The sequence below is a fragment of the Homalodisca vitripennis genome, unplaced genomic scaffold, assembly GCF_021130785.1.
Source record: "Homalodisca vitripennis isolate AUS2020 unplaced genomic scaffold, UT_GWSS_2.1 ScUCBcl_617;HRSCAF=3020, whole genome shotgun sequence".
NCBI lineage: Eukaryota > Metazoa > Arthropoda > Insecta > Hemiptera > Cicadellidae > Homalodisca > Homalodisca vitripennis.
The window spans coordinates 3,043-75,131 of NW_025776746.1; the positions used below are offsets into that span (position 1 = coordinate 3,043).

The window sequence follows — 72,089 nt, forward strand, 5'->3', positions numbered from 1 at the left end:
GTTTCAAAGCCTAATTTTTAAGAATAGAATAATATATGGTGATAATATTGCAGCTATTGAGCTATCCAAAGATAAGATTTGTTTTAACAAAACCAATTTATGTAGGATTCACTGTCTTGGAGTTGTCCAAACTTCACATGTATAACGTTCACTACAACATTGTAAAACCTTTTTATGGTAACAAACAAATCAACATTTTATATCTTGATACAGATTCTTTTTTTTATGAAGTATTTACCGAGGACTTGTATGTAGACTTTGAGAATCCTATTCTAAAGCAACACCTTGACTTATCTAACTATCCCTTTGATAAAAAGTGTTTTGATGCATCTAACAAAAAAGCATTAGGTAAATTTAAAGACGAATGTACAGGGATTCCAATTGTAGAGTTTGTAGGTTTACGACCTAAACTTTATACCTACCGCACAACAAATGATTATTTACAGGAATCCAATAAACTAAGATTGAAAAAAGCTAAAGGAATTTCAAAGGCTGTCGTGGATAAAACTATAGTTTTTCAAAACTATTTAGATTGTTTGTTTAATAATGAAAATATGAGAAGAGATGTAAGAACTTTTCAATCAAAGAAGCACAATGTAAAAACTGTAGTAATTAACAAATTAGCTTTAAGTAATAAGGATGATAAGAGATATGTTTGTCCAAACAACATCAACACCCTGGCATATGTTCATTATAGCTTAGTAAGTTCTTGACTTGGTTGTTTTCCTATTCTGTTTTGTTATTTCGAGAATAAAAACTTTCACTCAAAACTTTGTTTTATTTCCTAACCTCTACTTTCTAACTTTTTCATACTTAACACACCCTAGTATATTTCATTCAAGGTGATTTAGAGCAGTTAAAAATATTCTAATAATAATACAGGAAAGAAGAAATAAAGTCAAACAGAATAACATTTTTTTCTTTATTGATCAATTCAGAAAACTACAGAATTTGTTAAACAATACCAGACAATGGTAAATATTGAATTAATGCATCATGAATGATCAAACAATAAGCTGCTGTATTAGCAGGTGTATTCCAGCAGAAGTTTGAATTTCCAGTCGTATATCCAGTGATCCGGACTTTAACGTTTGCACTTGCTTAGAACAGTCAATAACAAATAAAGGAGTTTTAGCTAAATATGTTGTTTTATCAAGACAAGGTTGGTCATCACATCCTGAATAATAAGAAGATTGCAATCTTGTATACAAGTCATACATTAATGATTTGTTGCTGTTCAAGTTATCACATGGATAGTACTTGCTGTTGAGGTACAGTTTCACATTTTCTAGATGACAAAAATCAAAATGAGATGCATTTTTAGCAGCACTATCTTTACGATTTGTTTGAAAACCTACAAACATAGCGTGGCTTTTCCATAACTGAACTAGTTTTAACTGTCCATGTTTAAAACTGCGAGGCTGGTAAAGATGGATATTCGTTTAATTGCCATCTTCTAAAAGGAATACAAATGGGTTGATCTTTATCTACAACTTTTAAAAGAGATAATTTGATACCGTCTTCAACTTGTACGTAAGGTACTTTCCAAATAACTCTTGTCAAATTTATTTTAAAATCATGTAAAGCAGCTCCACTCAGAATGATGGCATTCTTATCACTTGATGCCCTCAAAAGTACCAATTCCTGTTTAACACTTAATAAAATATGATTATAATCTTCTACAAATCCAAGAAGCAATTTAAGTGGTACACAAAAAGAAAAGTTAGTTTTATCACTTAAATTTTCTACTGAAGTAATTTTCCTAACCAGTAATTTGAATTGTAAGTCATTCAATCTAAAAAACCCATTTCTCAGTCATTAGATCTTGATAAATCTAAAGGAGGAAATAACGTACACTTGGGATCAGACGATCTTCCTGTAACACAAATCATTTCTTCACGAACAAAAAGTCTAAACACAAATGACCGCAGTTAAAAGTATTTTCCTTCTGCCTCGGAAAGTAATTGTATTTGATTGTAACGTGATGGGGTCCACTGTTAAAATAATTCTCTAACTCGGTCGGTGGTCTTAAATTACCAAAACTGCCAAAGTATTGTACGTTATATCCACGTTTGACATAACAAACCCAATGTGTACCTTTTCCATTTATACTATCTAAATTAACAACTGCAGATTCATTCTCATTAATTTTAAGTGGTAACAGATCTCTCATAAATACCCCTCTAAAGTATGGTAGCTCCTCATGTATAAACAAACATGTCTCTGCAAACAACAGTTTTGTTGATAGTGTATGTCCTTGAGAATTGTTTTTGACTTGTATCCTTAGTATAATGTCTTCACAGGGGTTTCAGTCACCATAGCCCCGATGTATGTAGTTTGTGCGTTGTAGTTTCCCAATTCCCAAAATTTCTTAAATTCCTCTTCTCTTTTAATTACATCAATCTTTTCATGGCACTTATTTTCGCAAAGACAAATATATTCCTTAAATTTTTTTCTCCAACATCCTTTCCTTTAGCTGAAAAATAACACTTATTAGAGTTCGTCCTTTCTTTTCTAATATTTCTAGATTGACCAGGGTGCTTTTGTTTCCTTCCTTTTTGGGGCCTTCCTTTATTTTTAGAGGGTTCACTGTCATCATCTGAAACCATGTTATCTTGTAATTCTTTAACAATCTCATTTGCTTCTACAGGTACGGGTATTTCAGTAAGTACCTTACCAGTCACATCTTCATTTTCGAAAAATTAAGTAGCCTAGTCTTGTAACCGGTCGTCTTCCAGCAGCGCTAAAAAATGTCGACAACGACATAAGTAGTATTTTTAGGTAATTTAATTGATTAGCGTAAGTTATATAAGTTAAAGCTTATGTGAAACGAATGAGTAATACAAGAGTAGTAATAAAATGTTGTTTCCAGGACAACCTTTTGACCCTTTGCGGGGGGTCCTTATCAGTGATAACCTTTGACATTTGCGCATATTTTATGATAAGCACGTGCCAGATAACCTTGACCCCAATTAAATAACAATTAGATAAGTCTTATCTGACCCGCAAGGTCGCTACTATTGTTTACGTTTTGTTATCGGCACGCGCCGGTTCGTATCGCGCATTCTTGACCTCAAGGTCATGGACCTGATATCACTGTTATTGTTTCTTCTATTTCCACGAGGTGTCCGCCAACCAGTCCATCAGACCGATAAGGTTTTTCTCTTTAAAACTTAGGTGATGAATAATATAATACAACGTTATCCAAAAAAAACAACTTCTATCTATAGTACGATTGACTCGAGAGTGTTTCGAGTTATATTTTTCTGCTTACTATGCATTTTGTAAGAATATAAATGGATTGACTCGCTATTGATTTATTATTATGTGTGTGTTAATCATGTCGGTAACAATGTCGTATGTAATCTTCCTTTATGTTTTGAGTGTTTGTGTACAGTCAACAAAATTTCTCTTCACAACACTGGAGCAATGGAAGTACACTTGTAGCTCACGCAATATCAAATAGAACAAGGATAGATTTACATTACTCACCTAAATCTGCCCATCAAGCGTTGTTCACTTTGAACTATTTCAATGTTAGTAGCCGAGAGACAACTAGTGGATCTGATGGAGAAGAATCGTTGTCATTTTTTAATGAAGAGACTATGAATGATACTCCCTCAGAACATGGTGATGAAACGTTTTCTTTTAATGAAGACGGCTCCACATTTAATGAAGACAACTATAGTTATGACACGGCTACACTTGAAATTTTAAATGAAACAAATGACTGTTGTCTGCATGCTGATGATTGCACATATGTTAAACAATCTTTACAAAAAGACATTGAGGAATACATCGATAGAATAGAACAGTTAAATAATGAAATCTCAAGATTGAATACAACAATTCGTGTCCTAGAATATGATGCTGAATTAAGAAACAAGGAGTTGTACGAAGTGAAGTCACCTAAATATCGAAGTCGAAGATGTTACTGTCGGAGAAGAAAAGGAATTTTAAGAAGCGGTGTCTAAATTTTTTTTTCAAACCTTTTTTTATTTGCCACTTTGTTCTTATTATTAGTAAATAGTAAATGTGAAGCAGTCTATTGACGTCAGAGAACCACGTGATTTAACTAGCGTATATATCAGTTTCAGTTTGTTGAAAGAAATTAGTTGTGATCAGCAGCTCATTACTAGAAGAAGATGGAGTTCATAATAGATTTTTAAGGGTTGAAAAATAGTAACAACGAATTTATAATAAAAGAACTGGCTCTTATTTCAACTGATGCACAAATATATGAGCTCCATTTATTTCAGCCACCATATAATTTTCATGAACTCACACCACAAATACAAAAACAGGTGCTGTAATTGGAGAGACAATACCATGGACTGTATTGGGGATCAGGTTTTACAGAATATAACTCAATGAAAGATATATTTTCAAATGTTAAAATAAACGGAAATATTTATGTGAAGGGAAATGAAAAACAAAAGTTTATAACTAGTCTACTGTCAGATTTTTGTGTTAATGTTATTAATATAGAGAGATCTCAATTTGTACCACTAAGTTTGATGAAAGAATGCTGTTTTAATCACAGTCCACACAATTGTGCTTATATTAATGTACACGTATTGTTGCAATGGTTCATAGCACAAAAGCTTGTAGAGAAACAAATGGAAAATGTCAATTTAGCCTTCAAGGAGTGTTTTCAAAAAAGGATACAAAGATATGTCGGCTGGTATGGTCAAGGTTATCCCAAAACATTTTATTGTAAATCATTCTGAGGATGTGGAAAATATATATGATAAACTACCCAGCAATTTGAAATGTGATATAGACATTGTCGCATGACATGTAAAGAACACTACCCGCATAACCATAAGAAAAGACATTGTATGTACTGTTTAAATAAAGTTATTACATCATTATCTGTTCAAAGTTCACATTTTTAACTGTTCTAAACAGGACTTAACAAACTCAGGATTTTATTGGACAAAGTATTTTGAGAATGTTATTTGCTGCGGATGCGGATGACAGTCAGACAGCACCAGACTAACTATTAGACATTTAAACTTCGTTCATAAAATCAACAATCCAGATTGTGACCTGAGTAAATTTACAAAGGAGGATTATAACAACTATTGCAAGTACAAAAGGTCTGTTGCTGAAACTGAGACGGTTATGAAAGAGACTTTTATGATGTGGCCTAAATCATATCCTGCAACAGAAAAAATGGTAAGCACCGGGTTTTACTACATTGGAACTGGTGATGCGACAACCTGCGTTGGCTGTGGTGTTACTTTAGATCAGTGAAGTCCAGAAGACAATCCGTAAGAAGAACACAAGAGAGCATCACCTTTTTGTGAACTTGTCAAATAAAATACTATATCATGATATATTGTTGTTTTTATTTTTCACTACCAGAGTATAACTCATGATGAATACATTAGCTGTTAGAGCTGGTATTGCAAGAGAATTGCATATACAAGAACTGCACCCTCAACACCACTTTCGTCGTCCTCCATCTCTGACGAAGAATGGGCGCAGGTTGGTCGTCAGCTGGAGCTGGATGCACTGCGCGAGTGGCGACGTTACTTTGGGGGGTCTCGTCCCTGTTGCAGTAACCCGGTCGTAAAGTACGATTTCACCGCATCGTAACCGTGTCAACTCGTACCCGACCCCTATGGTATTCAGGACTGCATCACATGGGACGAGGTCCCGACTCTACAAGCCTTGTCTGCTCTTCAAGTGTGCAGAAGCTTTGAAAATAAAGAAGAGCTGCTTAGCTATTTTGAGGAGTCAGGGCCTTGCGCGTTGATACCGATCTTCAAGAGTGTGTGGGATGAGATAGGTGTGTGATGTTTTTTGCCCTTTTTCTGTAACCGTAAGATAGTGTACTGTTGTTAATGTCATATGTTCTTTTAGGACCAGTGATTTTAAATATTGTTTCTCTTTTACAGTGACCACATTTTTATGTTTTGTACGTCTGATTCGGTTTTCCGTAATTTCCAAAGTTTGTTTTTCCGCTAGGAACCATCTCTTTGAGTCTTTCAAAATTTAATTTCTACGATTTCACCCCGTCGGAGCCGTGGCAATCCGTACCCGACCCCTATGGTATTCAGGCCTGGATCACAAGAGACGAGGTACCGAGTTTACAAGCCCTGTCAGCTCTTCAAGTGTGCAGACGCTTTGAAAATAAAGAAGAGCTGCTTATCTATTTTGAAGAGTCATGGCCTTGCGGGTTGATACCGATCCTCAAGTGTGTGTGGGAAGAGACAGGCATGTGTTGTTTTTTGCACTTTTTATGTAACCGTAAAATAATGGGTGAAGTGAATAAAAAGTAGTATTTACTTGAAGTAAATACTTCGAAGTAGTAGCATTTTCTCAGAACGATGTGAATAATAATATATTTCCACTGGGTAGTAAGTACTTCGGGCCGTCCGGATTTGGTGAAGCATTTACTACCGTAGTATTTACTACCCTATAGCACTTACTTCACTTTTATTTTCCTTCTCTTATCGATAACCCCTCACCGCATGTTGGTGAACAAAACTCAACGTTCCTACGGAGTCCTGTTTATCTAGGATATCCATGTACCGGCTCGTCGGTGCATGACTCACTTGTCTGCTGTCTGTCAGTCACTTACCATTCTGGGTGCTGACTATGTCGTCAAGTGATGAGGCCGGTGACTGTGCTGACGTTGAGCGGGACGTTGTTAACAGAACACTTTTTGTGCGACTATTGAGTGAAAATTCAGTTGTCGTAGAAAAGTCTAAAGTGCCAAGTGTCATGTGTGCTAAGAAGAAAGCTTGGGATATCATATGTTCAGAATATTCTAAAGCCACCGGGAAAACAGTTACTCCGGCGCAACTCTCAAAAATGCTGAACAACATGAAAACAAAAATAAAGAAAAAAACTGATAGAACAGCAACTGGAAACAAAAAAATTAAACTTAAAGACTGGGAGAAAGAGTTCTTACTGCTCCTTACACAAGAAGAAAATCCTGTTTTTAAGGTGCCGGGAGCTGCTTCAGTAGGAATTTGTGAAGGTGAATCTGCTAAAAACACAACCTCATCTAAACAGAAGGGAGCTGATAACATGGAAGTAGAAAACCAGCCAAGTTGTTCAGTGATTACATCAAAGCAGCCTGTGGTAGCTGTGAGAAAAGGAGCGAAAAGGCTGTCAATGCTAGAAACGGACGAAACAAGGGATATGTCCACTCCGCAATTACATTTTTTTTTTTTTTTTTTTTTAATAAGGGCATAAAACACGCAGGTTATCAATGCCCGTAGGGTTAACGGACACCTACACTTTAAAATATGGTGTCACGTTATCAGTGCAAGGAATAAATAGCGGATCTCTGTGTCAAATAACATTATTATCACATTAAGACAATAAGAAAAACAACAGAAGTAAACAGGACTAAAACTATATAACGAAAATAGCCGAGAGGCTGTAAAGGGGCCCGATAGTTAAAATATCTCAGATAAATAAAAACGATAATAAATATAACAAAATCTAATGCTAAAACCAGGTAAGTTAGTGAAGGTAAGGTTGTAAAGGGACCCACCCTCACCAATAACAAATAACAAATAAATAGAAGGACAAAAGTGCCCGTCTCCTTACGTGACACCTACATATTAAGATAGTGGTGTCTCTCACCTCACAGAAATTTTTAACTGTAAAGGGGGTTTACCCTGGATTAAAACACAGAAATTCTCCTAACGAAATTTTAGAAGATGCACTTAGGCGGTGCTAGTTAAGAGCCTTAAAACTAAATAACAACTCAGGGGGTGAACTGTAAAAGGGCTCACCCTTACCTAAAACTAGCGGTTAAAATGTTTACTAAAACTAATCAGGTACTATATCACTCATATTCTGGACATTAATTTAGTGCTCTCCAGAAAACTAAAGAGCTTTGTTAAAACATCTTCTTTGTCACCAAGCAACTCATCTAACCGGCCTGGCAAACGAGGTGCTCTCCTCTGCCCGGCGTAGAGGCGGCAGTCTATCAACACGTGGCTGACGTTTAACGCCATATTACACTCCGCACACTGCGGTGGATCACCACGGCTCATTAGGAAACTGTGAGAGAAGCGAGTGTGTCCGATACGGAGTCGACACAGTACAACCTCCTCTCTACGGTTAGTGCGGTAAGCAGTCGACCAAGGCTTTACTGTGTATTTAATCTGCCGAAGTTTGTTATTGGTCACTTGATCCCACGATACATTCCACTGATGTTGTAGACGTGACTTTACAATCGGCTTTAGATCGGACGCGATTGATCGCCTAGTACATGGAGTCAGAGAGATTGCCTCCTTTGCTGCCCTATCTGCGATCTCGTTACCAGGTATTCCAGTATGTCCAGGTACCCACAGAAACGTAATTGCGATACCCCGAGACATCATCTCGCTCAAAGCGTAGCGGATCTTACGAACAAGGATATGTTTGGAGTACATGTCCTTGATAGCCAGCACACCGCTTAGCGAGTCAGAGCACACTACCACCCTATTTGTTCTTGGACATACAATATTTAACGATTTCAAGATAGCTGTTAGTTCTCCGCAATTACAGAGTGCAGTGTTGCTGCAACAAATGGAACTCCAAAAAATCCAGATAGAAAAAGAAAGAATATTGCTAGAAACAATTTGAAGAAGACTGTCAATGATGCTTCAACTGACACGGAAGACTTATTTTCTTTGTTTGATTAATAAATAATTTGTTGTAAGTTCCAAATCCTATCCCCCCATATAAAAAGAAAATAAATAAATAAAAAAAATTAAAAAAATATATATAAAAAAATCATAATTAAAACAAAAAAACTATAAAAATCATGTGTGCCTGCGATCGTCGATTAAACAAGACATTTAGAAAACTGGAATCTTTTAGTTAATTTACCTGCAGAAGAGAACAAATTCCAGTTCTGGAAACGTCGTGTTTAATTTGTAACACTTAACGATGACAAATGTCCGGAATTTCCTTTTATTCCTTTCAGATCAACCATCGTCAACAATTAACTTTAAACATAGAATTAACCTGTAAATAGAACCTGATGTCACCTCCTTGACAATAAAACGTGACAAAAATACAGCCCACATTTTAATGTTTTAAGTCTTTTACACCTGAAAAAGAGGATGATTTCCATTCCTCGAAACATAGTGTTATCATTTATTGTAACATTTAAAGATGGCAAATGTCCGCAATCCTGTTATTCTTTCAAATCATCCATCGTCAATAACAAACTTTAAACAAAGAATACATACATATATATATATATATATATATATATATATATATATATATATATATATATATTTTATAATTCTTTAGAACAACATACATTTAACATAAGAGTACATCAATAATGCAAAATATTAACTTCAGATTTCACAAATATGCTCGATAAAATTAAAGTTAAGTATGAAATAATAACAGACGCCTAAACAAGCCTTAAAAATCAACTAAAAACAAATATCAATTACATTAATATATACATTTTGCAGCATAAAAAATGTCAAGTATTATTTAAAACAGAATTTGGATAATCTCTTGACGCTTTTCAACACCTCGAGTTTTTGTTACGGCATTTTCTATTTGTTCTTCCGCAGCTAACTCTTCTTGTTCTTCTTCAAGGGCAGGATTTTCTTCAAGCTGATAGTCAAAGTTATCATTCAAATGTTTACTTATGTTATGTAGAACTGCACAGCTTACAATGAGTTTGGGAATTTTTTCCAGAGAAATCCTCACACAGTTTGCTATTATAGGAAACCTTTTTTTTAACTTGACCGAAAACTCTTTCAACAATAACTCTTTCTTGAGCGTGCAGCCGATTAAATTGTATTTCGTCTTGATTGCGGGGAGGTTTGAAGGGAGTAATAAGCCAAGGTGAAATGCCATACCCCGAGTCTCCCAACAGACAAGCAGCCCCATCATATCTGGCTATAACCTCTCTTACCTGGCTATTTCTCCAAATTCTCGAGTCGTGAAACTACCCGGCCATTCTGCACAGATGCTGGTGAATTGTTCGGTCGCATCACAAGTTGCCTGAACGTTTATACTCGGGTATCCTTTCCGGCACACATATTCATCACCAAACAATCTAGGTTTCAGAATTTCAATCTGTGTACAGTCAAGTGCACCAATAACCGAAGGCAGCCTAAAACGGGCCTGCCACAAGAGTTGAGCATCATTTATTTTTCTCACTGAATTCGGAAATTTAATCCAATGATGTGCTCGGTCAGTAATACAGTCCATAACATAGTGAAAGGTTTTACAAACCGTTGAGCGATCGACTCCGACATCTTCAGCCACTCCAATTTGAAATCCTGGATCAGCCACAGCGCGTAAAAAAATTTCCATTTTCCCCCTTGGTGTCAAAGCCCCTCCTCTTGTCTCATCACTTTCAGGCAGAAATTCAGCGGTCAAAAAATTAATGCTTTCATCCTCAAATCGTAAAAGTTGTTTGTCACTGACGTGCCGACGCTCACGATATAACTTACGTTCACGAACGTGCATGGACATCGCCATGATGCCGACTGAACTAAAACGAAGTCTGACCTACACCAGACTCCACAAAAACGAAGCAGTTACTACAGCAAGGTAGTAGTTGCTAGGTTTTATTCACATGAATCTGAGTAGAGTATTATATAGGTTCTGCCCCCGAAATCCCCGTGACGTCAGTGGCGCGTGCCACCCTTAACCCCCTTGACCCCAATTAAAATCTAATTAATTCCGAGATATTCACTGTTATCTAGTTCCTTGACCCACTTGCGGCCCCCCGCGAAGCGATAGAATTGTTTACATCCTCGTCGGCGCTCTTGACCTCCCGACCCCGTGATAGCGAGTGTTTACATCCTAATCTCACCACCGCACCGGCCGGCGAGCCGCAGCTAGATGTGTGTGTGTGTGTGTGTGTGTCCCCGCGCCGACGACGCTAAAAAATCCTTCTCTCCCCGCGACCGCGCCGCCTCCAAACGTTACTATAGTCTTCAAGAAGCAAATCCAAGAAGTAATTTAAGTGGTACGCAAAATGAAAATTCTTTTCCTATAAATTTTAATTGTAGAAATATTCCAACATGCATTTCTTGATCCTATCACTTTCTATACCGCATAGTTTATAATTATTTAGCTCGCACGCCGCGCTTCACCGTCTGCTTGGTCCCCCGCCATAAAACCGTTCTATGGTTGTAGTAACTATACATTTATGCTTACTTAGCATTTTTTAAATATATAAATCGGTTTATTTGAGACGAATACTACATTTTAGTACTGATTGTCACAATGTTTTGCGCATTCTTATTCTATGTTTTTAGCGTTGTATACAGTCAACATGATTTCTCATCACAACACTGGATCAATGGAAGTACACTAATTGCTCACGCGATATCAAATACATCAAGGATTAATTTACATTATTCACCTCAATCCGCTCGTAAACCGTTAATCACTCTGAATTATTTTAATATTAGCCATGATGTAAGGGATGAATCCAATAAAGAGGAGACATCATCACTTATTAATGATGATCCTTCCGAGTTCAATGAGTCGACGCTACCAGTTACTACAGACGAGTCTTCTGAATTTAATGAGGACACGATTTCTTTTGAAGATGGCTTATCATTCGAAGACAACAACAGTTATTATGACTCAAATATTGTTATAACTTCAAATGAAGAACATAACTGCTGTCTACAAGCAGATGAATATTTATATGTTAAAGAATCTTTACTACGAGATATAGAAGAATACATTGACAGAATAGAACAGTTAAATGTTGAAATCGACAGGTTGAATGCAACAATACGTGTTTTAGAACGAGACGGTGAAATAAAAAACAGAGAGTTGCAAGAAGCGAAATCCTGGAGGCGAAAGTGTTACCGTCGGAGAAGGAAAGGATTTTCAAAGCAATCCTAATATTGAACTAGACCATTTTGGGCTCGATGGCTGTAAAAGTTTCCTAACGATTTCTGCACTTCTGATACGTTAATACTAAATATTATTCTCCAATGTTGTGAACTTCTTATTGTAAATAATAAATATATGTTTTTTGAACTAATGACTATTGTTGTTCCCTTCCATCCTGATACCCAGTTTTCATTTACAACTGAATTCTCTAAGTCCATTTAAAAAATATCAAATGTTTCTGAACGAAACGCTTTTTGTTAGTATCTATGATTCTATGCTTCCCTAATACGTTAAATCTGAATTTTACTGTATAGGCAAAAATTTTCTAAGAGTAAATTTGATAATGTTTTTGCTTTGAACTCCTATATCTGTAGGTCACTTTTTCTAAGAGTAGATTTGCTGACATTCTGCTTTAAACTCCTATATCTGTAGGTCACTAATCTGTCTGCTTTAACGATTTTATGTTATCTTAATATTTCGTTAACAATACTGACGGTGCAGAGATAATCAGCCATTTGCGTCAATAGTCCACGTGTATTTTCAGGTATATATTCGGGCTAAGTTTTACAATGAACCAGTTGCAAAGCGGCTCCGAGTCCTTTTCTTTTGCAGAATAGGTGAGTTAAACACACTTATAATATTTAGAGACTGGAAACCTTGCGGTGTTAACTGAAAGTCTCTAAAAACACTTACAATATTTTCAATTCTTAAAATCTTCAAAAGTTTTTAATAATTTTACAATAGTTGTTTCAGAAATTACGAGATGTCACAAGAAATTTTTCGTAGGCAAAACAAACTGAATAATTTGAAACAGACAAGTTTGACATCATTTTATAAATGAGGATTCCAATTCCAAAACCGGCTAATTGACAAAATTTAAAAAGATTTGATTGTTATTGAAACATGTTCATTAGACTGAATTGCGCATGTCCAAATAGTTTTCAAGTGGCAAAAGTAGGTAATTCCCTTTTAAAATTCAATGTGAAAACTGGATACAGATTCAAACCGGTCTAATTGCATTTGAAAACTTTTCCAAAACTGCCCAGTTGCAAATGCCATAAGCAGTTTCAAAACTGGCTAGTTCCTGGCTTTCAATATGGCACCTTTATAAGGGTCAGTTACAAAACTAGCTAGTTGTAGCAGAAAATGTGCACTGACTCATCTGGTAAGCTTTTCAAAAAGTCTTAATACAACAATATCTATTACACTTTTTATAGTAACACCAATGTTTTTTCAAAAGTTCATTAATTTCTTCAGTTGGCTACACTGACTTTCACTCTATGCCTGTATTATTTATCTTGGCTTGAGATCATTGAAAAGTGTGCAGTTTGGTTTGTAGGTTATTCCTTGCTTGGTAACAGTTTTGATTTAATTTTAATTTGTGAAAATGAGTACAATAATTTTGGAAGATGAAGTAAGAAGGGATGGAGTGATTAAAAGTGTATGTGGGAAGGAAAGCCGTAAAAAGGTAAGAGATCATACTAAGTGGAAGAAAAATGTTAAGAAGAGACAAAGACATGTCTCTAAGAAACTGCCTACTCTTAAAAGGTGCAATCATGATGAAAAGAAGAAATCTGTGTTTAAATGTGACACTTTGAACATGCAAGACGTACGAAAGTTTCATCAGGCCTTCTACGCTTCTTGTGATAAAATAACACAGGATGCATTCCTGTTGAAATACATTAGCAATGAAACGCCAACCAGGCCTGGGGCTAGTCATCGTAAAGGTAACAATAATCCTGGTCCTGCCGAACATTTAGTCAAACGGGTATGTACAAACAGATATTTTGTCCCTAGATTTAGAGTGGAAAGTGGACACCATGAAGTGCAGGTTTGCCAAAAACAGTTTTTAGACATACTAGGAATATCGAAACATCGAGTGCAGCTTATTAGCAGGCGCAATCTGTTAACTTCTGAAAGCCCTAGGGAAAGGCGAGGTGGGGATCGATTTACAACTAAGTATTCTGACAGACATGGCTCGGTTAAAACATTCATTGAGTCCTTAGAACCCCTTGAATCTCATTACTGCAGGGAAAAAGGTTGTAATAGAAATTACCTATCAAGTGACCTGACCGTGAAGAAGTTATGGTTAGCCTACAATGCTAGTGCACCTGATGATCGTAAGGTTAAATATGAATATTTCAGGAAAGTTTTTAACGGAGAGTACAATATAAGTTTTAAGACTCCTGCTACAGACGTCTGTTCCACTTGTTTGCAGTTGAAGGATCAGATAAAAAGTGCACAAGGTAACGATAAAATTAACTTGATGACTGAGCTTAGGGTGCATAAGCTGAGAGCAAGTAATTTTTATGAAAACCTTAGAACCACTAAGGATGGAGTGAAAAAAACTTTCCTTCGACTGTCAGAAGAAACTACCCTTGCCAAAACTGCCAGATCAGAGTAACTATTACTCGAAACAACTGTATCAGTATAACTTCACGATTTGCGAAGGTTCCTCAACAGATTCTCAAAACAAGCAAAACACTTTTGTGTATACTTGGGATGAATCCGAAGATAATCGTGGCTCAAATCAAATTGCGTCTGCTTTGTATCATCGGTTGACTAATACAAACTTAGAAAATATTAAAGAAATAGAACTCTATGCAGATGATGCAGCTGGCCAAAATAAAAACTCTATCTTAATTGGAATGTTATGCAAAACCCTTGTTCAAGATCTTCCACGCAACATAAAGAAAATAACCGTATTTTTTCCGGTTACGGGCCATTCATTTTTACCTGCAGATAGGATTTTCGGCCGCCTGGAAAAGAAATTTCGAAAACTGGAATGCATTATTAGCCCTTTCGACTACATCAATGCTTTCCATGAAGTAGCAACAGTTTTCCAGTTAGGAAAAGATTTTTTCTGCTACAACTGGAAAGCCAGCTGCACTGAAGTCTTTAAGCAAACAACGTCCTGGCATTTTCCTTTCTCTAAAACGAAAAGATTTATAATTTCACGTAGTAAAACAAACAATGCTTTGGTTCGTGGGGAAATGTTTTATAGAAGTGACATTATGAAGCCTCGGTCTATTAATAAACCAGGGCTTAATATCTCCAGCATTGAACCAATGGTTCTGCCTGTAGGAATCCCAGTGAAAAAAGATAAACTGACGAGTATTTCGAAATTGCTAACTAAACACTATAGTAAGGAGTGGTCGAAAAATGAAGAGCTAAAGTATTTCCAGCAGGTTTTTTCATCAAATGAAGTTACTCATGTATTAGAAAATGAGGAAGAAAATTATGAGCCAATGGATGAAATGAATGCAAGAGTTTGATGTGTACAGCCAAGAATTTTAACACATGGACTTTGATGGACTTAATTTTTTGTATGAAAATATTGTAAAAGTTTTGTATAACCTAGGTCTATTGTGTTTTATGGTCAGAATGTCTGAATTTATCTTCAATAGTTCTAATTGCCCAAGAATTTTTGTTTTGGATAAAATAATGAGATTTATAGGCATTCGTCTTGATTGTTGTAAGAAAAATGACCATTTCATTTTTATTTTTAGCTTTTTAAAATTCATTTTAAAAATGTCATTTCAATTTGACAAGTTTGTATAGACCGTGTTAACTTGTATTGTATAATAAAGTCATAAAAAATAATAAAATTGGCCTTTGTTCAGAAATTTCCTGTCCTATTAATGTACGCATTTATTTTCAATTCCAAAAGTGGCTAGTTGCTCTTACTTTGCCAAAACTAGCTAGTTGCGAAGCGGCCATTTCCAAAACTAGCTAATTAATAAAAACTGTTACAAAACTGGCTTGTTGCAAATTGAAATTGACAATATCTTGATTATATTACAATTTATTGACTAATAACTTGCATTTTTGAAATCTTTGGACACTTATCATCATTTTAAAGTATTCACATAATATAATATTGTACAGAGTATTAAAATATCCGTTTTTCTCATTTTGCCAAAAATTACATATGACACAACTAGCCGGTTTTGGAATTGGACGACTTAAATCACAAACTAGACGTTATTTTTACAAGCACATGAGTAATAAACAGTATAAACAGACTACTCTTCATTATTTAAAAGGTTGGTTAGTAATATTTGTTTCAACTCTTTATTATTCATTAAATACGCCAAAATTAGTATAAAATCCAAATTAGTATAAAAAATTTTAACAAATTCACGCTTTAAAGTGTAGGGTCCTCTAGACTTAACTTAATTTGTTATTAAAAAAAATAGTAACTATTTTTGTTTGTTTTCAGTAATGGCTTCGGCAAATATTGATGAATGTCCCATCATGAACCACGAGTCGGATAGTGATGAAACAAAATCGTCCAAGTCTGTTGGAGTTTCTTTCTACACTGTTTTACAAATTTTAGAGAGTCTTTTCCTTGTCGGCATGAATTCTTTGGAAAACTGGGAAGTTGTGATAAATGGACTTAAAGTAGATACTAATGTAGTATCAGACCCAAACATAATGCAGATTTATTATTGCTTGTATGAACTCTACAACACTTTCTCGTCTTATATAATGTTAAATGGCGAAATGAACTAGGACAAATTGTTACTACAAAAATCTGAAGTGAAGAAGTTTGATGACATTAAACAAATTCTTGTCTTCTCTTAATAAAAAAACATTAGAACAAAAAACCTTTTCGTTCGATTGCGTTCAAAAACTTCTCATTATAGTAAAATCTCTTTTTGACAAAGACAATTCAATTAAAACTCCAGAAGCAAAAATACGCAAAGTTCTAACAAAGAAGAGAACCAGTAAACGTTCTAAAACTGAAATCCCATCCCAGTTTTCATCTTCGTCCTCCAGTTCTTCATCATCATCCGAAAATACATCTAGTAGTTCTGACTCTGAGTCAGAAAATGAACTGACTGAACTGTTTAATATTTCTAAATCAAAAAATTCTCCACTAGTTATAAGCCAATCTTGTCAATACCAGAAAAACGACAAAAAACATAAAATAGTAACACCTGGTGTAATCGGTTCACATCTAATTAAAATAGAAATTACAGACGTAAAAGATCTGAAAAAGTGTAAAGATTCAAAATTTTGGTGGCAAAAGGTCCACAAAAAAGTATTATTTTTATTAAATAAAAACGATCCTGATGACAAAGACACGTTCAACACTATAAATGGTATTGTAGTAAATGCTGCGAAAAGAATGAGTAAAATTGACAATGTTAAAAAAGAGGTGTTTGAAGATAAAAATCGGTATAGGAAAAATTAGATCTACATAAAAGCTTAAGTGGTGTAAGGGAAACATTATTTTAACTATGTTTAACGTATTTTCAGATTGTAATGGAGAAAGATTTCAAACTCCCGTTTAAGAAAAGAAAGCATAGTAGAGAAGGAATACCATTAGATGCGACTGCGTCAAGTACCTCTTCCACTTCAGAGTCTTTACAAGTAGCTGTCTCTTCAAATAATAATCAGCCTTCGAATCCTAGAACCAAAAGACGTAGACTTGAAATTGAAACAAGCGGAGAATTTGTTGAATTGGAAAATGCATTTAGTGGTATTTTAAAATCATACTATTTAAAAAATGCTAATGACAAAATTAAAGATATTTGTCTGTTATTGGTGGAACATAAATCTAAAATGGAGTGTTTGCTGAAAAAAACTGTTAGAACATTACTGTGCATTGAAATTCAATATGGTAATTGAATCAACTTATGTAAAAACAATCACAAACGAATTGCAAGCCAGAGCATTCAAAACAACAAATGTAACAGTTCTTCAAAATTCAAAAATAAGCAGTATTCTTAGTGACATGTTTGAAAAAATATGTAAAGAGGAGTCTAATTACGAAGGCAAATCTAGCGGATGGACTTTATTGCACGTAGACGGTATCTTGTTGCGATTTAGCAGGTACAGGCCACTAGGCGGTAGCTCTTTTCTTCCTTTACCCAACAAAGTTGCTAAAAAGAAATCTGTTATAAATCCAAAAAATTTCAATGACAACAATTGTTTTCAATGGGCGATTCTTGCACGTTACGTAAATGTGAAGAAAAAAAATATTGTTGATACAAAATATTTCAGAGAAATGCATAGGTTTAATTTTGATATCGATTTCCCTACACCACTAAAACAAATTAAGAAGTTTGAAAAACTAAATCCAGGCGTAACTGTTAATGTTTATGGTTTAGATACTAATCATAGTGTGTATCCACTAAGAATTACAGACACTGAGGGAGTTAATCATTTTGATTTACTGTATTTGTCTAATAACAGCATTCATCACTATTGCTACATCAGAGATTTTTCTAGACTAGTACGAAGTCAGGTAACAACATTTGGTAAAAAAGCTGTATTTTGTAAAAGATGCTTTGCTCACTACAATGGTTTAAAAAAAAAATGAACAGTTGAAAATTCATGAGAAAAATTGTAAACGAAATCAACCTGCTAAAGTAATTCTTCCAGTTAAAGTAGAATGTAATGATTTACCACCTGTTCTAAAATTTTCATATTTCCATCATAAGTTTAAAGTTCCTATTGTATTGTACTGTGATTTTGAATGTGTTTTGAAAAAGGTTGTTGTTAGACAAAGCCAGTATACAGTGATAAATGAAATACATGAACCTATGTCATTCTGTGTGTATTTAGTACATGATAATAGTTTACCAGAACACATTGTGTCACAATTACCTGCCGAGCCTTATTTGTATAGAGGACAAGATGCCGCAAAACATTTCATAGACTATTTAATTACTTTGACAAATAAAATTAGTAACTTATTAGATATATACATACCAATGAGAACGTTAACTAATGAGGAACAAGAGAGATTTAACTCAGCTACTCATTGCGAATCGTGCAACCTGGAATTTACTTTGCTTCAACAGCCTGTTAGAGATCATTGTCACTTGTCAGGTAGTTTTAGATCAGTATTATGTAATAAATGTAATTTAAAACGTGTAACCCAGAGATTTCTTCCAGTAGTAATTCATGGCGGTTCCAATTACGATAGTCATTTTATTATAAAACAGTTAGATTGTGATCAAGAAAAGATTGAAGTAATACCTAATAGTAATGAAAAATATATATCTTTCACAAAATCTACAATAAATGGTATTAAACTTAGGTTTATTGATAGTTACAGATTTTTAAATGCAAGCCTGAATGAATTAGTGAATAACTTGCCACACGATGGATTTGTACATACAAAGAAATCATTTTTGGAAGATGACTTACCTCTAGTTACACGAAAGGGAATTTATCCATATCAGTTCACTGATTGTTGGGAAAAGTTAGAGTACTCTCGTTTACCAGACAAACAAGACTTTTATAATGATATAAATGGAAGCCATATAACTGATGAGGACTATGCTCATGCTCAGCAGGTATGGCAAAAATTTAATTGTAAAACGTTAGGTGAATATAGCGATTTATATTTACGTTGTGATGTACTTTTACTAGCAGATGTTTTTGAAAATTTTAGAAAGATTTGTATTGAAAATTATGAATTGGACCCTGCACACTATTTAACAGTTCCTTCTTTAACATTTGATGCAATGCTTATGTTTACTGGTGTGGAATTAGAGTGTTGTTAACTGATTACGACAAATACCTATTCATTGAAAAAGGAATCCGAGGTGGAATAGCTTCGTGCGTGAAGAGACACGCCACAGCAAATAATCCTAAGATTGGCTCCTCTTACGATTCCACAAAAGAAACTTCGTACCTCACCTATATAGATGCTAACAATCTATATGGATGGGCTATGTGTCAACCTATGCCTAAAGATACTTTTTTGTGGCTAAGTGCTAGTGAAATTTCAAATTTTAATGTATTATCGATTCCTGATAACAGTCCTGTTGGATATATCGTAGAGGCAGATGTGGCTTACCCACCCACAATTCTTACATGATAACCACAACGATTTTCCTTTTCTACCTGAGAAAAAATGTGTAAAAAATTCTAAATCTGAAAAACTGTTAACTACGTTAGAACATAAAACTGAGTATGTATGTCATTTTGTTAATTTAAAACAGGCTATTCAACACGGACTTGTATTGAAAAAGGTTCATAGAGTCTTAAGTTTCAATCAAGATACATGGTTAAAGCCTTAGATTGTATTTAACACGCAGAAACGTAAAGAAGCTAAAAACAATTTTGAGAAAGACTTTTACAAACTTCTTAACAATTCCATGTTTGGGAAATCAATCGAAAATGTAAGGAAAAGACCTAACATTGAATTAGTAAATAACGAAAAAAGATTAAACAAACTCATTTCAAAACCTAATTTTCTAAATAGAATTGTTTATAAGGAAAATTTATGTGCTGTAGAGCTATCTAGAACAAGCGTGTTTTTTTAATAAACCAATTTATATTGGTTTTACAGTATTAGAGTTAAGCAAGGTTCACATGTACAGATTTATGTGCTGTAGAGCTATCTAGAACAAGCGTGTTTTTTAATAAACCAATTTATATTGGTTTTACAGTATTAGAGTTAAGCAAGTTTCACATGTACAAATTTTACTACAATGTTCTTAAAGAGTACTACAACGAAAAGCAAATAAATTTATTATACATAGATACTGATTCATTTTTCCTAGAAATATTTACTGATGATGTCTATTCCGATTTCAATGATCCTAAACTTAAACAGTACTTTGATATGTCTGATTATCCTCAGAATCATAAGTGTTATTCACTAGACAATAAGAAGAAACTTGGTTGTTTTAAAGATGAGATATGTAGCGTTGTTGTAACAGATTTTATTGGATTGAGACCTAAAGGAGGATATTTCCAATTGGCGTCCGATAGCTCTGTCGAACACCTGCGGGAAGCTCTTCTGTAGCCTTCTGGCCAACCGTCTCTCTGGGTGGGCCTCCGCCAATGGGCTCCTATCAGGGGCCCAGAAGGGTTTCACTCCTGCGGAGGGCTGCCTGGAGCACAATTTTCTGCTGCAGGAGCTCCTGGATGAGGCACGTAGGCGTGGAGGGGAGCTGTGCGTTGCTTGGCTAGACCTAGCCAACGCTTTTGGGAGTGTGCCCCACTCCTCTCTCTTCTCTACCCTGCGCTCTGCCGGTCTGACCGCCGATCAACTGCGGCTCATCCAGGACCTGTATCAGGGCAGTGCCACTTCCGTCCGGCACAATGGCGGTATGACGGCCGAGATTCCCTTTGGTGCGGGTGTGAGACAGGGCTGTCCGTTGTCCCCCCTTCTTTTTAACCTCATGATGGAGACGCTGATCCGGCCCCTCGTCGCTATGGAGGGCATCCATGGGGCCGACCTACATGGCTCGCGAATCAGTGTCCTGGCGTACGCGGATGACTTGGCCTTGGTTGCAAAGTCGGAAGCGTCGCTCAGGGCGCTGCTTGAGGCCGTCGTTCCGGCGGCCTCGTGGGTCGGCCTCAGGTTTAAGCCTGAAAAGTGTGCCACACTCCATGTGGCACGGCGTGAGGTGAGGCCGACGGCGTTTACCATCTACGGCTCCCCGCTTAGGGTTCTGGGCGAAGGCGAGCCTTATCACCACCTTGGTGTGCCCACTGGCATGAGAGTCGATCAGACTCCAGTGGACACCATTTCACGGCTCGAAGGTGAGGCTGCCGCCATCTTTGGGAGTCTGCTTGCGCCCTGGCAAAAGCTCCACGCCCTGCGCACGTTCCTGATCCCGCAATTGATCTTCAACCTTAACACCGCGAGGATCAGGAAGACGTGTTTGCGTGGGCTGGACAACATTGTCAAAGCGGGCTGTAAGCGGACTTTGAACCTCCCTGCTAGAGCGAGTGCTGAGCTGGTCGCACTCCCACCCTCCTGGGGGGGAGCTGGCCTTCTGCCATTGGCCGACCTCTCAGACCTCGCTGCTGTTGCCCACGCCTTCCGCCTATTGACCTGCCCAGACCCCAAGGTCGCACACCTAGCTCTTGAAGGTTTTTTTTTTTTTTTTTTTTTTTTTTTTTATAAGGGGCAAAAACGCTGAGGTTATCATTGCCCTCACAAGAAAGAATTGACACCTACTCGTATCTGGTAGTGTCAATTAGGTGCATACAGATTACATTGTATAAATTATAACAAAAATAGGAATTACGACAAGTAGGTGAGTAAATAATTTATACTTAAAACTAGATAACAATAAATATGACAAGGGAAAGACTGTAGAGAGGTCTTAACCTATATAAGGACTAAAAGATAAATAGAACATAAATAAGGACAAGGTACATAACATTAATTAAATAAACTGTAAAACTTAACACAATTTACTGCCACCAAGTTAGCTGTAAAGGGGCTAATTTGGCAGCTGTCAGATAATGATATATAAAATAAATAATAAAAATTTATAAATATTAACAACAATAGATAATCTGAATAAATAAATTTTAAAATTTAAATTATATTTTATTAATCAGCGACGTTGCATTCAGAAAACACAGCAATCTTTGAGTTACCGTCTCGTCGTCACAAAGAATATCGTTCAACGAAGCCGGCAGATTCGAGTTGCGCCTATGTACCGAATAGCGAGGGCAGTCAACAAGCACATGTTTGACAGTAATGACAGTGTCACATGTGTCGCAGACCGGAGATCATCTCTACTCATGAGGAAGCCATGTGTGAGAAGCGTGTGGCCTAGCCGCAGGGCGACACAACACAACCTCCTCACGACGACTCAGGCGGTTTGCTGTTTCCCAGAGTCCAACGCAGTCTTTAATAAGCCGTAACTTCGCTATTCCATTTGGCTTTCAGTTTGGCCTTCACTACCGGGGTAATGTCGGAAGAAATCATCCGTGCGGTGTAAGGCTGGAGTTGTAATGCTTCCTTAGCTCCTCTATCTGCCAGCTCGTTTCCGGATACTCCAATGTGTCCAGGTACCCAGACAAGGAAGACAGCAACACCTTCGGGACTGAAGGGAAGACAAAGAGTGCCATATTTCGCGGATGATGATGTGTTTTTGAAAACATGTCGCTGATGGCTTGTATACCACTAAGGGAGTCGCTGCAGATAACCAATTTTTTAGTCATAGGAAAAACGTTATATTTAGGGCCTTTTGGATGGCTGTTAATTCGGCCCGTGAAAATAGAAGAGTCGTTTGGGGAGACGAAATCCGTATCGTCTTACCCCAGTGACGAAAGCACATCCAGTTCTACAACGTTTCCTTTGACCCGTCAGTGTAGACAACATCGCAAGGTGCGAGGCTGCCTAGTATTTGACGGAATTCTTGTTGGTAGACTGTTTCTGGAGTGGGAGACTTTTTTAAACCTACAGAGATTTAAAATAATTTTTGGCATTGAGACGCTCCAGGGTGGGATATCACATTGATGAACGACTTTAAACTGGTAATCGTTTAGGCCTATTTCATAAGCGTAGGATTTGGCCCTAACGCCTAAGGGTGAAGGAAGATTTGGTCTCGCTAGGAAAGAATTATAGAGTGGATTTCGCAGGACCGGTTCAAACGCAGGGTTTTCTGGCTTCCCCTGAAAGAGCGTGAACATAGTTTAGGGACAGTTGTTGTCGTCTATGCGAAAGAGGGGGTTCTCCCTTTCTGCGAGAAGACTGTTAATAGGAGAAGATCGAAAAGCTCAGTGGCCAGTCTTAAAGCAGAATTATGGACTGGGTCAAGCATTTTGAGAGCACTGGGTCTTGCGGACCCATATGCTTGACATCCATAATCTAGACAGGAACGGATGGTGGCTTTGTAGAACCTGAGCATGCATGTCCTGTCAGCCCCCCATTTTGTTCCGCTTAAAGCTCTCAGTATGTTCAAGCGCTTCACGCATCGATTTTTTTAGATCTTTCAGGTGAGGCACCCAAGTTAGCCGGGTATCAAATGTGAGACCCAGGAATCTGATATTGTCACAGGTAGTGATTGTCTGACCCAGCAAAGAGAGCGTTGGCTGCTCAACGGTACGCATTCTGGAGAAAACGATGGCTTTTGTTTTAGGTGGCGAAAAAAGAAAAACCCGTAACTCCGCACCACTGCTCAAAGCCTGTTTGATGGTAAGCTGTAAAGCTCTCTCCCCCACCGCTAGCTTCTTTGTAGAGATGTAAATAGAGAAATCATCTACAAACAAAGAACAGCGCACAGGAGGGGTAACACAAGACGATATGTTATTGATTGCAATGGCAAACAGAGTACAGCTTAGAACGCTACCTTGTGGAATACCATTTTCCAGCGTGAATGAATCGGAAATGGTTGTCCCAAGTTTGACCTGTATGGTTCTTTCCGACAAGAAGCCCTGTATGAAAGAAACCATGTGGCCCCCTACACCCCAAGATATTAAAGCATTTAATATCCCCCTTCTCCAAGCTTTGTCATAAGCCTTGGAAATGTCGAAGAATACCGCGATCAACTGTTTTCTTTCAATAAAGGAATTCAGGATTGCCGATTCCAAGGCAAGTAGAAGGTCACTTGTAGACCGGCCTTGTCGGAATCCGCACTGGGAAGGTGAAAGAAGATTATTTTTCTCCAGAAACCAAACAAGGACGTCTGTTGACCATCCCTTTCCAGTACTTTGCAGAGACTGCTAGTAAGCGAAATTGGTCTATAGCTTCCTGGAGAAGTTCTATCTTGCCCGGTTTTTGGAGAGCGATAATGTGTGAGCGACGCCAAGAATTAGGGAATGTGTGTTCTAAATATATTCTATTATATAATTTTAGAAGATCTTGTTTTCCATCCTCCGTCAGGTTCCGCAACATGGCATAATGTAATGTTTATCGGGACCTGGAGCAGAATTTGATGTCGCCTTTAGTGATGAATCGAGTTCATCAATGGTAAAGGGAAGGTTTAAAGGAGAGTTGTTATTAATATTTAAATTTAGAGCATGTCTTTCTGTATTTGTTTTTGAAATTTTGAAACTTCCTATTGTAAGATGACGTTTTGAAATTTCCGCAAAAATGTGAGCCGAGTAAATTAGAAACTGTCAAGGGATCAGTTACCACATCGGTACCATTTTTCAGAGCAATAAGAGCAGGTGGGGAGGTCTTAACAGCAAACAGATCGAAGCTTCCTCCAAACATCAGATGCAGGAGTAGTTACGTTTTATTTGATCTGTGTAGTCCAGCCAGGACTGCCGCCGTCTTTTGTCTAAAAACCTGTCTTGCTTTTGCCCGTGCTCTTCTGTACCTACTTAAATTTTTTCTTCATTCGGTGATCTGTTGAATTGTCTTAAACATTTTCGACGTTCCTTTAGAGCCGCCGAACATTCTTCAGACCACCAAGAAAACCTGGCGTTTGTTTGGTGAACCCGAGGATTTTGGAATGCTTCGCTCTGCGGATGTTATAATATTAGATGTAAATAATTAAGTGGCTGTATTTATGTCGTTTAATTCGATATTAGTAGTTTGAGAAAACTATGTTCTTCTTGTACTCGTTTCCAGTCAGCCCTCTTAATTTTTCCACCTGGGACACTTGCCTGTCAAAGACGGAAAGGATTGAAAAGCCACGGCAATGGGCGCATGGTCACTCCCTGACAGGTCGGAAGTACGGACCAATGCACTCGAGTTGCCACGACCGGACTGCAGACTGACAGGTCGATTGCCGACCATATGCCAGTCCTAGGGCACATGTAAGTGGCCCGACTCGTCATTGAGAATGACCGCTGCCACTTCATCCCACAATCCCCGCAACCATGTTACACCCTCCGATCAGAATGGCTGGAACCCCAAGAGCGATGGTGTGCATTGAAATCACCAACCATCAAGAAAGGAGAAGGGAGTTGGCTGTACAGATCACGTAGATCATCAAGAGATAAATCAAAAGGGGAAGGTGGAATATATATGGAGCAGATGGTTAATTTAAAACGGAACATCGATTGATACTGCTACTGCCTGGAGGTTTGTGACAATGTTCAAGGCTCTAGCATTAACAGAAGAATCTGCTAGAATAGCCACACCTCCACAGGCAATTTGTTGGTGATGATCTAAGGCGAAAGATGTCATAACCATTTTGTTTGAAACGAGTATGAGGAGACAATTTTGTCTCTTGTAGGCAAATAACTTTAGGTTTTTTTGTCTTTAGAAGTAATTTGAAGTCTTCAAAGTGGCTTCTCAAACCATTAATATTCCATTGTAACAGCATTTTATATTATATTATATATTTTATTTTGTGCTAGTTCATCGTAATTTTTTTTCTTTGTTTAGATACAGGACGGAAGTTACCTTGAACAGTTTGGAACTCTGTCTGTATATCCAAAGGGTCCTCAACCATATCATCATCAAGTGATAATTGGAGGATCTGGACGAGGATGGATTAGTCTTTTTCACTAAGAATTTAGATCTATGTTCTGATTTTGCTTGTATGTTTCTTTTTTAGTTTGTCGGCGAGTTTTTTCCTCTCTTCCAAAGATAATGCGGGTTTCGTATTTTGTTGCACCTTATCTCTGAAAGTAGGAGTAACTGTTGAGCGAGCTTGAATCTGTGTGCTGGACTTTGTATGGGGCGTGTGGACTGCTTGGGAAGGATTACTGGTGGATGCCAACGGATGTTGTCCGGTACCGGCTGCAAGCTGCTTAACCAAAGCAGCAACCTGCTCTGTTAAATTGAGCACCATACCCTCCAAGGCGGTACATGACGGGCACTGTGCGGATTGGACTGGGGCTGAAGCAGCTTCGGAGTATGAGACTCCCTTTTTAGGGGTTGGAGCGATTCTTCTCCCTGTACTCTTTGCGGGCTTCGTTAAAGGAGAGTTTGTTAAGAGTAACGATCTTCAATACTTCCTTTTCCTCTAAGTAAACTCTACACTCCTTCGAAGTGGCCGCGTGTTTGCCCTTACAGTTCACGCATCTGACGTCGTTCTTGCAACCTTCCTCTTGGTGGCCTTCATCGCCGCAACGGGAACAAGTCTCAGGGCCCGAGCACGTCTTAGTAGAGTGCCCGAATTTCTGACAACGGAAAAACACCGCTGCGGATTTTTAAAATATGGCCGTACAGTCAGGGACAAGTACCCAGCCTTAATAGTTTTTGGAGGTTGGGGAAAAGCAAAGGTCAGAATTAGACCAGGAGTAGGAACCTTTTCCCATTCTCCGTCCGAAGCATCCTGACCACATCGGTTACCATTTCACACTGCAGCTCGTCCTTGAGTTCTTCCTCACTACACTCCATCAGGTCACGGCAGAAGACGATCCCCTTGGAGTGTTCAGTGAGGAGTGCGGTTGAACGACGACTTCCACCTGATCAAAAAAGCTTGTCATCTGAAGGAACTTCCTGGCTTGGGATGTAGTTTGCAGCCTCCACCAAGATAGTTTCCATTTCTCAGTTTGCTTACAGATTTAGCTGACCGCCTGAGGAAACTAAAGCTTTGTTTATTAAGAAAGGACTAACCTTCGTTAGAGTTTTGCCCTCATCCTTATGGCTAACGATTAGGTATAGTGGAGTTGGAACGTTCATATTTTCTGCGTTTACTTTTTCTTCCACTTTCCTTTGTTTTATGTATGATTCATTTTCAGAATCCGACAACTGTCGCTTTTTCTCTGGATCATTAGGATCTCTTACTCCGAATTCTTGCCCTAAGGGTGGGGTGGTTTGAGTTTCCATAGATAAGGTCACCAGCGCATCGTGTTTAGTAGTGCGTGGCCGATTCACCGGGAGCGGGCATGCCCTCGGGTGTCCCACAAACCGTAGCTTGGGGGACAACCCTACCCTCAGTTCCCCGAGGCCCGGTTTCCAATCGATTACCAAGTCGGGAATACGCGCAACAACTTGGACTCGCACGTGGCAACAGGGGCTCCGACACCCCTGCCTACTGAACACTTTCCTGACCAAGGACCGAAGTGGCTGGCTTCTGAACCAGTAACATGACCTACGCCTCGGCAGAGACAAGCTCACATCAGCTCTCACCGACACCAGATAGGGCATCTAGTGCCGGCTTAAGCACTCCCAGCGAGCCATGCACTGGAACGGTCCAGAGGAACGGGTACTTATAGACCCTGGAGGGGGATTTGGTAGGAATTAGGGAATGGTTAGGTGGGAAGAGGCAGTTTAACGTCATACCCAGGACGGCTAGCTCTTGAAGGTCTCGCTGTGTCGGCCGGTCAGCGGTCTGCTGCTAGAGCAGACCGAGAGCTCCTTGTGGCCTATTTGAATGGGGACTTCGCTGGCAACTCCAACGTAGAGACCACCTTTTCTCTGGCCCGGGCTGCCCGGAATCGCCTCTCCAAGCAGCTCCCCGACCTTCGTTGGGGATGGTGCGGGGAGAGGGATTCATTCCAGCTGACTGTCCCGGGTGAAAGATCCACCTCCATTGTGGACAGGGGCTCCCGGTCCAGAGTGTCATCCTGCCTGCGGTCGGCTATGCAGTTATTTTATCGTTCTGCATTGTCTGCTAAGCCTGACCAAGGTAGGGTGATGAGAGTTGCCACTGCGTGCCCCACCTCAAATCACTTCCTGTACGAAGGTCGCCACACGAGGTTCGCTGACTGGCGATTCATCCATAGGGCGCGCCTCAACGTTCTCCCCTTGAATGGATGCAGGCGCTGGGGTGCTGGGGACCGGCGCTGCCGCCGATGTGGTCGTCATGACGAGACCACGGCCCATGTGCTTTGTCACTGTTTACCGTCCATGGCCGTGGTCACGAAACGTCATGACGCCGTCCTTGGCCTCCTTGCGGCATCCATCCGACCATCGCCGGGAGTTGAGGTGCGCCAGAACCAGCGGGTACCTCTCGACCACCTGTTGCCTGAGCGTAACGTCCCAGACAACTTGGCTCGCCTCCGGCCTGATTTGGTGGTCATCGACCGTGACCGGAAAACAATTAAACTGGTCGATGTCACCATGCCGTATGAGGACGGATGGCAGTCTATTGTCGAGGCACGGGAGAGGAAGTATGCCAAATACGACCCCCTCGCCCAGACTCTCCGAGCCGGCGGCTACCGTGGACGCCTTTGTAGTCGGCTCTCTGGGCGCGTGGGACAATGCCAATTGGGGGACCCTGGCTCGACTAGGTGTCTCCCGGCAATATGGCGTGGCTCTCTCCCGCAAATGTGTCTCCACTGCCATCCGCTGGAGCAGGGACTTATACGTACAGCACGTGACGGGTGTGCGACAATATAGCCCGTAGAGCAGGGGAGTCGTATATGGCCCTTAGATTGTAAGTAGTTTTTAAGTTTTTAACTTATTGATTCGCATGTTTTTATTCTACATTCACTTGCATGTGACTTAGTTTTAATGTTTTAACCCTAGTTTGTTAGTATTGTTGCCAGAGGCCTTTCATAGTTTATATTATCGTTACTGCTTAAATTATATTATTATTATTATTAATTGTTATTGTTATTATCTGTAATTTTTAAGTCGTTAACTAGTTTATAAGCAACTTGCATGTTGCATCGCTGTTATGTAAATATTGAACATTAAATAAATGACTTAGATGATGACAAAAAAGAATTGCCGAAAAGATGAAAGGCCCAAAATATTATAGTTTGACTCTTTCATAAGTTCTTCTTTGTTCTAATGTAAATTTTAACTCTCTCACTGGTTCTTGTTTGTTCATCACAAAACTTGTGATTTGTAATTTTAATATTAATAATAAACCACTACTATTCTGCAATTGATTTCATGTTTTGTTTTCTTCTGCCTATATCCTTTTATTATTTAAGTAGGTTTTGCAATAATGGGTTATAAATCACAGACAAATTGTATACAACTCATTTTATTACATAATCTTTTTTACAATGCCAGACAATGGTAAATACTGAATTAAAGCATCATGGATGATTAAGCAATATGCAGCCATGTTAGGAGGTATCTCTTCAGAAGTTTGAATCTCTATCCTTACATCAAGTGATCCCATTTTCAGCGCCTCCACTTGTTTGGAACAATCGATTACAAAGAAGGGAGCCTTTGCCAAAAACAATGTTTTGTCTAAACAAGGTTGATCATCAGAGCCTGAATAGTACGAAGATTGAAATCTCGAATATAAGTCGTACAACAGTGATTTGTTTCCATTCAAATTATCATATGGATAATATTTGCTATTTAAATATAATTTAACATTTTCCAACTTGCAAAAATCGAAATGAGATGGATTCTTGTCAACATTGTCTTTACGATTTGTTTGTAACGCTATGATGACGTACCGTGGTTTCTCCATCATTGAATTTGTCTTTACAGTCCATGTTTGGAACTGAGAAGCAGGTAGAGATGGATATTCATTTAGCTGCCATTTCCGAAAAGGAACGGAAATCGGTTGACCTCTCTCAACAATTTTCCAAAGTGACAATTTTATATTGTCATCAACACGTACATAAGGTATTTTCCAAACAACTTTGGTTAAATTTATTTTAATTTCGTGTTTAACAGTTGCAGATTGAACGACAGAATTTTTGTCGGAAGATGCTCTCAATAGTACTAACTCTTGTTTAACATTCAGTAAAATGTTATTATAGTCTTCTGCAAATCCAAGAAGTAATTTAAGTGGTACGCAAAATGAAAATTCCTTTCTTTCCTTTAAATTTTCAATTGTAGAAATATTCCAACCAGCATTTTCCATCCAGTTAGCATCACTGGGACGAGATGTTAGTAAATTCTTTATTGTAGTCGTAATACCAACATTTTTAATCCTATCAATTTCCGTCCCGCACAGTTCATATCTTATTTCATCAAACAAAAATCCCACGGCATTATTTACTAATTCTGTCGTGGAATCTTCAGAATTATCTGCAGACTTTAAAATCTTTCCCTCAATCAACAGAAAACTTTTACTGGGCAAAGTGAATACATCTTGTTGGTGAATTGGTATTCTGATTTCATCGCTATTTTTTAATGAATTCGAAGAGTATGGATTGTGGGAGTGCCATTCAATATCAATGATTGAATCATCGAAATTAACGTTTTCACTGATATCTAGTATATTTTTGTTCATTCTGATGTGTATTAAATAAACCCAACGAATTAAGAAATAAGCGATTTCTCAGTGTTAACACTTTGACAGTTCGAGGGTTACTGAAATTTGATTGCGTTGTTCTCTGTAAAACAGCACTGTGATTTTTACAAGATGATGATGATTTGAACACCAAACCCATTGTCAGTTTCTTGATTTCTCTCTAATATGAACACGTAAATTAATATTTTCACCTCTAAAGTTCACTAAATCACCATTTTGATCTTCCAGTCGTATATCGAATTCTGATAGATTATTTTGTCTGTAAATAGGAAGATAATTTACTGTTTCGGGTCTCTCAACAATTTTAAATCCAGGTCCAACTAATGGATAAAATTCGTGTAAGACGTGTCCTTCAATTCCGTTTCTATAAGAACCTGTTACAGTATTACAAGTTATCCGTATGACATCAACTTTGTTAATACAACTTGACTTGGTGACTCGTGCCATTTATTTGCCTCTAATTTTGTGTTATCTGAATTTGTGAAACCAAGTAACAATCCTAAATTGTGAGGTTTGGAAACATCTATTTCCTTAGAGCACCATACTTCACTTTTCAGAGTTTTATTATTCGTTTTTATTTTGAATGATACATCTGGATATGATTCTTTTAGTTTATTGGTAATATATTCATTTATATCATCGATCTCATAAGATCCAGTAAGAAGAGATATCTCAATAGTTGAATCAATATAGAGCTTATTGTTAACACTTTCTTCAACATTAGGAATCGAATTGTAAGTCATTAAATCCAAGAAACTCATTTCCCATTCTGCAGATTTTGACAAATCTAACGGAGGAAATAACGTGCATTTCAGATGCGATGATCGTCCTGTAATACAAATCATTTGTTCGTTAATAAAAACTCTAAACACAAATGTCCACAGTTTACTGAGTCCTCCTTTTGTCTTGGAAAATAGTTATACCTGATTGTTACGTGATGGGCTCCGCTGTTAAAATAATTCTGTAGTTCAGTAGGCGGTCTTAAATTACCAAAACTGTCAAAGTAGTACACTTCGTATCCACGCTTTACGTAACATACCCAATGAGTACCGCGACCTTTTATACTGTCTAAGTTAACAACAGCTGATTCATTTTCATTTACTTTCAGCGGTAACAAATCCCTCATAAACACACCTCTAAAAAATGGTATCTTCAACCGGCTGGCACATTGTAAAATGTCTAAATGAGACAGCGGTTGATTTGGTAAGTCTTCAATTATTTTCGATGAGTACTTTTTCTTTTTTTTTATTCCCGAACCAGAATACGGTTTTAGATATAGCCCTTTGCCTTTTAAATTTTTATTCCTTTGGTGTTTCCTCTTAGTAGGCTTTTTCTTAGCTCTCTTATTCTTGACATTTCTTCTTTTCCTTGCCGTCAACCCGCCTCCACCGCCACTCAATTTACCTTTAGCTTTCATAATGTTTGTAACTGCCCAAGCAGCAGCCTTTTCACTTAAACTCGAGTCCGATGCTTTAAATCTTTCCCAAGCCTTTTCAGCTAAAACTCTATCGGCAATTGATCTTTGTGTATTATCTTTGAATTTTGAGTACGCTATATCGTGTTCCTTGCATGCCTGATCCAGACCATTTATTCCTGGTACATTTCTAGCTAACTTATCCTGTAATCTCGTGCCTGGCCCACAGTAAGAATAGTTTGGGAAGTGTAATTCAACAGGTAAAAGATCGATTCCACGATTTAAAATACTACTTGCTGCGTTTCCAAGAGTACTTAACAGTCCAGAGCCACGAAAAGAACTGCAGCGGTTACTTCTATTTTGCATATTTATTCTCTCGTTGAGGAGTCGTGTTCACGTGTTGGAGGTTCTTCCTTAACTGAAAAAAGATCAAGCCAATCTATGTTTTTATGTTTCATAACCACATCTGACCATTCTTTTTTTGATTTCTTTTTCTTTACATTTTTATGAATCTGACTGTAAATCGCGTACGTTATATCAACAATAGTTTCCATTAAATACAGTTTATTTACAGCATCATAAATAAGTTTTGGTTTAGAAAGATTTATTATTTTAGCACTTTTTGCGTCAACGTCTCCAGACTTATCATTTAACAGTAACGCATTGTTTTTTAAGTACTCAATATTGACAGCATCGTGTAAGTGTTCAGGTTTTCCAACATTTGATAAAGGTAATTTTCCGACATCGAAAGAGCGATTATCTTCAGCTCTTGTCAGAGCATGGTTATTGAAATATTTCAGGTTTACAACGTCAAAGTCCTCAACTGGTCCACTCACGTTTTGTATAACGTTATTTTTTGCATCGATTTTCTTATTTTTAATCATTAAACAGTCTCCGACCGCATTTCTTACATATTTAACGTTTACAGCATCCAAAACGTTATTTGGTTCTCCAACATTCGAAATGGTTAAATGTTGCGCATCAAATACATTATTAACATTACTCTTTATTAGCGCGTGGTTGTTAAAATAGTTGACATTCACAACGTCGTTTCTGTCAAGCGGTTCTCCAACGTTTCTTATTATTCTGTTCTTTGCATCAAAATTACCGCTGATAATACCTAAACAGTTTTGAACTGATTTCTGTAGTGTTTGTAAATTAACACCATCTTTCCTGTGAGTTGCGTTTGCAACATAACACAGTTTTCTATTTTGTATATCATAGTTTCCATGAGGAGTGAGTTCAAACCCCTCTCCTTTAGGTCCTCTAATAGGTTTTGTACTCGTTGAATGGTGTCCAAATTTATCAATACTCATGATTAATGCACACAGTATAAGGGGTAGGAATAGAATGAAGAATATATTATGTTGCAAAATATATTTAATCAACAGTATCAATACCGCTACATTGTTTTGACAATACAGGTCTAATTCTCGTAGTTCTTCAATAATCGAGTTAATTTCACTTGAATGGCCTGTATTTCCTGCTTGCTGTGATGTTAATAGTAACCATAATCGATCTACAAGTTCAATAGGGTCATCGAAGTAAACGTAATTCGGTTTCGTGTTGGTAAGCACGATGCCACTCCCAGTTGCTGCGTTACTTAATATATCAGAATATGTTCTCATTTGAGTGTCCTCAAGATTCGGTTCTCGATTAACCAACTGAGCAATAATATTTTTATATTTATTTCCTCTGTTTGATTTAATTTTTCCCATTGCCGAATAATTTGCTCTATGAACATTAGTTTCTCTCAAAATGGCAGCGTATGCATTTAGGTCTTCTTCCGTAAAAATATAATCATTGGGATTATTCATGACAATCAACTCATACAGACCAGGTGTACCTTTGTATCTTTTTCCTTCTATTAAAATATCATCAACATCAATTTCTATTTGTTTGTCACCTATCATCCAATTATCACCATCAATACGAATACCATAGTTATGGTCAACTTGTTTACCTCCTTGTATTAGTTTTAAAAAGTAATCTCTAGAAATCTTTCCCGTAAACTTATTTTTAATAAAATCCTTAACAAGCTTTCTCCCTTCAGGTGTTCTAATCATTTCTTGACCGCTTGTAGACTCGTACGCCTCTTCATCTGGCTGGTTTATTGGTTGTGTCATCATCTCTAAGTCATTATCATAATTTGGGTTTTCTGCTTCGTAGTCACTATCATAACTAGTTTCTTGAAGTTTGCTACGTTTTGCAGGCGTTTCCTCGTGATCTACTGTATTTTCCTTCTTAAATTCTTTCTTGAAGTTTTCACCCTTCTTAATAAGTTGTTTTAATGGCTCTGATATAGGGTTGAACTTCTTTTCCAACTGTTCCTCCGTTTCTAAAATTCTACGTTTGAGTGCTATATGTTTTTGTTTGATATTTTTTCGAAGTTGTGCAATTTCCTTAATAATAATTTCCTTCGATTTGTTTTCCATTGGCCCCTCGTCCATCTTTACTCTTTGATATTCAAACACCAACTGAAGAATCAGGTACGTATCACTATATCGAGTTTCACTCAATTCTTCTTGATAGAACCCTCCTCTGATGATATTTCCCTGGTAATCTCTTAGAATATAAGTTATAGGTTTTGTAGGCTGTACTTTATATACAGTATATATTTCATTGCTCCAGCGAGGAAAATAACCCTTCGTAAACTCCTTTTGTTTCCTGCTTATTCTGACACGATCACCAATCTTAAATATTTGTCTCGGCTTAATCTTCTGACGGTCTCTAAAGATTTTCATTAAAATACCTTTTTCGTTTCGTTTAGTCACTTCTATTGGTTTGATTCCTATTGTCCTGTGAACGGTATTATTATATATATTTATAAGTTTTGGTAATAAACTGATCCAACGGTAATTGCCTTGCTCGCTAAAAACTCTCCACATTTTACTCTTAAGTGTGCGATTGAATCTCTCAACGATAGAAACCTTTTTATCCGAAAACGTATGATAGTGATTTATTTCATACGAGTTTAATAATGATTTAATCCTATGATTATACCATTCAGTTCCCTGATCAGTCTGAAAGTGTTTCATTGGGTATTTAATCAACACAGGTTTTAGAACTTTCTCAATTTCAATCGCACTTTTAGATTTCAACGGTATTGCAATGGCAAATTTACTAAAACAATTAATAACTGTCATTATGTACTTATAACCTCTGTTCTGCTTTTGAAATTGAATCATTTCCACTAAATCAGCTTGATATAAGTCATTAATACCTTTAAGTTCAACATGACGGGTAGGAAAGTTCCTACGTGCTTGTTTATGTAATTCTTTAGCAATACCAGCTCTAACAGTTAATGTATTCATATTGAGGTACTCACAGTAAGTGAAAAATAAAAACAACATATAAAGCATAATTTAGTATTTTTATTTAACAAGTTCACAAAAAGGTGATGCTTTCTTGTGGTCTTCTTGTGGGTTGTCTTCAGGACCCCATTGATCCAGCGTGACACCGCAGCTGATACAGGTAGTCGCATCACCAGCTCCAGTGTAATAGAATCCGGTTTTCACCATCTCTTCAATCGGAGGAAATATTTTAGGCCACATCATAAAAGTTTCTTTCATAACTTCCTCCGTCTCGAGAATGGATTTTCTATATTTACAGTAATTATTATAATCTTCCTTAGTAAATTTACTCATATCACAATCCGGATTACTGAGTTTGTGAACAAAATTTAAATGTCTAATAGTTAGTCTAGTACTGTCTGATTGCCAGATAAGTACAAGTACTTATCTGGCATTTCAAACATCATCTTGACAAGAGGAGTAGCAGATTTTCCCAAATTATATTATAGGTAGGCCTATAAGAATTAATGTATAACCTATAGTCTATATCCAAAGTACAACAACACATACATACCAAGAAATAAGATAATCAAGCCATTTAGATACGATTTTATTATATGCACACATCATTTTCGCAGATCAGGTTATTGTGTTGACATGGTAGTGTGTTGTCCTAGCGGTAGAGGCAAAGGTGGTATTATGGGCTATAGGTGCCAATATAGGCTACCCTATTATCTGGTAAACAATCCAGCGAATTCTAGCGGTGAACGCAGGAACTATAAGTAGTAGTTTGTGTGAGAGCCGCTAGGAAGCTACAACGCATTTAGTTGAGCAGTAGTTGAGTGATTGACGTTTTTGTGTTTTCGTGAAACTGAAAACTTTGAAAGGTAAGAATTTATACCTTATTGCAAGTGAAGGGTCGCGAGCAAGAACAATCAGAGTCAATTTTTTCACGAAATCGAGTTTTCAGTGCCATTCGATAGCTTAATAGAAGTAGATTTCTTAATGCTATTACAAACGTGCAAAAACAAGTAGAGTCACTAAGTTTTTCAAAGGGAAAGATATAAGCTAACGGGCAAGAAACATCATAGTCCATGCGGCGGCGCACAATAACAATCAGAGTCAATGTCGCTCTCCTCCACCTCACTCTAACTCAGATTCAGTCAGGTGCTTTGTTGTTTTGTTTCCAAAACATAACCCTACTTTAGTGGATGTGTGAATGTTGTGCGGACAAGTTTTCAAGATTGTTAGATTATTTTACTGTTAGTAAACGCTATGTTGAGTGATATAAGTGGAAGTGAGGGGGAGGAAGGGACTCATGTTAGTTTACAAAATGCAAAGAAAAGGAAGAAAACGGGGAAGATGAGCGACGTGATGAAAAAACTTCGTGCAACTACTCATGAGGTTGGTGATGATTGTCAATGTTCTCGTTACAAGTGTTTTCACGTTGTTTCACCGGAAAACCGACAACGTATCATCAATAACTTTAACGGACTAGGTGATTACAACGCACAAAATCAGTACTTGGGTGGTCTTATATCTGTTGTACCTGTTAAGCAGCGCCGCAACCGAAATTCCCAAGAAGAGGCTAATTTCAATCTTTCTTCTTATTGTTACCGTGTTCGTGCATATGTAGATGATAATTTACAGGACGTTACAGTTTGTTACAAAGCATTCATGTCATTACATGGCATTGGGAACAATCGCGTTCAAACCATAAAGAAACACCTTACTAGTTTTGGAGAGGTCAAGCCAGATGGGCGAGGTAAACATGCAAACAGATCTAATGCTCTGTCCGAAGAAACAAAAGCAAAAGTAATAAGTTTCATTCAATCCCGAAAGGGTAGAAAATCACATTACTCTTTGAAGGACACATCAAAATTATACTTACCTGAAGAGCTCAATAAGTCTAAATTGCATAGAATGTACAATGAAACAAATAAAGATAATACTGTTGGGTTCACTACATTTCGAGACATTTTTGATAGTAAATTCAATATTTCATTCGGGTACCCAAGGAAAGATACGTGCAGTACCTGTGATGTACTTAAAGCAGAAATTTCTGTTTTAGAAGAAAAAATCAATGGAGCGGATGACAAAAAAACTAAAGATACATTATCACAAGATCTAACAAAGAAACAAAAAGAAAAAGAAATTCACCTGGCTAAAGGCACAAAATTTTATTCAATTAAAACTAAGTGCAGGAAGGAAGCAAGAAGAAAAGGAGAATTTGAGGCCGTTACGATGGACTTTCAAAAAAATTTGCCTACACCAAACATTACAACATCTGACGTATATTATCGACGCCAGCTCAACTTTATATCATTCAATGTCCACGTGTTAAGTGACTCTACATCGTTGTTTTACACATACGACGAAACCGTCGCCAAGAAGGGAGCAGATGATGTTTGTTCAATGCTTGAACATTTTTTTGACAATGTACTAAGCTTGAATGTGCGACATCTTGTTCTGTTTTGCGACTCGTGTGCAGGACAGAACAAGAATTATACCGTCATACGCTTTTTACATCACACAGTTGTGAACAAGGACCGTTTCGATAGTGTGAAAGTTGTGTTCCCCATAAGAGGTCATTCGTATATGGAGGGAGACAAAGACATGAGCGTTGTAAACTCAAAATCCTACACAGAGACACCAGATGACTGGAGGGATGTGCTCAGAAATTCGAGGGTGAAACCTTCACCTTTCACAGTAATAAACTGTGGCACTGAGGTTAATTTTCAAACCTGGACGAAGTACTTTTCTGACAAGTACGTAAAAAAATGTCCCATCCCAACGAGACCTATAAGAGTACTCAAGATTGACAAAAATGAACCAAGATTCATGCTGCACAAGTCTAACTACTTTGGTAGTTATTTAAAGGCTGTCTTAGTTCCTCCAGTGAAAAAAAAGCAAAATTCAAGAAATCCTAACAAAAACAACTCTCCAAAAATGCTTAGTAAACAGTACAACGGACCAGTGCCTATTAAAGCGGCAAAAGTGAAAGACCTTTTACACTTAAAACAGTTTTTGACACGCCAGGAGTCAAAAGCTTTCTATGAAGCGTTAGTACCTGACAGTGAATGTTTAGAGGAAGCCTCGGACGGCGAGTTTGCAGACGACCCACTCATTGATGAGGCCCAGTGACGGGGAAAACCAATCAAGGTCATGACTCTTTTTTTTAAATATTTAAAACAACCTTTTATTGTCGTGACTTAAAAATGTTTACTATGTTTGGAATAAACTAAATACTATTTGTAACATGTTTGGATAGTTATTTTTAGCTTTAGACCTTTTTAATAGTAGGTAGGCGACGTTAAACTTTAAAAACTGTTTTCTGGCAAACTAGGTTCAGTTGACTCTGATTGTTCTTGCCCGCGACCCTTCAAGTATTATTTGTATGTATATTGTCGTAAATTTCCTATCCAGGAACTGTACAATATATAGGGATTGGTTTAGCACTACAACATAATTAATAATAAGGAGTTTTCAACTGATGGGGTCGCGTTTCTTTCCAAGATGGCGAAGGTGGCAATATGGGCATTCACTGTGGTGGTTATATGGGCTACTGTATCCGTCTAGCCCATATTACAATCCCTTCAAGATTTGTTTTTTTCTGTTACAGATGCCTAGGAAAGTTTTAAATCCACGTAAGAAGAAACATAATCGGCAATGTTGGGACCAAGACAAAATGAAAGCGGCAATTGAAGCTGTGTCAGAGAAGAAGATGGGATTTTTAAAAGCTTCCAAAGATTTTTCGGTACCTCGGACTACGCTTCAAAGACTAGTTCATCTGGGAATACCTCCTGAAGAAGCGGTTTCAAGAAAATTGGGAAGGAAACCAATTATGCCCAGTGAAATGGAAGACGAACTGGTTCACTATTTGCTTCTTATGGAACAAAAGTTTTATGGTCTAACGAGAGATGATGTTAGGCGTTTAGCCTTTCAACTGTGCGAAAGGAATGGAGTAGACTATCCATTTTCTGGTATTGGAATGGCTGGCAGAGCGTGGTTTGACCACTTTTTACACCATCATAAGGATGTGTTGTCTATTCTAAAACCAACAGCTACATCATTTTCTAGAGCTAATGGCTTTAATGAAGATGCTGTTAATGGGTTTTTTTATATCCTAGAGGCAGAGTTAAGAAAGTGCAACTATGCTCCTGACCGCATATTTAATGTGGATGAGACCGATTTATCCGTCGTACAGTGTAAGGTACCTAAAGTTGTGGGCCTTAAAGGTAAACGGCAAGTTGGTGCCTTAAGTGCTGCCGAAAGAGGGTCTCTTGTAACTATTGTGTGTTGTATGAGCGCCAGTGGGACATTTGTTCCACCACTGATGATTTTTCCTAGGAAAAACATGACAGATGTCTTGATGAAAGGTGCCCCTCCTGGTTCCATAGGAAGAGCCCATCCATCTGGTTGGATTCAAGGAAATTTATTCACCGAGTGGTTAAACCATTTCATCAAAAAAGTTAACCCTACAAAGGAAAGTCCGGTTCTTCTTATCCTTGATGGGCATAACACCCACACTAAGAATATTGATGTCGCAGATATTGCAAGACGCAACCACATAACAATAATTAGCTTACCACCCCATACCTCTCACAAGATGCAGCCACTAGACAAATCATTCATGTCTCCACTCAAACATCATTATAGTGAAAATGTTAGGCAATGGATGCTCCATAATGATAAACCACTCGGACCGTATAACATAGCTAAGCTGTTTGGAAAAGCCTATCTAAGGTGCCAAAGTGGTCAAATAGCCGTCCATGGTTTCGAAGTTTGTGGAATATATCCATGCAACCGAAACATCTTTTCAAATGTGGACTTTGGTCCTTCAAATATGGAAGACCCCAAGCCACTGGGAGCACACAACAGCTTCAGAAATCTAGCGCAGTCCAGAGCAACACACCCTGTGCTAAAGACCTAGCAGAAGCTGGTCCTTCAGGCATGTCATCCATGTCAATGAAAAAGGCAATGGTTTCACCAAGAGACATTTTACCTGTTCCAAAAAACAAGAAAAGATTGACAAATAAAGGACCCAAACCAGCAAAAGCAGCAGTTATAACATCGTCACCATATAAATTAAATTTGGAAGAAGCTAAGAGAAAAAGTGAGGAAAAGGAAGGTGATAAGCAAAGGAAGGTGAAAATCCGTGAAGAAAAAGAAGCAGATAAAAAGAGGAAAATGGAAGAAAGTAATGCAGTTTTAGGGAGAAAGAAAGTTATAAAACAAGAGCAAGGTGATCATGGAAAGATGAAACAAGGATCTAAAACACAGACCGTAAAGCGGAAGCTCAACCTAGAACCATGCACAGTTAACTCGGAGGAAGGATCAATAGATTCTGGAGAATCAGTTTTAGAGTTACCAATTGGAGTTTAAATCCCCACCAGTCAAGACGCTCCCTGTATTTTCTGTGATGAGTTATATTCAAATGATAGGAAAGGAGAACTATGGGTTCAATGTTTAATGTGTGGAATGTAGCACAATGAGTGTGCTGGCTGCGAAACCGAACATTATATTTGCGATTTCTGTAGACCAAATAAAGTCTAAAATGAAATCCGATTATAGACTATTTTAAGAAATTTACATTTTTAAATAAGAAATGGACTTACTGTTTGTGTAATCCTGTTTAGACTAATGAGTAGTTTGATTTTTATGACATTTTAACTGGTAGCCCATTTAACCACCACAACTTGTAATTTTGAAATTTTGTCATTTTGAAAAAATATTTTTTTCTACATTAAATTTTTTTATTAAACTAAATTTGTTGTGTTACACTTATTTACAACATTATAAAGTTTAACTGTTTCCATTTTCGGAAAGATTAGTTCATAATGAAGGTATTTATGAAGGAAAATCAAACTGGTAGCCCATAATACCACCTTTGCCTCTACAATAATGTACCATCTAGGTTATGTCTAGTGTATATGTCAGAAAATCACTGCCATTTGTGTAAATTAGACATATATGTCTACTACATATAGTACTTTGATGATTAAAACATTTGTATTGAAAATATTTTTTCTTATATGCTCACTAAAGAATAAAACAAAACTTACCTCTTGTGAAAATCCATAGTCTACTGATTCATCATATGCTACACAGCATAACTGAAAAATGAACACAGCTGAAGCAGTGCTACCATGAAATCATGTTTGTAGAGTAATATTATGTTTGATTCGAACAAAATATTTCTACATAGTGTGTTATACACTAATGTACCGCTAGGCTTTAATGGGTTAAGAATTAGAAAAAAAAATAATTCTCTGATACACTTGAGTAGAAGTTGGTATTGTAGGATCAACAGCTACCGACCGGCTTCGGACTTGAAAATTCTACTTAGTAAGAAAGGTTATGACTAATACTAAGCGTTAGTGACGTAATCGTTGCTTAACGATGATAAGATTATATTTATTAAGCATTTGGTGGTTATAAATAGAAAATTCTAGGTTTAATAACCATTATATCAATATGGCACCAGTAACGATCTGTACGCTCTTATTTTATTGTTTTATAGTCAACATAATTTCACGTCTCAACATTATATCAATGGAAGTACACATATAGCTCATGCAATATCAAACAAAACAAAAATCAATTTACATTATTCATCACAAACATCTCTTCAACCGTTATTCAGCTTGAATTATATTAATGTTACACATGACACAAGTAGTGAACACGGTAAAGAGGAAACGCCTGCATTTATTCAATATGAAACTACTGGTGAAGAAGAAACGCCCTCGTTTGAAGACAATTTAACACTTGAAGACAATTACAACGAATACGATCTAAATTCATATGGTGGGGCAGGAACGCCTTGTTTGAAAACAACTTACCATTTGACTATACCTCAGATGAAGAAAATATTTGTTGTCAACAAGCTAATGCATATTTAGAAATAAAGGAATCTTTTAAAAAATGATATTGAAGACTATAAGACTATATAACTAGGATAGAACAGTTAAATGATGTAATCACAAGATTGAATACAACAATACGTGTATTAAAACATGATACTGATATAAGGAATAGGGAATTGTATGAAGTGAAATTACTAAAATCTAGAAGATTTAGATGTGATTACAATCGAAAGAGAAAAAGGAATAATTATAATCGTAAAGGTTGAACATGGAACTTTGTATGATATCTGTTATCAGAGACCTTTGTCCTACATTTTGTGACGTAGTTAAAATAAATATATCTATATCCTCGTCTTATATTTATTTTATCATTCTATTCCCTAACTCTAGAGTGAACGCATTAAAATGGAGTTTATAATTGATTTTCAAGGATTTTAAAATGTTTCAAACGACTTTATTGTAAAAGAACTTGCTTTAATTTCCACAGATGAGCAGATATATGAACTTCATCTGTTCCAACCACTATGCAATTTTAATGAACTTCCAAATCAACTTCAGAAACAAGTTTTTTGGCTGGAGAGACAATATCATGGATTGTTTTGGGGATCAGGTTGTAGAGAATATAGTGAGTTAAAAGACACATTTATAAACATTAACATAAATGGTACTGTAATTCTTTTTTCAAACCTTTTTTATTTTCCACTTTGTTCTTATTATTAGTGAATTGTAAATGTGAAGCAGTCTATTGACGTCAGAGAACCACGTGATTTTACTAGCGTATATATCAGTTTCAGTTTGTTGAAAGCAATTAGTTGTGATCAGCAGCTCATTACTAAAAGAAGATGGAGTTCATAATAGATTTACAAGGATTTAAAAATAGTAACAATGAATTTATAATAAAAGAACTGGCTCTTATTTCAACTGATGCACAAATATATGAGCTCCATTTATTTCAGCCACCATGTAATTTTCATGAACTCACACCACAAATACAAAAACAGGTGCTGTGGTTGGAGAGACAATACCATGGACTGTATTGGGGATCAGGTTGTAGAGAATTTAATTCGATGAAAGATATATTTTCAAATGTTAAAATAAACGGAAATGTGTATGTGAAGGGAAATGAAAAACAAAAGTTTATAACTAGTTTACTGTCAGATTTTTGTGTTAATGTTATTAATATAGAGAGATCTCAATTTGTACAACTAAGTTCGATGAAAGAATGCTGTTTTAATCACAGTCCACACAATTGTGCTTATATTAATGTACACGTATTGTTGCAATGGTTCAAAGCACAAAAGCTTGTAGAGAAACAAATGGAAAATGTCAATTTAGCCTTCGAGGAGTGTTTTCAAAAAAGGATACAAAGATATGTCGGCTGGTATGGTCAAGTTTATCCCAAAACATTTTATTATAAATCATTCTGAGGATGTGGAAAATATATATGATAAACTACCCAGCAATTTAAATGTGATATAGACATTGTCGCATGACATGTAAAGAACACTACCCGCATAACCTTAAGAAAAGACATTGTATGTACTGTTTAAATAAAGTTATTACATCGTTATCTGTTCAAAGTTCATAGATAACGAATGTATTTTTAATAATTGTTCTTTTGAAATAGTCTTTAGTACGTGCGCTGTTCATCAGAGTGCTAACAACAATGTCAGTAGATACCATTGATGGGTGTTGTAACATTTTTAACTGACCTAAAAAGGACTTAACAAACTCTGGATTTTATCGGACAAAGTATTTTGAAAATGTTATTTGCTGCGGATGCGGATGACAGTCAGACAGCAAAAACTAACTATTAGACATTTAAACTTCGTTCATAAAATCAACAATCCAGATTGTGACCTGAGTAAATTTACAAAGGAGGATTATAACAACTATTGCAAGTACAAAAGGTCTGTTGCTGAAACTGAGACGGTTATGAAAGAGACCTTTATAATGTGCCCTAAATCATATCCTGCAATAGAAGAAATGGTAAGCACCGGGTTTTACTACATTGGAACTGGTGATGCGACTACCTGCGTTGGCTGTGGTGTTACTTAGGATCAGTGGAGTCCAGAAGACAATCCGCAAGAAGAACACAAGAGAGCATCACCTTTTTGTGAACTTGTCAAATAAAATACTATATCATGATATATTGTTGTTTTTATTTTTCACTACCAGAGTATAACTCATGATGAATACATTAGCTGTTAGAGCTGGTATTGCAAGAGAATTGCATAAACAAGAATTGCACCCTCACCACCACCTCCGTCGTCCTCCATCTCTGACGAAGAATGGGCGCAGGCTGGTCGTCAGCTGGAGCTGGATGCACTGCGCGAGTGGCGACGTTACTTTGGGGGGTCTCGTCCCTGTTGCAGTAACCCCGTCGTAAAGTACGATTTCACCGCATCGTAACCGTGTCAACTCGTACCCGACCCCTATGGTATTCAGGACTGCATCACATGGGACGAGGTCCCGACTCTACAAGCCCTGTCAGCTCTTCAAGTGTGCAGAAGCTTTGAAAATAAAGAAGAGCTGCTTAGCTATTTTGAGGAGTCAGGGCCTTGCGGGTTGATACCGATCTTCAAGAGTGTGTGGGATGAGATAGGTGTGTGTTGTTTTTTGCCCTTATTCTGTAACCGTAAGATAGTATACTGTTGTTAATGTTATATTTTCTTTTAGGACCAGTGATTTTAAATATTTTGTTTCGCTTTTTACAGTGACCACTTTATTATGTTTTGTACGTCTAATTCGGTTTTCCGTAATTTCAAAAGTTTGTTTTTCTTCGCTATGAACCTTCTTTTGAGTGTTTTAAAATTTAATTTCTGTGACGTTTTAAAGTTTAAAGTAAGGCCCTTTATTTTACATAATTAAACCAGAGAGTTTTTGTTTGTCTAACATACCTGGTAAGCGTACGTCTTGGGACCGCCAGACACAAATTCTACTATGTAGGACCAGGGACCGTAGTCAACCAAATCAATCGTCATCTTTCTTAGGTAGTCGCCTGTGGGGACTCTGTACATACCCTCCTTGGAAATGTACAGTACACTGTCTGTATCGTAGTACAGCACCTGATCGTACAAAGATTTTAGATGTTCGTAAAGTTTGTGTTGAGCCTGAGAGGTGGTAAAAGTAGCTAACACTACGTTTAGGGTTCTCAATGATTCTCCGACCTTGTCAATGTGCTGCCAGTTGACTAAAAGTACTTTTTCATTGATCTCAAAGAGAGTTGAATTGTACCCGTGAGCTTGTGAATATTTTTAACAATTCCTTTGGATCTCTTGCAATTGTAGCTTTAGTGTGGTTCTCCCTTTGCCCGAATGTCCTCCAAAAATCTGTTCATCATGAACCTAACGAGGGACCGGAGACCCCCGTTCTTTTCAATTTTAGTCGGTTGGAGTCTGATAACTTCCTGTTCAAAGTAGCTTTCGACGTAATGGGTCTTGTCCTCCTATGTGAGACACCAGGAGGGGTAGTCCGATACTTCTTGTTTATTTTTTAAATACTTTTCGATAAGCTTTGCGAAGATCCCCCCAGTTTCGTACTTTGCTACATCGTACTCCCTCCGTTCGTACATGTATGTACGTATGACACTTGTATGTGACACACGCAAACAACAACACTTACCTGTCTCATGCCACATACACTTGAGGGTCGGTATCAACCCGCAAGGCCCTGACTCTTCAAAATAGATAAGCAGCTCTTCTTTATTTTTAATGCGTCTGCACACTTGAAGAGCTGACAGGGCTTGTAGAGTCGGGACCTCGTCCCATGTGATACAAGCCTGAATGCCATAGGGGTCGGGTACGGATTGAAACGGCTCCGACGGGGTGAAATCGTCCTCCAAGATCGGGTTACTGCAACAAGGACGAGATCCCCCAGAGTAACGTCGCCACTCGTGCAGTGCATCCAGCTCCAGCTGACGACCAACCTGCGCCCATTTTTCGTCAGAGATGGAGTACGACGAAGGTAGTGGTGAGGGTGCAGGTCGAACCCACTACATAAATGCAGTAATCAACACTACTAGGGATAGCATGATACGGAACTGTCAGTATCGCAGTAGTAGTGACGGGGGAGCGTAATCGTTCTATTAGTATCAACCAAGGCCTCGGAAGAGAATTCGCAGTTGTAGTCGTGGGGAGGGCACACACTATCAGTATCATTCATGGCAACGTCACTTGCAGTTCTTAGTGCTGCGAAGTAATGAGATCCCTTCCTCGTAAAATTATCAAAATTTTGATTAAGTGCATGATAATAAATGGACATATTACAAAATAATATGAACGAATTTAACGATTTGTTTTAAAATTTTGGCTTAGAATGATAGTTTTTGTAATATAAGCGGTAAAATGCACAGAATACCTCAACATCAGAACGATTTGTTATTCATTCTTGACACATCATCGGGTAAACTCTCTGGTTTGTTCAGATGGAACCAGCTCTGGCTAAGTAGGCTTTCTATACTTTTTTCGTTCTTTTCAGTAACAATTAATGGAAATTTTCTTGAACAAGGTAAACAAATGTTCACCATTTCCTCAGAGTGAACTAACAATTTGTTAAACAGAGTAATTCTGTACTTTATAGGACTAAATGCCCAACAGTTTCAATAAGGCAAGCGTCGGTCTTGTTCTGTTTCATACTCACGTGAAAAGTAGAGAAAGGTGTACATACAGATTATACGATCGTGTACATAGTTTATCAGTAGTCAACGCGCCAAGTTTTTCATAGACATTATATCACCATTGTTTTTGGACAATATATTCACCAACGCCTTGGCGTCATCCAACATAGCGGGATTCATCGGCGTCATCGGTCAATTCGACAGCGCAGAGGAAACATGGACTTCATATGTTGAGATTTGAAATTTTCATCGATGGCATTGATATTAAAGCGGAAAAGAAAATGAGTACTCTGTCAGCAGCTGTTGGTGTTAGAACATATCATTTGTTACATAACTTGTGTACGCCAGCCAAACAGAATACAAAGACTTATGAAGAATTAATTAAAATTGTGGAAACATATTTATATCCCAAACCTTCATCACTGAACGTTATAAATTCAGTTTACGATACCAAAATGAACATGAATATGTGGCAACTTAACCCTTCCCACGCCGTAGACGGCATATCGCGCGGTCGTTGACTTTGCTCCAAACGCCGTAGACGGGGAAAGCCGCGATCGCGTAGTTTTTAATTATATTTATCTAGCGGTTGTTCAGAAATGAGTCATATCGCGTGTATGGCTTGACTGCAATGTTTGGTATTCGTATACATGATTCCCCCGAGTTAAGAAGAAACGAGACGCGTCAGCCCCCAGGTGGAATGCCGGTCTCGAAAACCAGAAGATCGTCGTCAACCGAGCCAGAAGAAAAGCCCAGCGCTGCTGCCCCTGTAGGATGAGACTCGTTTACGCGGGCATCCACAGGAGGGAGCAGCTGAAGTACAAAGCAATGATTAGGAAGAGCAAGTCGGACAGTTGGCGGTGGTTTGTGGGAGAGACCGGTAACGATCCATTCGGTTTCGTATATAAGCTAGGGGCTGACAAGCTTAGACTGAGAGAAGTTATGACCACACTGAGAATTGCAGATCAGGAGTACACGAGCGACATGGAGGGGACGTTGCGGCACATCCTGAACACCTTAATGACACCAGACGCGATGGGGAACGAAGATCAGGAGCACCTAAGGATCAGGGAGGACCTCCTTGTACCGTACGACGGGCCAGTTGATCAGGACTTCACAATAGATGATCTAACCAACGCTATCGCCAAAACGAAGAAGGGGAAGGCTCCAGGGCCGGATGGAATCCCAGCTGAAGTCCTGAAAAATTGGTCCGCCGGGGTGGGGGAGATCTTCCTGGAACACCTGAACAGCTGCTGGAGAAGTGGACACTACCCATCCGTCTGGAAAGAAGCACTGGTACGGATCATCCGTAAATCCGGGGACAGAGACTGGTCGGACCCAACATCTTTCCGACCCATTAGTCTACTATCTGTCCTCGGAAAGACCTTCGAGAGAATGATATGTGAAAGACTGACGAACCATATAGAAGGACAAGGACACCTGTGCGACTCTCAGTACGGTTTCCGGGCTGGGAGAAGCACAGTGGATGCTATTCAACGACTCCTGGATTGGACGACAGCAGTGGACTCAAAACATGCAGTAGGACTCTTCCTGGACATCAAGGGAGCTTTCGACGGGGTGTGGTGGCCAGTTGTGTTCCATAAACTTAGAAGCATGCGAGTATCTCAGAACATCTACCAGATCATCAAGAATTACCTGTCCGACAGGACCGCATATATGGAGCACGGTGGCTGCCGCGCACAGATTCCCGTCGAGAGGGGTTGCCCGCAAGGGTCAGTCCTGGGACCCATCCTGTGGAACTGCGTGTTTGACGACCTCCTGAGAATCCCACTTCCGCATGGTTCGTCAGTCATCGCTTTCGCTGATGACGCGGTCTTCCTTGTACAAGGAAGATCAAGGCCTGACATTGAAGAAAAGATGGCGGAGATCTGCACCAGACTGGACAACTGGTCAAAGAGGGTGAAACTGGAATTTTCAGCTTCAAAGACAAAGGCTATGATTCTGGCCGGCAATCTTCATAGGGGACGACCACCGCTGATCAGACTCTCCGGACAACGGGTGGGGTACGTGGAGCAACAGGAATACCTCGGGGGTTCTGCTAGACAAGAAATTGACGTTCCTTACCCATGTGAAAGCCAGTGGCGAGCGAGCCAAGGCACTCATGGGGAAGATAGTTAGACTAGCCAAGACTTAAGTACGGCATACGACCAGCCACGCTGCAGACCATCTACAGAGCAGTCTACAGTCTACCCCGATGGTTGACTACGCTTCACGTGTCTGGCCCACCGGGTGGAGAACGTTCATGTGCGAAGGACAACTCCGGATGGCACAGAGACACGCACTACGTTGCATAACAGGGGCATATAGGACCATCTCATTCCAGGGCAGTAGCAGTCAACGCTGGAGAACTCCCGATCGATCTGAAGATCAAGATGGATAAGATGCTGTGGGAAAGGAAGATAGGACAACGTAACGGCACCAAACAACAACTCAGGGAGCAGATCCTGGATCAGTGGCAGAGGGAGTGGGATGAGGCGGGACACTGGACGTTTCACCCACTCCATCTTTCCGGATGTCCGAGAGAGACTTCCAACAGCTCAGGTGGATCCAGATTGACCATGTCCTCACTCAGTTCCTGACTGGGCATGGTCAGTTTGGTGAGTACCATCACCGCTTCGGGCACTCGGAGAACGACCTCTGTCACTGCGGAGAAGTTGACACACCGTACCACAGCATCTTCCACTGTATCGCCTACGATGACCTTCGGCAGGATCTTCGGACTTTCGTGGAGGAAAACCCTGAACGTGCAGTGGCCCTGTGACTTCCGGACGCTTGTGTGACGACACCAGAGACGGCGACCCTGACAAGACCCACCTTTGCGGGGCTATCCTCGAAGATAAGGCAGCCAGACGACTCACCGAGGAGTGACATGACGGGGAAGAGTCAGGCAAACTTCGAAGTCAAACTGATCAGTTTTGACTCGAAGAGCCTGGCAAACTTCCAACCCAGAAACAGAAATTCAGTGACAACGCAAGGCATCATCATCACTAGACTCGACATCTCCCACCGGATACGACAACCCCGATTAAGACTTCCCCTCTTCGGCGGTGCTGGGACTGCGGCTGCACACCCGCACCAAGGCTGAGGAGCACCGCGGCTCGCACCGTCGAAACAGTCCTCGGAACCTCCCCCCCTCCAGGAGCGTCGCAGCGGCAGAAGAGGATGATCCAACAGCAGCACAGCACGACCTACACCTGACAGGACCAGAGATGGAAACCAGATCTGGAATTGACAACGTGAGGACATCATCTTCTGCCAGTCTCCGCCCCTGGACCCAAGCAGATGACTCCAGCCAGCTGCAACGACTCTGCTCGCGGCCCTTGCAGGCTGGCGGCCCCTTCCACCGACACCAGGACTCGTCCAAATCCGTGGAGGGGCCCAGAAGTGCGCAGCACCACGAGACTAACCAATCCGTTCCGAGGACATAACACGACTAACAACAACCCAACTTCCTTCCCCTGTAGTATCCTAACATACTCCTGCATGCCTGACTCCAACAAACATTCCCTTACCCTAAGCTACCTTCTATCCTGCATGCTTACTAATAATGTTAAATTAGGTTAAGTTAGATAGGATAGAGCAGGGACCTTTTGTAACTAGTTCAGGAACATCAAGAGTATAGCTTAGGTTTAGTAATAGAGTATGATGTCTTGCAGACACGTATATTCTAGAGTTATAGATTTAATTAAAAAAAAAAAAAATCGTATACATGATCGGTGGAGATTTTTTGCGAGCTCGGCCGACTCCAGTCGGCTTTGTTTTCTCCCGCGGTCTGTCTCGAGTGGATCGATATGGCGCCACAGACGGCGATTCTCGCCGCGCAAAACAGCTGTCTGCTGACTTGTGTTTTGTGTTGTCTAACCTCTCTCAGTTTCGTTGTTTGCACGTGTAAATCGAACTGTTGTTGTGTACCGGTTATATTTTTATGTATTATTGTGAGCCAATACAAGAGTTATGGCTAATCCAGACGATTCGGACTTCGAAGACTTTATTACCGATGTAATGAACGCATCGTGTTCTAGTGTGCAGCACATATTCTTTCTTCCAGTTCTGACGAAGACGATGGCTTGCTACACAACGTTGGTTCTTCATCATCTAGTGACGAAAGTGAAAACGAACTTCAACCTAGTGAACCTAGGCCTAGGCCTACTTGTGTTCGTGGGACTGGAAATGTACGAAATGTGACCGCTAGTGACCTTTTATGGGTTGATGTTACACGTAATGATGCAGGCCCAGAAACTATTCCTATTTATCAGTTGAAGCCAGTAACTGTTTTACCTAGCTGTATTCATGCCGTAGAAAGCTTGCCCATTGAATACTTCAACCTCTTTTTCAATTATGATATTTTGAATTACATACTTGATGAAACTAACTTGTTTGCTAACAACAGAAAGTCAAACACAAACTCTCCACGCGCCAGGATAAATGACTGGACAGATATCACAATAGCTGACCTCAATGCATTTATTGGCACAGTCATAAATATGGGCACAATTCCACTGTCTTCCATAGAGTCATATTTTAGTAAAAAATGGGAAAGCCGTGTAGGCTTCTTTGGAGATGTTTTCTCAAAAAATGATTTCCTGAAGATTTTTTGGAACCTACATTTTAATCACGACCGTGAAGGTCAAGGTCCTAAGCCTAGGGGATTTCTTATCCAACCGCTACTAGACCATGTGCGTAGACAGTGCCAGCTGTTTTACACAACAAGCAACAATGTTGCTGTGGATGAATGCACCATATCATTCAAAGGTAAAGTAAGCTTTAGAGTGTATAATCCTCTAAAACCAACTAAGTTGGGATTAAAAGTGTTTGCGTTGTCTGATTGTGACAATGGTTACTTGTATGACTTTCTTCCATATTTTGGAATGCAGCAAATAATACCTGATAGTAATCTATTGAAAACGACACAAATTGTCAAACACCTTTGTGAGTCAGTTGTATACAAAGACCCAACTACTCCAAGGTCCGGAGTACATGTATTTACTGACCGGTATTACACAGGACCAGAAATTGCTTCCGAGCTTTGGAAAATGAATACCAACATTACTGGCACTGTTATGCCTACCAGAGTAGGTATGCCTTCGAAACTGAAAGCTACCTCAAAAAAGCTAAAAAAAGGCCAAATCTTGGCAAAAAGAAAGGACAACACCCTAGTACTCTGTTGGAAGGATAAAAGAGTTGTCACTATGTTGAGTACATTCAGCAAAGGCAGCACAGATCATATGTCAGACGTACCAAGTCGATGGCCAAACAAGCCTGCTGTTAGTAAACCTGATGTTGTAATCAACTACACCAAACATATGGGAGCAGTTGATAGGACCGACCACTTTGTATCCAGCTACCAATTCATGCGACGCACAAGAAAGTGGTATAGAAAGATGTTTTTTTGGTTGATCGAGATAGCTATAATAAACTCGTACATTTTGTACAAATTCAACAGAATGCAAAGTAATCTAAAACCCATGTCACACTTTGCTTTCCGTAAGAGTTTGGTGACATCGCTTGTTGCTGAGAGAGTGTCAACCCGACCATTGAGAAAGAAGGGCCGACCGAACCAAGGACCACCTGACCAGCGTTTGGACGGAAGACCTCACTTCCCAGGAAAAACCTCAAAAGGAAGAAGGTGTGTTGTCTGTTTGGCGAACGGAGTCAGGAAAGAGACAGTGTACATGTGCGAGACCTGCGACGCGAGACCTGCCCTTCATCCAGAAGTGTGCTTCAAAGTCTTCCACACTTCACAAAATTTCTAAGTGTGAGCTTATAACGTTTTAGTTTTTTAGAAAATATATAGGCCTTTTACATTTCTTGTACATAAATAATAGTAGTAGCCTTTGTATAATATAAATAAGTTTGACTGGTTTAATTTGAAAAGTAAAAAAAACTGAAAAGTTGAAAATTTTTATTTTGTTAAATTAACTTTTTTTTGTACCGTATCACAAAAGTGAAAAATTTTATACTTTTTTAAAACTTAATATGGTATAGAATAAGAAAAAAAAATAAAGTTAAGTTTTTCCAACTTTGTATTTTTTATGATACCTACACACTTGCTCAAAGTTTTGTTGATTTTATTCGGCGTGGGAAGGGTTAAGAAGTTATCAATTCACTGTGAGTTCAAGGACAAATTAAACGACTATCTCAGAGACAGGATAGTTAGTGGTATCAGAACGGTTACTAGCTGAACCGGATTTAACGTATGAGAAAGCAGTCAGCATAGCAACACCGGGAATACCCCTTGCTGTAATGATTTATTAAAAATATCATAAAAGTAGTGCAAATAATGCTATATTTTTCTTTACAGTAACAATATTTACACCATCCAATCCACAACTATGTTTATTTTTCATATGTTTAACCCTTCAGAGGTCGCGTCACTTGTCTTTTCCACCGGGGTGTTACATTTTTACTTACAACTTTTGAAGAGAGTTAGTTTGACGCTCCACCTCCCCCCATACCTTCAGATGGACTCGCCCGCAACCAAATTAAGTGGCCACCCCCACCCTTCCGCCTCTTCAGTCATCAGCCGTACTGCCAACGTTGTATAACCTGTCATTTCCACCGTGCGCGACCTCTCGCGGTATCTAAAATTGTGATTGTTCTGTGTAGTGTATTATTGTTTGTTATTTTCATTTTGATGTCAATATGAATAGAAATGAAGAAGAGAGACTTGTGAATTTGTTAAAGGGTGTCGAATGGGAAGAAAGACAAGAGGAGGAAAAACTTGTAAATCCAGGTGCTATAAGAGACAACTTTTTCTTGATGAGCCCGTTGTCGCTCTTATGGGTGAACTGGATTCCGATGATGAAGATGAAGATCATGTATCAGTGCAGGAAGAAGACACAGCGCCAGACAATCAGGAGAAGAAGTGGAAGTATCGTTTTTGGAAGCATCTCCAGAATATACAGGTAAAGATGGAGTAACTAAATGGAGTGTTCACTGCCCTAGACAGAATGTGCGAACACCTGCTGCTAGTTCGGCGATTGCCAGGTGTAAGACAAAACTTTGATGTTCAAAACCCTGTTGCTGCTTGGAGGTTGTTTTTTACTGGTGAAGTGTTAGATAGCATTGTAACCTGCACCAACCAGCGTATAAGAAAAGTTCGTCCTGGGTACACTCGTGAGCATGATGCGGCTGACACATCCAGAGATGAAATAGAAGCATTCATAGGACTTCTTTATATGGCAGGAATCCTTCGTGCTTCTCATTTGAATCTATATGATTTATGGGCAACAGATGGTACAGGCGTGGAGTTTTTCCGCAACTGTATGAACTTGAGAAGGTTCAAGTTCTTGATCATAGTGTTGAGATTTGACGATGCTGATACTGGGAGGCATCGGAAGAGGCTTGATAGGCTTGCACCCATTCGAGATCTGTTTGAATTATTGGTAGAAAAGTGCAAAACAATTTTTTTCTGTTTCTGAGTATCTTACAGTTGACGAGATGCTCGAATCTTTTCGAGGTCATTGTAAGTTTCGGCAGTTTATAAAAAACAAGCCTGCAAATTTTGGTCTGAAAATTCATGCTATGACCTGTGCAAAAACATTTTATACCATGAATTTAGAGGTATATGCTGGCAAGCAACGACCGGGTCCCTTTCAAGTACAGAATTCAGGTCTAGCTGTAGTTTCCAGACTCGTCCAGCCTGTGACTGGTACTGGAAGAAAAATTACCACGGATAATTGGTATACATCCATACCCCTCGACGAGACTCTCAAGAAATATCACAATTTGACATTAGCGGGTTCCCTGCGAAAAAATAAAAAAGAAATACCACTTGAGGTAATAGATAAAAGGAATCGTCCTGTATCCAGCAGCATGTTTGCCTTCAAAAATGGACACACTCTGCTATCGTACTGCCCGAAGAAAAAAAGTTGTTCTTCTACTGTCTAACATGCACCACAGTGACTAAATTTACCCTCAGTCTGCAGTTGCTAAAAAGCCTTTCATTTCGACCTTTATATATTACTCAACATGTTAAATGTAAGTTTGTAAAATAAACCTTTAAAATGTGTTCGTTTCATATTTTTTTATGAACCTGGTGGAATCCACCGTGCGCGACCTCTTACGTAACTCTGTAGGGTTAACAATTTCAATTATTTCATTGCAGGTTATACTAAATGTTTAAAATATACTTTATACTCTGTACAATCTTCATAAAATACATTATTATCAAACTCATTGCTTTTTAACTCTTGAAATATATTCGTGAAATACTCATTAAAAGTATTGGCAACAATAAATTCATTTCCCTCAGATACAGGGAGCAGTGTGTCATTTACCTTTATCCTCTCAATATTTGTTTTTTTTTTTTTAGATTTCATAACTTTTTTATTACATTCCAATATTTTTTAGTTAATGAATATTTTTTAAACAAAAAACTATTATACCGGTGCATTTGGACATTAACCTGGACAATGAAACAACAGCTGAAATTTGGCGATTTTCAACCAAACGAAACGGATTTGTTCGTAAGAGTCCTCTTGTCAGAGAGTATATTTGTAAAAGAATTCAAGATGCCACATCCCTAAGCGCAGTGTTTACATACTTTCAAATTTCTGACGACATAATCTTGTAACACGCCAAATTAGTATAGTATTAATAGTATGTGAGACTGGTGCCTTGCATTTCAACATGGATTTCATGACATTTAAAGCGAAACAAACTATTCCTCCTACAATAAGATGCTCGTCACACAGATATTTTATAATATCCTAAATCACGGTCGTTGTCCTCGGTGGCGTTTTTATACTTTGAGTGTGTTGTATAGGATGATATACCTACCATCTTCACTAAATTTCAGCCTGTTATTTGAAATCCAGGTTAATGTTTCTTTTGTCCAAATGCCCCGGTCTACATGTATATTTAATTGTTTCAGGAAAAGAAGTAATAAAGAGATGGGGCAATCTTCGGGACGCATTCTCGAAGTTGAAGAAGAAACTAGCAGAGTGTAAGAAAAGTGGAGCTGGTGCCCATAATATTAAGAAATACATCTACGCTGACCAGATGCATTTTTAAATAAATTATACCAGTCAAGGGAAGTTGCAGAAAGTTTAGAAGTTAGAACAGACAACAATGAAGACAAAGCTGATAATAATCTACCCGAAGCCCAACTACCCCCCATGAAGCCTACCTTTATGGAGCCCAAACCACGAGAAAACAAAAGACGTCGTCAGCCTGATGAGGTTGAACTAAAAATGATAAAAGCATTAGAAGAACGAAGTCCTCATATTTCTTTTATTCAAGGACTTTTGCCGCATTTACACAAGTTCGATGACAATGAAATTCTTTAATTCCAAATGGGTATTTTGGAATTTTGGAAGTAATTAATAAAATAAACAATAAACGCAAACACGCTGCTCAACCTCAATTACTTCCCACGCAAACATCTTCCTATTATCTGAACAACTATCCCTTTCCACAGTATCAATCATGTCGCACTTCCCAATTGTCTTATCCCAACCAATTCAGCGTAAATAACAGATTTCAATCACAACAACCCCACAACCACCCCAAATCCATCAATCCCCAAATTCATCAACTCCACGAAAATCGAAATCAAAATTTACAAAATCCCAGTAACAGTGATTCAAACCACCAGCAGGCACGCTCTTCGAAAGGACAGCCACTTGAACATCAACAACAAACCACTGCACAATACTATCAAGATTTTGGCCACACGTCAGCAACCACATCTCCAGAGAACTATCCATCGGCGAGCCCTTCTCCAGCTGAATCTCCTATTCAGAAGCCAGTTATGACTTTAATTAATTAGTTACATCAAGTCTTTATCATATTTCAAGTATTCGGTTTCAAGGTAACATAGAAAAAAATTAAATTAATATTAAAAAAATAACTTGTGTGTTTGTTTTCTACACTTTTTTGAATGGCTATTTGTACCCCAAACTCGCAAACTGTGGTGCGTTTTGAACCATTTTAAAATGATATCTAAAAAATTGCACTTTTCAATACATACTTACCTAAAAGTTGTTTCAAAAATCAGTTCCAAAGTCATAGATAAAAATTTTAGAATCTTGGACTTCTTGTTTTATTGTTGTAAGAATCTTTGGTTTTATTTATTATAGATTATAAATAAATGTTACAAAAATACGTAATCACTAATGTTCAGTACATTTGGAATATCAATGAAAAGTGTCAGGTATATACAGGGTGAGTCAGAAATATGGTAAAATATTTTAAGACGTGATTGTAGAGCTAAAAATAAGAAAAAAAATGTTATATAAAGGTAGGTCCGGAAACGCTTCATTACTGAGTAATGGATGGCGAAAGATTTTGCTTTGTTTTCAGTTCACCTGGTGAAATTAAATGATTCTGAAAGGTTTTGTTCTTACTTTTTAACTCAAATAAGATGGATATATAAGGAAAATCACCTGAAAAATCAAATAAAACCACTCTAGAGGTTGTAGTGTGAACAGTTTTTGAGAAAAAGTATGAAATTTGCCAAAAATCTAATAACAAAAATACCGTTTTAAATGTTTGATGACGAATAACATTGTTAAATGACCAATAAACAAATTGTTTTTCTTAATACAGATTGTAGAAAATGTAATTCTGAAAACAACCATAATAAACAAAGTTAACTAAATGTGTAAAAAAGTTATGAAATTGACTCCTCACGTATCACACTACACAGCAAACTTTTGCTGTTTTATAATAAGGAATGAGTATCTGATTGGTAACAGCTGGTGAAAAATTAACATTTTTAGTTCAAAATGTTATTTTTAAATACAATAAACATCTGCAATCGCTTTAAGTCTCACCGGAAGATTAAAAAATGATGCTCTAAATGACCTCTATTGTTCAAAATGCACGCGTTCAAGCTTCTTCTCATCATGTTTTGGACCCGTTCAAAAACTACAGGTGTCTGCTTAAAGACTTCTATTCCATTACAAATGTTTAATCGGATTTCTTCAATGGTATCTATTGGGGAATAGTAAACTAATGTTTTTAAATGTCCCCAAAGGTAAAAAAGTACAAAGGATTTAAGTCAGGTGATCTTGCTGGCCATGAAACTGGTCCACCTCGGCCTATCGATTGATTTGTAAAACTCTCATTTAAGTGTCCACGAACAGCCAGACATTAGTGCGCAGGTGCCCCGTCATGCATACACCACATGTTTTGGTGCAAATGCAGAGGTACATCATCAAGCAGGTTAGGTAGTTCGTCTCTTAAAAAGTTTAAGTACACCACGCCATTAAGCCTGGCAAGAAGCACAAATACGACAGAATGATCTGCTAAGATTCCAGCCCAAACATTTACTGAAAACTGATTTTGTGGGCGATTAGGTTTGATAGCATGAGGATTTCTATCTCCCCAAATGTGGTTGTTATGGAAGTTAATGATAGCTGTTCTAGTGAAATGAGCGTCATTGGTAAACAAAATTGTATTTTAAAAGTTTGGATCAGCACATTTTAACAGAAGCCATCAACAACAAAAAAAAACATGGGGAGCGTAGTCTTGTGGCAAAAGAGTTGCTGGAACATGGTGTTGTTTGGACATGCTGGAAGTGGTATGGGTGTAACAAGTACTCGTGTAGTATTCTCCGAATACTAGATTGGCTGACATTGAACTGTAGTGACAATTCTCTAGTGCTCTTTTCAGGATAATCAGAAATTTCATTAAGAACCAACTTTTCTAATTCAACAGTCCTACACAATCGGGCGATGCCTGCAATACTATGTTCCGAAGACTTCAAAGAACCTGTTTCAGATAGGCGTTGATGAATGGTGGCAAAAATCTGTGCTTGGGCACCTGCGGTTAAGAATGTTCTCTTGCTAGACAGACGTCTTGCTGAAGTACTATTGCAGCGTCCCAAACCATACAATGCATGTATGCTAATTCAGAGTTTGAATACACATGCATACTACCTTCCATTCTTAATAAATGAAACACAGAACACAGAATCACTAATAAAATAGATGGAAATAACTGGTTAAAATACTTAACACAAGCACATAGTATCTTTACAGTTTGTTGTTTTGTTCAAAAATGAGGTGACATATGTCATCTAATAATAAATGCCCAGCAGATTATTTATTATAAAAATGTTTAAGCAGTTGTTGTTCAAATTAATAATTATAACCAGCTGTTATTAATCAGATACTCATTCCTTACTATAGTAAAACAGCAAAAGATTTGCTGTGTAGTGTAATACGTGAGGAGTCAATTTCATAACTTTTTTACACATTTAGTTAACTTTGTTTATCATGGTTGTTTTCAGAATTAAATTCTCTACAATCTGTATTAGGAAAAACAATTTGTTTATTGGTCATTTAACAATGTTATTCGACATCAAACATTTAAGATGGTGTTTTTGTTATTAGATTTTTGGCAAATTTCATACTTTTTCTCAAAAACTGTTCACACTACAACCTCTAGAGTGGTTTTATTTGATTTTTCAGGTGATTTTCCTTATATATCCATCTTATTTGAGTTAAAAAGTAAGAACAAAACCTTTCAGAATCATTTAATTTCACAAGGTGAACTGAAAACAAAGCAAAATCTTTCGCCAGCCATTACTCAGTAATGAAGCGTTTCCGGACCTACCTTTATATAACATTTTTTTCTTATTTTTAGCTCTACAATCACGTCTTTAAATATTTTACCATATTTCTGACTCACCCTGTATTTTAAGTTAGTACTTACCTCAATATTAGAGCAAGCCTTTCTCTTGAAGGAATAGAGTTTCTCATTTTAGTGTTCTGATGTTGAATTTCATTTTTAAACTTATCATGGAGTTTGTCAAAGGATTCAATGAACATTCTGAACAAGTTAAAAAACTTACAACTATCAAGCCTTAGTTCTTCATAAAGAGTGTAAAATGTCCCCGAGTAATCTCTGCTTTGATTGATAGGATGAATCCAACACTTGCGCGCTTAATTCTACGTCGCTTAATACGGCGGTACAAAACCCACATAGCAACTACTCGTTTAGGATTCATTATTATAAAATAACCTCGTACCAAGACAATAGAGCAACTGATTCTTTGACCGGTAAAAATTCGTTATATGCTGCCGATAAAAAATCGTCCGATTTTTTACCGACCGTCAAAAATCGGTGTGTGTGTGCAACTATACTTAGACCTTTAGAATGATGAAAACTGCAACTATATATCAACACGTGTTCGCCTTTAACCTCAAACGATAGTTCTAGACGGGTATATATAGTGTTCACATTTATAGAGCAGATCATCAAGTCGTCCTCATCACTTGACATGTAAGTACTCTTTACTTTAGAGTCTTAAACAGTGTGATAGAAAATGGAAACCTAGCGGTGTAACACAAGTTTTCTATCACATTTTTTAATTGGTTTAATATGATGGGAAATGGAAACCTTGCGTTGTTAACACAAGTTTTCTATCATATTTTTTAATTGGTTTAGTGTGATGGGAAATGGAAACCTTGCGGTGTTAACACAAGTTTTCTATTGCACTTTCTAATAATGTTTTAACTCTTTACATAGCGTAGTGGATCAGAGAATGGAAACATTGCGGTGTTAACGTAAACTCTCTGATTCACTAAGTATACATGTTTTTAGTTTGTTGTGATTCAAATAGCCATATATTTTAATACAAATTATCATACTTTCAACTATACTTTATCACAGTTTCAATATTAGGGTAGCTAATTCATTTTTGTTTTTTTAATAGAACTATTTGGCTTCAACTCTCCTAGAGTGAACATTTTCTTCCCAGCACACTCTTCTTCTTCCCACCACTCATCTTTCCACAGTAGACAGGTGTCTTCATTACTTAAAAAAGTAAGTACTCTCTTATAATGTTAAAACAAGATTTTCGGTTACATATTTTGTACAGTTTATATTTTAACGTATAGTTTTAGTAGGGGTTCGGCCGTACATTGATTTTTATTCTTAATATATTTAGTGGAGCAGTTTAAATTGGGATATGTTCGTCTAAGTGAAAACTCTTTTCCTCCACAACGAAGTTTACCGTCAGCTTGAGGATTCGACCTGAGAAGTGCTTATGATTATATAGTTCCAAAGTTTGGTAAAGAACTAATCAAAACGGACTTGGCACTTCAACTACCTAAAAGTTGCTGTGGTAGGATAGCTCCCAGGTCGGGTTTGGCACTTCATTATTTCATAGATGTTGGAGCCGGTGTAGTTGACAGGGATTTCACAGGAAATGTATGTGTTCTTATTCTTCTCTTATTCAATCATTCAAATGAAGATTTTTGTGTAAAGAAAGGGGATAGGGTAGCACAGATTATTTGTGAGGTAATATTATATCCAGATCTATGTGAGCTTTCTGACTTGGAAGAGACTGTAAGAGGGTCAAGTGGTTTCGGGTCTCCAAAAATTCCTGTACAGGAAATGTTTTATTTACGAAAACTTTGGTTATATGTTTTCTTGTGTACACAATATTAAAACCGACACTGCTGAATTTTACATATATCCAGAGGGGGAAGGAAAACGTGGTCCTGATGAAGTTTGTACTATATTATCGTTGAACATTCAAAATATGAGCCCTGATATATAAGAGCTTCACGTTTTTAGTGATGCTTGTGGCGGTCAAAACCGCAACAATACTTTAGTACGTTTCTTCCTAGCACTAGTTGCAACTGGTAGATTTAGTAAAATCTATCAGTACTTCCCAGTACGGGACCATTCCTTTCTGCAATGTGACCGCAACTTTGGAACAACAAAAAGAAAAATAAGACGTATGGACAGAATCTACTCTACGGAGCAATACAGTGACTTAATAAAGACATCTAAGAAATCAGGATTCAACGTTACTCAGATTTTTGCAGATAATATATTAGATTTTAAGAACTGGTGGCCAAAGCTGTACAATAAATCAACAGTCTCGAGAAAAGTCATCATTTTTGATATCCACATACAGGCAACTAGAGTACACATTGCCAGCTGGTTATGTTACCGCATCTGAGTTTATCGATGGCTTTATGAAACATACATTCTACTTACAAAAGCCAATCGCAATGCCACAGATTCCAACAGAAAAAGCATACAGAGAGAAAATACCAATCAACCACAAGAAAATTCAAGAAGTATCGAAAATTGATACGTACATACCAGATGAATTCAAGCATTTTTATGAAGAGGTGATCGCTAGGCCAACCACTGAAACGGCACAGGATGATCAAAGTGAAGGGGAACAATAGTTTTCTAAATAGTTCAACTAAATTTGAACAGAGCATTGTGGATTTTATGCTTTAAATACATTGCACAACTGTATTATTTCAAGTTTTATTTGTTAACATAAACTTTTGTACTTTCAAACTAGAAGTTTTCATTCATAATTCCAAAAATAAACTGATAAATTTGAAGAAGGGAACAAATCCTTTGTTTTGTAACTTTAATTAATCAGTTAATAACTAACAAATTCAAGCATACTCAGTACCAAAACTGAAGACTAATATGTACTATATATTAAAAAAATGTCAAAAATAAAACATTGAATGTTTTTAAAAAATAGGGTATTTTTTATTTTCCTAAAAACACATTTTTGGATTTGTTCCCTTCTTCAAACTGCTGGTTCAATTATGGTTTCAAGTTTACTTCACAAACTTCAACATTAAGTAATCAATTAAGAAGTATCCAATAAAAGACAGGCTTTGTAACATAATGACTTAAGGTCTGATTTATTTTTGATGTTATTGGCCAATTAAATTTTAAATGTCTACTGGAAGGTTTCATTTTATCGAATAGGTCTTTATAAAAAATGTATAACCTATAATCCTTGTACTTTGTAAAAGTAAAATAAATTAATTTAGTGTAAAAATTGTTATTCATTTGTAACCTCATAATTCCAGGTATACGAGTTCACTGATCCAAGGTACACTATGACGTATTCCTAGGTACATTAAGTAATTGTACCTAGGATCACAAAACCAACCAAAATAAATAAAATTGTTTGAACATTTTTTGAAGAGTTATCAACTTATAATAAAAAGTCAAATGTATCCAAAGAGTTAAAGTTTGTGGCTATTAATTTAAATTTTGTTTCTTCGTAAAAGTAAATGTACTAAAATAATTAAAGAATAAATTTTGATCCCAGGTACAACACTCTCCCCTACATGTTTTTAGTTTGTTGTGATTCAAATAGCCATAAATATTTTAATATAAGTGGTATGTTCCGCCGGTTCTAAGGCGCCCCAAAGAGGGCGAGTAGGAGGGCGAGTTGCTTAAATTCTTTGTTGTCAAAGTCGCGGTTCTTGTTCGTGTGCAACAAGTTGTGTTTTATTTTTTACACTGTACTGTTTCAGCAGTTGTCTTTGTTTTTTAATTCTCGGTTCTTGTTCGTGTGCAACAAGTTGTTTTTTATTTTTTACACTGTACCGTTTCAGTAGTTGTCTTTGTTTTTAAAGTCGCGGTTCTTGTTCGTGTGCAACAAGTTGTGTTTTATGTCTTTGTTTTTTTAATTCTCGGTTCTTGTTCGTGTGGCAACAAGTTGTGTTTTATTTTTTACACTGTACCGTTTCAGTAGTTGTCTTTGTTTTTAAAGTCGCGGTTCTTGTTCGTGTGCAACAAGTTGTGTTTTATTTTTTACACTGTACCGTTTCAGTAGTTGTCTTTGTTTTTAAAGTCGCGGTTCTTGTTCGTGTGCAACAAGTTGTTTTTTTATTTTTTACACACCCCCCCCCCCCCCCACCCCCATAAATATTATTATTCTTTTCCGTACGTCTTCCACGTGTTACATTGTCGGTGTGCTTAATGTGTATATATTTGCTAATTAATAAACATTAACTTAATTATTAATCCTCTGACTATTTATTTACAACATAAACCATTTCGTTTATAATTCATCACTTCATCCGAGAGAAAAGTGCAAGGACAGATCAAGTGGGAACATATACCGGACGGAACGAAATGGTAGCCGACTTGCATTTTGTCCAACGATCATACTTGCATTCCTTTCTCCAAATAACATATATAATGTTACCGTCTTATTGCAAGAAACCACTAAATACTAATTTAAAGTTACTAAACACGGGAGGAAGTAATTCCTCACTACATAATGAGTTACATCAAATCATAGATATCTACAAGTAGAATAATAAGAAGACTCAGCAAATCTGTTCACACTCTACATTGTCATTTGTAAAACCGAGGTCTCGTTATACTCTGCATTAACAGAAGGTTTAACAAAGACAACACGTGTAATAGCTTTTCACATATTACTTCAATATAAGTCGTAAGAGAATAAGTTAATAATATAGGGATACAGAAATATTAAAGGATTTTTACGATTAATATATGTTTAAATGAGAAAATTTTTGTGATTGGAAGTCTAAATTAAACGACCGATGCCGATGATAAAAAGTGAAAAGTGAATTTCTAAATTTGTCAAGATTAAATATAGCTTTAAAATGTTTAACAAAATATTTAAATAGTTTAAAAAATGTTTTATAAATAAATTCATGGACATTTTATTCAAGCCAGACTACTTGCAACCTAATTTAAAAATTCATATCTTTATCATCAACAGTTTTTAGTTCTGGTTATGAGATTAATCTGAAAATTTTTTTTAATTCCCAAAATTGCAGTATTAGGAATAATCAAAAAGTCAACCTTAAAAGATCGGCTGCCAACATAGAGTTACGTGGGAGCGAGCGTTAGTTATTGAAGTGTTTTATAAAACTCAGGAATGAATCCCTGACCAAGTGCAGGAGGTGCTGACCACGGTCAAGGCACGCCGGACAGGAATACTATTGTCGCGTCGTAGTGGTAGTATGAGTACTATATTGGTCAGCGGGGCGGATGTTCATTCTTTGTCATTCGACTGCTCGCTCTCTCTCCCCCGAGAGATGATGGTCTGTGTTACTCTATAGAGTTTGGTTAGGCACTAGCCAGAGAGTGGTAATAACACTAATACCTTTGTTTCGTATTGCACACAAAACTTGTATACAAAATTGTATACTATAGATTAATAATACCTCATATTTTTCTATTGAGTAATTATTTGGGCAAGATATTCATAAAATAAATAATAACTAAAGAAGAAGTTATCAACATACCAAAAAGTAAAATATTTGTATCGTGAATGCTTAGATGTTAGCTGTAATATTTTTAGGAAAGGGGTAAATTTATTTAATTAACAATAAATTCAACATTTCGAAAAATAATATTTTTGGCCTGACAAATTGCCCCCTTGTGCATACTAGTCTAAATTACTACAATGATTTTTTTTTATGTATCAAAGGAATTTTGATAATTGTGGAAAAATTAGCATTTCTTTGTTATACTCTTTATTTTGCTCGAAAGGTTTTTAACAATATTTATAACTCCAGGCTATCGCTTTCCAGATAATAAACGCGCCACTCAGAACACTCAACCATTGAAACCGTTGGCCTAACATAACATAAACTTACATGATGTTCCATTCCAATTGGCTAATTAAATAGAAATATAATGAAAAATGTGTCATATAACAATCATTTTCCAAACTCCTGCCTATCATGAAAATTTACATTGGACTAAAATCCTAATTACAGTTAAATTATTGACATGCGTAGATATTAACTTCTTCATCATTCAGCTAACGCACTTTTCCCTATCTATCTACAGTGTCATAAACATCGTTAAAAAATTCAATACCCATGCGATAATTTTAATACACGCTGTTCTAATGTATTGATAGACTTTACCAACCACGTCATTCATGAGAGGGCGCAATGAAAGCTGATTAAAAAGAGGAAGGAAATCACTTTGCTTGTTCTCAATTTATTTATACAATCATATTTAGTATTATTGCTAGATTTAGGAACTACATTGGCTTTTTGTATCAATAAAAAAGGTCATGGATGTATTTAAATATAAAACTATAGACTTTAATAGATGATTCTACGAGTTTTTCACTCCGGAAGCAAACCGATATGAACCTCTGGAAATTCGTCTGAGTCGTCCCGAATCTGCTTTGCCGGCCGAAATCTCGGTAAAACATATATTTCATATTACTCTATATTTAATTCTTATAAAACATTTATCAAAGGTTTTAAATTCAATCCCATCAAAAACAATACCATACTTTGCTGCTTTTGTTATTAAGGACATTTTAATAAATGATTTTTACCAGTTTTCCTTAAAAAATTTTCTCAATAAATATTATAGACTTGAAACTGTGCCATCACTCCTATCACATAATAACATTCTCAAATCTGCTACTTACAAATTAAAAAAATAGTTTTAAAATACCATTTGACTTACACTCTTGAGTCTTTCGCCTAGCTGACCACTGTGACCCTGGCTTATCTCGTCACTTTACAGGAAAAGTCAAATTTTTTTCTTTAGCGCTTAGTGCAGGACACTGTCAATATTAGCACTACCAACTGTATTCTACATTTAATGAAACTTTACAGTATAAAACATGTAAACAACAAAAACACAAAAACCACGAAATTCCTTGAAATGTAGCTAGATCGGGGTTTGACTTGGGATAATCACATCGACCACGCATGTGCAGAAATTAGCATCAGAAATTTTTGCTCTTCGCAACTTGGCACAGTATTGCTCCATCAGAGTCTTGAAAACGGCATATTTTTGAATAATCTATCCTCATCTAGGGTATGGAATTAAACTCTGGGTAGCTGTGCAAAACACAAGTTGGAACAGGTATTCAGACTCCAAAAAAGAACTGTGAGAATGATTTTTGGTTTGAGAGCCCAGAGAGTCATGCAGAGATGCTTTTAGGTAGGTCGAGTTTACTGACTATGTCCTGTTTCTATATTCTCAAGGTGATCCTTTACTCCAGATCAAAGTGCGCTTTGTTCGAAGGGGGGGGGGGTTTCACCATCATGGGAGTAGAGAGGTAACTCGATAACTTTCGAGTCCAACAACACAGAATAAATGCTTTCAGAAAGTTACCTTCTCAAGTTGGTGTGGGACTAATGACAGTCTTCCTGAAGGTATTAAAAAACAAAATGAAAAAAAAAATTAAAGATCAGTTCAAAACGGTTTTGGTGACAGAGGCATTTTAATCTGTTGACGAGTTTATGATGAATCGCTGGGACAATTAAGAGCACAAAAATTCACAAAATCGTTTTGTCAGACCTATAAACATTAATAAAATAATAATAATAATCTCTTTATTGCATTATTTTAAAAACATTTTACATCGTATTGAAATAGTCAAAGTACATTTACACGATTTTATCTACACATTAACGCAACCTCATATTCACAATTCACACAATCATTCAAGACACAATCGCATTGACCTCAGATCCAGCACTCTCAAATATCCCAGCGGCTTATTATGAATTTATCAACAGAGTAGAAAGCCTTGGACACCAAAAGGAGATTGAGACGCGTTATAAATTGATTTTGATTATTGGAAATTTGGATTTCTTCAGGGAGCCTGTTGATTAATCTGACACCAACTTCTTGCTGTAGATGTTGCGCTAATGTCAATCTGCGTTGATGAGTTCGAAAGTTTTCCCTGCCTCTAGTGTCATATTGATGAACGTTCCTGCCACGAATCAAGATGCACCTTGATCTGCAGTACATGATCACCTCAAAAATATAGAGACAGGGCAAAGTCAGCAATTTCAACTCTCTGAAAGATTCCCTACACGACTCTATGTAATTACGATTTTCAATGATTCCGACAGCTTTTTCTGGAGTCTAATGACGCGCTCCATTTTGTTTTTTGCACAACTTCCCCAAAGTCTTATTTCATACGCAAAAGAGGATGGATTAGGCCATAGTAGGCCATTTCTTAAAACTTATGGGGAACAAAATTTTGCTAGATTGCGCCGAGCATAAATAGTTGCCCCTAGGTTCGGGCCGGCAAAGAACGATTCAGAAGGCTGTTTTCTGGAAGAACTGCAATTGTTTTAAGTTTATCTTCTGTGTGAACAGAGCCCTTTCATAGTTCCGGGAGTTTAATATGGAAGTGAGGTCATTAGATTACCGTCAATATCTTTATAGTTATAACGAGAGAATAGCTACTGAGTTGGTTGGTAGGTGTTCACATTATGTTCGATTGATTACGGTTTATTGCAAAAACTTATCTGGCAATTCTTTCACCGTTCTTGATTTTAGAGGCATTAGTGATTTTAATTCATCCTGCACAGTTTGTATAAATTCATAAACTGGGAATGACGTGTTAGATTTAAAAACAGATTGCATTTACGAGTTAGGAAAATAATTTTGCTTTATAAAGATCCATTTTTGCACTTATTTAATGTAATCGAGATTTGTAGTAGTATTTGGATAATATATAACTAAAAATGTAGTTATCTCAAATAAATATTTTTCCCGTGAAAACGATTGTTTTTAACACTAAATAAACTTTGAATAAATCACTATTTACAAATAGTTTAAAATATTTTACCAATGAGTGAATTCCTATATTAAAAAAAATTATTAGAATAAAAGTACCAACTATGCCTACCCTCGAATAGCAATGAATTTTCTATAATTTGCGAGCGGATGTGACAAGTGTATCGTTAAAACATGTGACATTTGAGTCAAACAGCAAGAAGAAGTGAATCAATTCTTGATTTGCTCATCATTTTTAATTCTACATGCTCAGTTCATGATTATTAAACCTTTTATCACCGTGTAAAAAAATATACATGATTATTAAGCATACATTCAGTACAACTACGTATCTGACTGACCAAGTACAAAAAAACGAGGCGATCACAACATACGTATTTACTGCAGCTGCCGTCTTATTGTCGTCTGGTAGATGCAAAGATCCCAGTCGGCAAGACAAATTTTAAATTGCGCAGTTATCTATCTATTAGTAAAGTTGTATACATAAATGGTCGCAAGATGCGGCTTTGCTATCTTCTGTTCAGTAAAGAATGACCATCAGTGCACTTTGCTATATCAGTTTGGTCGGCCATAAACTTACCGTTATTAAAATTCTGACTACCGCCGCAAATTATATAAACACCATGGTTTTGATATCAAAAGGGGGTTTTTGGTTATAGTTTGAGGGGAATTTATTTTTCATAGGGTTTCAATGTGATATCAATGCAGCAGAGTACGGTGGCCCGACCTAGTTGTAGTGTTAGCGTATTCGTTGCCGGACCAAAAACTTTGAAGTAATAATAGCGCAAAATCAATTCTCCTCTGTGACCGCTGCATCGTTTATTAGTACAATCATTCTTCTCTATACCGAATTTCCTCCTTGTTCTGTTTCATAAGATCCTCATATTGATTATTCACCTATGTGGACGGACAGGATACGACTAGTAAGGGTCTCTTAAGAAATACAATTGGTATGCAAGGCAAAATCTGCAAGGCCCCATGGCAAAATCTGACTCAGGATGCGTGGCCGGAAGCCAACTAGCATTACTTCTTAAAGCAATGAAGTTATCTATATTGCAAATATAAATTAATGACGAAACTGAAGACTCTTTAATATATTTTTTCTAAAAGTGGGATTGGTACCAGATGAAAGCGACCTTTGAAGAAAGTAGCCGCGTTAAGTTTGCCCGCTATTTTATTTCAATAAGACAGTACGTATGTTAAAATTAGCCTCCATATGAGAGGCATTACAGTCTATTGAAACATATTAACGAAAAGGGGAAGGCTTTTTCCAGTTTGGAATGCCTATTCTATTAAATTTGCGTTCTTGGAATACTGATCTGGAACTACCATCATACGATAAACAAACTATAAAGCTAAACGTGGCAGCAGTAGTTTCAAACTGAGGCATCGCCGGGTTGATCTCATTTCGTGAAAATGTAGACTAACAACGTGGCTGATTGTGCATGTACTTTTCATATCAATGGTTTGAATTTTAATGAGAGTGCGTTTGTGGTTATATCAACCAAAATGCCAAAGCGCTGATGGTCAGTTACAACAGGCCGACGACGAAACCGGCCTCTGAACCGGGCGGTGTGGGCTCGCCAGGGTTGACCATTCAGGCTTGTGTGTTGTGAGTAATATTTTAAATCGATACTCCGAGCGCCGCGGGGACTACCTGCCCGGACTGACGTGACTTGCAAAGAGTCCCAAGTATCAGGAAGTCCTTATAGAGAGAAAGGCACACTAGGGTAAATATTTTTGAATTAAGGGCAAGTCTGCAATTTCAAATATCACAGCAGGACAGATTATAAAGTATAATTAAATTACATTCTAACCAATATATATTAAAATTTCTCCGATATTACAATTAATACGAAGGCATTATAAAGGAAATATTTACTGTATATACAACTGTACACATCTTTAGACAAACAATCAGTAATTGTATTTGTGTTTCCGCCACCTTGTATGTGAGTGGTTGACCTCCATTGTCTTGGTTTGGGGTCCACACACAAAGTGTGACACAAACACGTTATAGCGATAGGGAAATAACCACCATAAAAGTTAATGTTCATATTCGAATATAAATGGACAAAAAATCTATTTAGTTTGTTGACAGTTTTAATTTCAATATTCTAATCATGCCACAGACTCTAATGTCATATTGGAATACTATTTTTATTTACAGTTTTAGACAAACTATTAGAGATGATAGTGTATTTCCTCTCCAGGCACGGAATATACAACATTTTTGTAAAATCTGTTTCGTAGCAAATTAGCAATTTTATTTTTCAGTTTCTTAGAAATAAATACGTTGATATGCTGAAAAAGTAAAGGTGATAGTTTTTAGTAAGAAAACTAACGAAAAACACTGCATAATAAAAATTGGAGTAGAGTGTTCTCGATATATTGATGTTAGATCGTTAGAGAAATCGTTAAATCGTTAATATGTCTTCGGAACTATTAGAGACCATTTAAATAGCTCACTTATCACTTTGTAAGAAGCTAATTTTGTTTAATAATTTTTTTAATTAATAGACAAAAACTTCAATATACTTTATATCTTACAATTCAATGGCCTAATAGAATTAATAGTTATTCACAGTTAAAGAAGTTTTAACTAACATAGAGTAGATTTTGACAGGTGGGAACCCTTTTGAGTGCAACTTGGAAAATTGTTACTAATCCTCGTGATAAAAACGTGAGATGTAAGAATTTAAACTCAACGAATTTATCTCGCACAATCTAAAAGAAATTTCCATGGTAAAACTATAATACTAACTTTATAGACTGCTCGGCTACATATGATTCGAATTACCTTTATTCCAGTAAACATTTAATTTAATTTCATTTATTTGTTTCCAAACAATATATACATACATTTGACTTACAGAAATTGTAAAACGATAAATGTACTGGAATAATTCCTGCAGAGACTCGTAATTTATACGTCGTTGTTCTTAACTCCAAGTAATTTTCAGTTTTCTAATTAGATTTCTTCTATTAACGGAATCAAAACCTTATCTTGGTCTAGGAATGCCACTACAGTATAAACTTGTTTTTTTATGTATGTGAAATTAACTTTAGTAACGTCAATTAAAGCATCGGATGTACTTTTTTCTTCTCTAAAACCACAATAAAAGCTGCAATATGAAATTGCTTTAGGTAACTCGGTAACTGAATTTTTACACATTTCTCGAGAATCTTATCTATTGATGTCAAAAGTGACATTAGTTTAAAAGTTACTTTGTTGTGATTTTAGACCAGATTTATAGATAAACAGGTCAGTCCTATAGTATTCAATATAGATCTGTTAACCGTCATAATATAATACGAGTATATTTAGTTAATTTTATGTCTACAAAATCGAATTGTTTGAATCCAGCTTTCTTCTTGTCTTCTTCTAGTCAAACAACATGTTTTTTTGTCTATTCCTTAACTCGAACTTTTACTATCCTCAAACATGTAAGGTGTTTTCTCAACTGATTTTAAGATTAGCAAGGCCTTTTCAAATGCTAAAAAAATTAAATTTTAACCTTGATATGTCGATAACATAAGATTTTTTAAATATTGAGAACATAGTACATTTCTGAATAACGTAAAATCTACTGTACGTTACTGGACTAGAATACATTACTCAAATCCATTACCATAAAACACTATTTTATCAAAAACAATAATACATTTTGTTCATCTAAATCCTAATCCTAATAATGCCTCGACAAATTTTTGCCTTTTTTTATTTGTTCGAAAAGCAGTTACCGCCGTTGAGTGAATTGAGCATAATATTTCTCTCTGTTCTGTTTAATTACGGTTTTGACGTTACCGACCATGATACTCTCAGGGGGACTTACGGTAGTATATTTCAGTCTAGGCTGATATATGTTTTCTAAAAATTAAATACTTGAATATTTTTTGTGATATAGCATCTCATACTCTCTGTTATTAATTAATTTATTATTGCAATTATATTGT

General features: G+C 37.3%; 1 protein-coding gene and 1 pseudogene across 1 annotated transcript; both read left to right on the forward strand.

Annotated features, from left to right (window-relative positions):
* Positions 1 to 5,640: 5,640 nt before the first annotated feature.
* LOC124370887 lies at positions 5,641 to 28,810 on the forward strand (the record flags this gene model as incomplete). Its single annotated transcript, XM_046829191.1, has 4 exons — positions 5,641 to 5,797; positions 5,977 to 6,225; positions 20,590 to 21,699; positions 27,756 to 28,810. Coding segments are annotated over 4 exons (2,571 nt in total), but the record flags the coding sequence as incomplete, so codon positions are not given.
* Positions 28,811 to 55,481: 26,671 nt separating this feature from the next.
* LOC124370886 lies at positions 55,482 to 56,759 on the forward strand (annotated as a pseudogene).
* The last annotated feature ends 15,330 nt before the right edge of the window (positions 56,760 to 72,089 follow it).